General features: G+C 45.6%; 3 protein-coding genes across 3 annotated transcripts in view; 2 read left to right on the top strand and 1 right to left on the bottom strand.

Annotated features, from left to right (window-relative positions):
* The window catches only part of LOC311315238 (myosin-7-like), a gene marked incomplete at its 5' end in the record, with an annotated part of 26245 nt that extends 7155 nt beyond the window's left edge, over positions 1-19090 (top strand). The window contains 31 exons of the mRNA XM_084445854.1: positions 227-345; positions 451-600; positions 3663-3833; positions 3994-4182; positions 4802-4934; positions 5482-5558; positions 6115-6202; positions 6295-6412; positions 6565-6688; positions 7106-7242; positions 7423-7678; positions 7828-8070; positions 8801-8977; positions 9637-9782; positions 9895-9985; positions 10094-10483; positions 10909-11035; positions 11482-11600; positions 11732-11928; positions 12243-12426; positions 12584-12749; positions 13332-13456; positions 13560-13675; positions 14013-14205; positions 14312-14515; positions 14697-14822; positions 15491-15661; positions 16365-16469; positions 17421-17516; positions 18131-18280; positions 19021-19090. Coding sequence (XP_084301980.1) covers positions 227-345; positions 451-600; positions 3663-3833; positions 3994-4182; positions 4802-4934; positions 5482-5558; positions 6115-6202; positions 6295-6412; positions 6565-6688; positions 7106-7242; positions 7423-7678; positions 7828-8070; positions 8801-8977; positions 9637-9782; positions 9895-9985; positions 10094-10483; positions 10909-11035; positions 11482-11600; positions 11732-11928; positions 12243-12426; positions 12584-12749; positions 13332-13456; positions 13560-13675; positions 14013-14205; positions 14312-14515; positions 14697-14822; positions 15491-15661; positions 16365-16469; positions 17421-17516; positions 18131-18280; positions 19021-19032 — 4700 coding nt within the window. The 3' untranslated portion in view covers positions 19033-19090. The remainder of the gene's footprint in view (positions 1-226; positions 346-450; positions 601-3662; positions 3834-3993; positions 4183-4801; positions 4935-5481; positions 5559-6114; positions 6203-6294; positions 6413-6564; positions 6689-7105; positions 7243-7422; positions 7679-7827; positions 8071-8800; positions 8978-9636; positions 9783-9894; positions 9986-10093; positions 10484-10908; positions 11036-11481; positions 11601-11731; positions 11929-12242; positions 12427-12583; positions 12750-13331; positions 13457-13559; positions 13676-14012; positions 14206-14311; positions 14516-14696; positions 14823-15490; positions 15662-16364; positions 16470-17420; positions 17517-18130; positions 18281-19020) is intronic.
* An 8528-nt stretch (positions 19091-27618) lies between these two features.
* Positions 27619-31837, top strand: LOC311315526 (vasopressin V2 receptor-like; the record flags this gene model as incomplete). Its single annotated transcript, XM_084446196.1, has 7 exons — positions 27619-27876; positions 27959-28204; positions 28650-28796; positions 29145-29220; positions 29311-29442; positions 31209-31415; positions 31653-31837. The coding sequence occupies 7 exons, from the start codon at positions 27619-27621 to the stop codon at positions 31835-31837; spliced, it is 1251 nt and encodes a 416-aa protein (XP_084302322.1).
* A 5715-nt stretch (positions 31838-37552) lies between these two features.
* LOC311315525 (monocarboxylate transporter 1-like) lies at positions 37553-46429 on the bottom strand (the record flags this gene model as incomplete). Its single annotated transcript, XM_084446195.1, has 4 exons — positions 37553-37842; positions 38085-38885; positions 39428-39571; positions 46213-46429. The coding sequence occupies 4 exons, from the start codon at positions 46427-46429 to the stop codon at positions 37553-37555; spliced, it is 1452 nt and encodes a 483-aa protein (XP_084302321.1).
* Positions 46430-72089: the final 25660 nt, after the last annotated feature.

Raw genomic sequence — 72089 nt, 5'->3', positions numbered from 1 at the left:
TTCTCAGTGCTCTGTTCTCTCGTCTGTGTTCTGTAGTTTGTTCTCAGTGCTATGTTCTCTCGTCTGTGTTCTGTAGTCGGTTCTCAGTGCTCTGTTCTCTCGCCTGTGTTCTGTAGTCGGTTCTCAGTGCTCTGTTCTCTCGTCTGTGTTCTGTAGTTTGTTCTCAGTGCTCTGTTCTCTCGCCTGTGTTCTGTACTGTAGTTAGTGCTGTGTTCTGTATCTCCAGGTGCAGACAAAGCTTCGTACCTGATGGGCATCAACTCAGCTGACCTCCTTAAGGGCCTCTTGCACCCTCGGGTGAAAGTGGGGAATGAGTACATTGTTAAGGGCCAGACTGTTGAACAGGTGAGCTGTTTGAGTATCTTAGTAGCAAAGTGTTAAGTACAGACCCATGGTATTGAAGAGCATGGGGAAGATAAGTGAAGTTAAGGTTTGTGTTTCTTTGTGTAGGTGAACTACTCAGTAGGAGCTCTGGCCAAAGCAACTTATGACCGCATGTTCAAGTGGCTGGTTGGGAGGATTAACAAGACGCTATACACAGCCTTACCACGCCAGTTCTTCATCGGAGTGCTGGACATCGCAGGCTTTGAGATCTTCGAGGTAAAGTTTATTGTTTATTTGAATCTCCATTATTTGCTGCCAAGGTGACCACTACTCTTCCTGGGGTCCCCCAAAAGACATAGGCTATCAAACACACATGTTGAAATGTATACTGTCAGTTAGCATACATAGAGAATAGAATAAGAAAAAATAAACACAACACTAGAATTGCACTCAGAGAGCATAGAACCGCCACCCATGATGCATGTTGTCAGCATGTGCAGTGACATTAGGGTACCAATACTTAAGATTTGACAAATGCGGGGGTTGGTCGAGCAGGGGTCTCCAGCTCTGCTCTTTGATGTATCTCAGTTTAGCTAGCTAGCTAGATAGGACCGACAGTAATTTAGTTAGCTATGAGAAACAAGAAATGGTGCTTAGAGAGCACAGACCTCCGCCCATGAATGGGTTCCGTGGCTCTGTACATGTGCACGTGTGTGTGAGCAGGACACGTGTGGTATTTCTGCATTTGTAAGGTCGAGAGCTTTATGCCAGTCCAAACCCCATGTCTCTGTGGCCTTCCCACGTTGAGATACAGTATGGCCATTTCAATCCCCCCCATTGAATGGAGGTGAATGGGTGGCCATGTTTAGACGGCTCTGTGGCGCCCCCCTCGGGTCACAGCCAGCGGGGGACAGTTTCAGTGCAGGGCTCTCCTCCCACATACCCCAGTCCAAACCCCGTGTCTCTAGTGCCCCCCACACGGGGTGCTGGCTTCGCTCTAAGTTTTAATTTGTGGATCCACCAGTGATTCGGATCTGCTCCAAAATGTAATTTGTAATGTAATGTAATGGGTAATGTAATGTAATGTAATGGGTTCTGAGTTGGGCCTGTAATGGGTTCTGAGTTGGGCCATGAAACATTATACCCCTCCACCAAGTTTCATTAAAATCAAAAAAAAAAAAAGCGTAATCCTGCTAAAGAACCAACCAACCGACGAATGAACCAACACACACCACCAAAAACATTACCTATCACCCTGTGCTGTCGCTGGGGTGTAGGTAATTATTTTTCAGTCCTAATACCCACAAAATAGCTAGGTAGCTAGCTACCCCTCCACCGAGTTTCATGAAAATCAGTTTGGTTGTTTTTGCATAATCCTGCTGACTAATAAACAAACAAACTAACTAACTAACTAACTAACAAACAAACCCACGGCACCAAAAACATAACCTCCTCCTTTGGACATCGTCCTAGGCTGAGGTAAAAAAAGAATGACCAACCAACCAACAAACCAAGCACCTCTGTAACAATGAACGTTTTTAAGCGCCTTGTTCTTCGGCATCTCATGGGAGATCGACCAGCTGCTGTCCTGCTGTCCTGGTGCGATCAAAACAACCTGGAGCTCAATGCTTTCAAGACAGTGGAGATGGTTGTAGACTTTAGAAAGAAACCAGCCCGCCTCCCCTCCACTCTGAATGACACCCCAGTGGTCACTGTTGACTCCTTCCACTTCCTGGGCACCACCATCTCCCAGGACCTCAAGTGAGAGCTCAACATCAGCTCTCTCACCAAAAAAGCACAGCAGAGGATAAACTTCCTGAGGCAGCTGAAGAAATTCAACATGCCAAAAGCAATGATGGTACTCTTCTATACCTCCATCCAATGGCGGACTGGCCATCGGGACGTTCGGGACGAATCCTGACGGGCCGGTCCTCAAGTGGGCCGGTGTGGGCCGGCTTGGATGCCCACACGAGCACGACAATCGGAATTGCCCCCCCCCAACCCCCCCCCCCCCCCCCCCCCAACAAATCGGAAAGCTCGTTCAGTGAGCCGACTGGGGCTACGTTGCCCGACCTGAATTATTCCCCCAGTCCGCCCCTGCCTCCATCATTGAGTCCATCCTCACCTCCTCCGTCACCATCTGGTTTTCCGCCGCCACAGACAAGGCACAGGCAAGGCCAGACTGACACATCATCCGCTCTACTGAGAGGGTGATTGGCTGTTAACTGCCACCCCTACAGGACCTGCACGCCTCCACAACCCTAAAACCGGCCAATAAGATTGCGGCCGATCCCCCCTCCCATCTCGGTCACGGTCCCTTTAACCCACTCCCCTTTAAACCACTCTGGTCTATTGGGACGGTTCTACGTGCCATAAAAACAGCTTGTTTCCCACGGCCATCAGACTCATTAACAAGATTCGTGTCCCCCCACAATGCACCCCGCCACTGACTCTATACCCCCTGCCCCCCTTGCACACAACCCCTGATTGTTCCACATACTGTATCTGAATGGCACACACATTGTATACAGTACATAAAACATCGCTCAACCATCACACTGCACTCTGCGCACACACTGTACTGTATATACACTCCCCACACTCCATTCTGTATAAAGCACGTAATTTGCATTTGCGCCTTTCTTTTTATTGGTTCTATTTTATTTTGTGTTTGCACTGTTTGTGTATTGCACTGGCCTGTCCTGTCCTGCGCCGTGCCATCTTCATCAGCATGTGCCATTACCCCAGTCACACGTCCTAGTATGTGTGAACCATATACTTAACGGATAATAAACGGATCTTGAATGTTCAATCTGAATCTTGAAACGAACACCAGCATTACCTCTCGCCCTGCACTGTTGCTCAGGCCAGGGTAACAAGTAAAAAGAACAAACAACAACAAACAACAACAAATAAAAAAATAAAAAAATAAAAAAATAAATAAAATAACACAAGCATAGCATATGTCAGAATGTTGTACCCTTTTCGTTTTTCCTTTTCTTGTGTTCTTTGTGTTTATAAATCATCGGGTGTTCTACTTACCATTGAACTTATGTTTTGATATGTCAGATTGTAAATTTGTAATGACGCAATAGGGTAGCGTTACTAGTGGGAAGAGATTTTGTTAAGGTATATCAAACTGTATTTCCAATTGTATTTTGTATAAAAACTAATACAAATACTTGGGGGTGGGGGTGATCAACATCACTTCAACCCCAGGCTGGCCCTCATAAAAATATGTTTGCTAATTAACTTTTCTCTCCTCTAAACTATCTCTCTATTTCTGTCTCTCTCTAACTCTGTCTCTCTCTAACTCTGTCTCCATTCTTCTACTATAGTTCAACAACTTTGAGCAGCTGTGCATCAACTTCACCAACGAGAAGCTGCAGCAGTTTTTCAACCACCACATGTTCATCCTGGAGCAGGAGGAGTACAAGAGAGAAGGCATTGAGTGGACCTTCATAGACTTTGGTCTGGACCTCCAGGCCTGCATAGATCTCATAGAAAAGGTGTGTGTAAGAAGAAACCAATACATCCATGGAAGAAACATACAGGGTTGAGAGTACAGAATGGGATGTATGTGTGTTATTGCGTGCGTGTGTGATGTGAGTGTCTTTACCGTGTTTGTGTGCATGTGCGTCATGTGTGTGACTTATCTATTTCCTGTAGCCCCTAGGCATCATGTCCATCATGGAGGAAGAGTGCATGTTCCCGAAGGCCACAGACCTCAGCTTCAAGACCAAACTGTATGACAACCATGTAGGAAAATCCCCTAACTTCCTCAAGCCGCGGCCAACGGCGGCGGACAAGAAACGCAAGTACGAGACCCACTTTGAGCTGGTGCACTATGCTGGAGTGGTAAGTCTTACCATCAGAACCATGTGTGTGGAGTGTGTGGTAGAGAGAACAGTAGGCCTGTGTGTGTGTGTGTGTGTGTGTGTGTGTGTGTGTGTGTGTGTGTGTGTGTGTGTGTGTGTGTGTGTGTGTGTGTGTGCGTGTGCATGTGTGCGTTTTAGCAGCCTGGTCCATGTCCATGGGTTAGTAGTCAGAGGCCTGAGGATTATGGCGTTGGCCAAGTATGAAGCAAAGCAGACTGCTAAATATTACTCAATCTCCTCCATTATTGGCAGCCACTGCATTTGGAGGAGAATATGTTTTCTGTGCCCATAACTCGTGTGTGTGTGTGTGTGTGTGTGTGTGTGTGTGTGTGTGTGTGTGTGTGTGTGTGTGGAGAATATGTTTTCGGTGCCCATAACTTGTGTGCGTGTGTGTGTGTGTGTGTGTGTGTGTGTGTGTGTGTGTGTGTGTGTGTGTGTGTGTGTGTGTGGAGCGTATTCTTTGTGTTTCTACTGCTTGATATAAAGGCAAAGTTCACTACTGTATGAAACATCTCTTCCTTATTGTGATGTATCATAGGCTTACTTGGAAGTATGTTTCTGTTTGAACATACAACTTTAATAGATCCTGTGTTCTCCAGGTTCCTTACAACATCAGTGGCTGGCTGGACAAGAACAGAGATCCCTTAAATGAGTCGGTGGTGACCTGCTTCCAGAAGTCCTCCAACAAACTGTTGGCATCCCTGTTTGAGACCTTCATCAGCTCAGATGCAGGTAGCCACTTCCTGTCATAGTCACATGACGGGTAGAGCAGACACACCCAGTTAGCCACTCACAAATCAACACGCATTTTGCCAAGCACAGACGATCATTGCCTCCCGTAAGCTGTAGATATGGACCATAACAGATGATGATCGAGTAGTCTCGGAGCCAGACTCTCTACGGGAGAGAGTCTGGACTGTCTACTACTCTCTACGGAATTTTGACAGGATATCCGCCCAATTTTTCACCAACTTCCTTCAACTAAATTTCTGCGTCTGAATACCAGACATAGAGATTACTTTTTGCAACTTTTTTGTTTTTGTTTAGCAAGAACACCATAGAGTTTAGGGTTAAGGTTAGGGTTAGGGTCAGGTGTAGGGTTAGGGTTAGGGTTAGGGTTAGGGTTAGGGTTAGGGGGTAAGGGTCTTCCTTAACCCTAAACTCAATGGTGTTATCGCTAAACTGGGTTGCGAAACGCACAGACGCGTCCGGCCGGAATTCGCCTCGTCTGGCTCGCGATCTAACGATCGAGGGTTTCTCTTCTGTACCGTCCATCCAGCGGCTGATCCAAAGACAGGAGCCAAAGAGCGGAGGAAGAAAGGAGCTTCGTTCCAGACAGTGTCCCAGCTCCACAAGGTGGGTGGCTGGGAGAGACCGGTGGAGAGCAGAAGATCCCTCCACTGTTCTTGTTGAAGATTTTCTGAACTTACTTGACCTGAAACTGAGGCGAGACTTGAGGTGTGGTCTGGCTGAGTTGAGAGGGACGTGGTTAAGACTTGTAGTGATGTTTAGGTACCTGAACTCATGAACATCACTCCAAGTCTGTGCTATATCCCCTCTCTATACACATCTCTAAATGGTGGTCAACACAGAAGCGTAAAAGGTTTTCTTGGGGTTAATTGTTTGCTAGTCTATCTGGCTACGTAATATGATATGGACATTCACTTATTCACCCTCAGCTGTCTTTTTCTCTGTAGAGACTGTATTTTTGTCTCCCTGCCAATGAGGCTTGATTTTAGGATCTACACATCCCACTGATCCTTACTTTATTTAGGAACTACATATCCCAGTGATCCTTACTTTATTTAGGAACTACATATCCCAGTGATCCTTACTTTATTTAGGGACTACATATCCCAGTGCTCCTCACTTTATTTTAATCTGTTTATCTGTCTGCTCTTTCTGTTTGCAGGAGAATCTGAATAGACTGATGGCCAACTTGCGCAGCACACAACCTCACTTTGTGCGTTGTATCATCCCCAATGAGAGTAAGACTGCAGGTGAGATCTACGCCTGACACTTACCTTGGCCTGACCCTGACCCCGACCCTGACCCCGACACTGACCCCTGACCCCCTGTCTCTCTGACTCAGGGTACATGGACCCATTCCTGGTGCTTCACCAACTGAGGTGCAACGGGGTCCTGGAGGGCATTCGCATCTGCAGGAAGGGATTCCCAAACCGCATTTTCTATTCAGAGTTTAAACAACGGTGAGTTTTACTAGTGACTTGTAACGTCCTCTCCCCCCCCCCCCCCACACACACACACACACATACATACACACACACACACAGAGGGATTTGTTGGCACATTTCCACTGCGTTGTTTTGCGGACGTCTGAGCTGCTGTGTGTCCTGGGCAGGTATCGTATCCTGAACCCGTTGGCCATTCCCGAGGACTCATTTGTGGACAGCAGGAAGGCTGTGGAGAAGCTGCTGGGCTCTCTGGATATTGACCACAGCCAGTACAAGTTTGGCACTTCTAAGGTGAGCCATGATATAGTTTTACAACTCCAATCTGTTCAACTCAACTCAACTCAACTTTATTTATAGAGCGCTTTAAAAACAACCACGGCTGCAATAAAGTGCTGCACATGAATAATCATGAATACATAAATGCAAACAGTTACAAGCAGTGAAACAAGAAAAAACAATACAAGACCGTAGGGCAATTAAAACAGGAGCAAAGTCTCATGCCAAGTTGAAAGCTAAGGAATAAAAATGGGTTTTAAGACTAGTTTTAAAAATGGACAGTGATGAAGCCTGTCGAATGTGCAGGGATAGGTCGTTCACAGCTTGGGAGCAGCGACTGAAAAGACTCTATCCCCCCTGCTCACCCTCTCCCTGTCACACCCCCCACCCCACCCCCCTGACTAATTCCCTGTTCTCCTTCCCCTCCTTCAGGTGTTTTTCAAAGCGGGACTCCTGGGTCTTCTGGAGGACATGAGGGACGAGCGTCTGTCCAAGATTCTCACCGTCCTGCAGGCCTTCTGCCGAGGGAAGCTCATGATGATGGAGCGACGCAAGATGATGGAGGAGAAGTGAGGAAGCGGTCCGCCGTTCGTCTGTAATCTGCGTAGTGTTGAGTGTCTTCCCAGCTAGCAATCATTTGTCCTAAAAATGTTCCAAGAAGGTGAAAACATTAGCAGAATGTGTTGGGAATGTTCACCGATGTTGTGGGAACATTGCCTGCTAGCTGGGTTCCTCCTGTGTGCGCGCAGGGAGGCTTTGATGGTGATCCAGTGGAACATCCGGGCGTTCTACGCCGTGAAGAACTGGCCGTGGATGATGCTGTTCTTCAAGCTCAGGCCTCTCCTGAGGAGCGCCACCGCGGAGAAGGAGCTGGCCGCCCTGAAGGAGGAGTTTGCCAAGCTGAAGGAGGCCTTCGACAAGTCTGAGGCCAAGCGCAAGGAGATGGAGGAGAGACAGGTGTCCCTGGTCCAGGAGAAGAATGACCTGGCTCTGCAGCTTCAGGCAGTGAGTGGTGTCAGATAGAAGATTGCAATCAGATAGGAGTTGGATAAGAGTCAGAAAGGAAGGCAGGGACTTGGAGTCCAAGAGATTAAGACAGGAAGTCAGCTGGACAGGAACAGGAAGTCAGCTTGTTTCGTGTGTTATGCATCCAGGAGCAGGATAACCTGGCAGACGCAGAGGACCGCTGTGACCTTCTGATCAAGGCCAAGCTGCATCTGGAGGCGCGGGTGAAGGAGGTGGGAGAGAGGCTGGAGGACGAAGAGGAGATGAGCGCCAGCCTGCTGGCCAAGAAACGACAGCTGGAGGATGAATGTGCAGAGCTGAAAAAGGATATGGATGACCTGGAGATCACCCTGGCCAAGGTGGAGAAGGAGAGACATGCCACGGAGAACAAGGTGAATCCATCCCCACTACTTCCTGCCTTGGTACTGTAGTGTTATAGTGTACACAGCGCTCTTGTGATTGGACAATCAATACAATCTAAAGGTGAACTATTTCTCAACAACCGACCGATGTTATGGGCAATGTTGACTGCCGCTAGGGCAACACTGTTCAACCGTGGTTATCTAGCTAACGTTAAGCTAATTTTCTGGCGAAAGAAAATGTGTAGCATTACTACTACACTGCAACACTTAAACTTCTAAGCGTGTATGAAGCTGGCTACTAAGTTATCTGTGCTTTCGGTGTATATCGAGAGGCCCAGATTAGACCCAGAAACACAGACTTCCACGTCCCCAATGTACCATGTAGCCTGTCAAATTTCACAATTAATGGAAACGTGCAATTTAATTACAGCATAACAAGTAAAATGTATAGGCCACATACAATATTGCACTGTTGCTAGGAGCCAAGCAGCAGCGTTGCTGGGGGATGATATTTTGTAGCTGAAGCTACAAAATAAACATAAAATAGGCTCTTATAATCAATATTTTGTCTCTGTGTATTAATGTCGTTGGCAAGTAGCTGTGTAATAAGTGGGATAACGTATGACCGGTGGATTCGCCCCAGGGCTCCAAACTCTCTGTCGGGAATCTTATTTGTCCAGAATGACGGTCTGGACGTACGTTATCACTCACATACTGCAGCGTCCAGTACTGTATAGAGAACAGCCTCTGTCTCTCCCAGGTGAAGAACCTGACCGTTGAGATGGCCGTGCTGGACGAGTCCATCCTGTCGCTGAGCAGGGAGAAGGCGGCGCTCCAGACGGCGCACCAGCAGGCCCTGTCAGACCTGCAGGCCCAGGAGGAGAAGGTCAACACTCTGGCCAAGGCCAAGGCCCGGCTGGAGCAGCACGCTGACGACGTGAGCCAGGGGAGGAGGGAGGGCTGGGGCCTGGGGGGGCGAGGGGCCCACATGAATAAGCTCAACGCCTTTTAGTTAAAGGATAAGTTCACTATTTTGGACTTAAGAATCTATTCTCAGTCTGTCTTGAACCTGACACGTAGAGAATAGAATTTCTCTGATCTGATCGTCTCAGTATTTTGCTACTGTAGCGACAGTTGCTCTGCAGGCACGCCCTGGAATTCAACATTCAACAGAAAAAGTATGATAAAGTGCTTTTCCGAGACGGAAAGCACAGGGTGTAATCTTACCAGTCTCAGCAGCTATCACAATGTAGCTAATGTAGTGACATGTAGTGAAATGTAGCTATCACAAACCGAATGTTGAAACAAAAGTTCCATTTGAAACTATTTTGCAGTAAACTTCACGTTCACTTCTGCACTACATTGTAGACAGGGCAAGGGCTGTCTCACTGGCCCCGTTCACTTCTATTGTAGCCGAGTGAGCGCCTGTAGTAGTCTACAACTACTGTATACTGTGGCTAGCTCAATACCGAGGTGATCAGGGGAATTCCAGTCTCTACATGTCAGGTTCATGTAGGACAGACTGAGAATAGGCCTAAGTCCAAAATAGTGAACTCATCCTCTGAATACAATTCCAAACCCGCTCCACACACACAGTTGGAGGGCTCCCTGGAGCAAGAGAAGAGGCTTCGTCTGGATTTGGAACGAGGCAAACGCAAGCTGGAGGGAGACCTGAAGCTCTCCATGGAATCGGTCATGGACCTGCAGAACGACAAGCAGCAGCTGGAGGAGAAACTGAAGAAGTTGGTCACCACTGATAAACTCTCTCTATTATTATCCTATTGCTACAATAACGACATACCTTGTCACTGTTCCATACTATCCGTAACACAGAAACCATCTCCTCCTCTACAGAAAAGACTTTGAGATGACGCAGGTCAATTCCAAGATGGAAGACGAGCAAAACCTTGCGATTCAACTGCAGAAGAGGATCAAAGAACTGCAGGTTTGTCCTTTGATTTCCCCGATATAAAAAAATAAATAAAAAAATTATCATATTCCCAACTGCCACCTGGGGTCCAGTCCTCTGCTGACCTGACCTTCTGGTCTTTAGACGCGTATCGAGGAGCTGGAGGAGGAGATGGAGGCGGAGCGTGCGTGGCGCAACAAGGCGGAGCGCCAGCGGGGGGAGGTGTCCAGGGAGCTGGAGGAGCTGAGCGAGCGCCTGGAGGAGGCGGGCGGAGCCTCGGCGGCCCAGATCGCCATCAACAAAAAGAGGGAGGCGGACTTCCTGAAGATGCGTCGCGACCTGGAGGAGGCGTCGCTGCACCACGAGGCCACGGCCGCCGTCCTCAGGAAGAAGCACGCCGACAGCATGGCGGAGCTCGGCGAGCAGCTGGACACCCTGCAGAGGGTCAGGCAGAGGCTGGAGAAGGAGAAGTCCGAGTTCAGGCTGGAGGCTGAAGACCTGGCCTCCAACCTGGAGCAGGTGTCTAAAGCCAAGGTGAGGAGGGAGGGGAGGAGGAGGAGGGCCAAGGGTGAGGAGGGAGGATTAAGGGGAGTGCACAAGGCTATGTACTGTATGTGGTGGTACAGTAATGTATAGTGTGTGGAGGTGATGTGTACAGTGGTAATGTATGAGATAGCGTGAGGTAATGTTTGTGGAGGTAGTCTACTGTATGTGATGATGTAGCCTATATGGTGGTAATTATATATGCAAATGTAATATATGCGGTGGTAATGTATGTGATTGGACTATGTGGAATTGGGGAATTATGGAAACATTGTGTGATGGTAATGTATGAGGTAATGCGGATATGTGGTGGTTCTGGATGTGATAATGTTTGCAGAGGTAATGTATACGATCATCTATGGTGGTACATGTATGTGGAGGTAATTGTGTTCAGTAATGTAGTGTTGTGTTCCCAGGCCACTACAGAGAAGATGTGTCGTGTGTATGAGGACCAGATGAATGAGTCCAGAGCGAAAGCAGAGGAGCTGCAGAGACAGCTGGCTGATGTCAGCACGCAGAAAGCCCGAGCAATTACAGAAAGTGGTAGGAGTGGAACACATAATAACCCGTGGCTCGTTTGCACCTATAGCTATAAATACAAGCCAACATGTCCATCGATTTTGTTTGCCTAGCATTCACACATTTCTCTGTCTGTCTGTCTGTCTGTCTGTCTGTCTGTCTGTCTGTCTGTCTGTCTGTCTGTCTGTCTGTCTGTCTCTCTCTGTCTGTCTGTCTGTCTGTCTGTCTCTCTCTCTCTCTGTCTGTCCGTCCGTCTGTCTCTCTCTCTCTCTCTCTCTTTCTCTCTCTCTGTCTGTCTGTCTGCCTGTCTGTCTGCTTGCCTGTCTGTCTGTCTGTCTGTCTGCCTGTCTGTCTGTCTGTCTGCCTGTCTGTCTGTCTGTCTGTCTGCCTGTCTGTCTGTCTGTCTGTCTGTCTGTCTGTCTGTCTGTCTGTCTGTCTGCCTGTCTGTCTGTCTGTCTGTCGGTGTATAGCTGAGTATAACCGAAGGCTGGAGGAGAGGGAGACCCTCATCAGTCAGCTCCATCGCACCAAGGTGACCTTCACCCAGAACACCGAGGAGCTGAAGAAACAGCTGGAGGAGGAGAACAAGGTCCGTCCTCCCTCTCCACACACACCGCAGGATAACCTAACCTTACTGAACACTGATCCTCACCACAACCCCAAACCCGACCCCGTAAACAAGGTGGTAAGCTGTACGTTTCTGCGTTTGGCGTGACCCAGGCGAGGAACGCTCTGGCCCACGCTGTCCAGGCCTCCCGTCATGACTGCAGCCTTCTGAGGGAGCAGTTTGAGGAGGAGCAGGAGGCCAAAGCAGAGCTGCAGCGCGCCCTGTCCAAGGCCAACAGTGAGGTGGCCCAGTGGAGAACCAAGTATGAGACTGATGCCATCCAGAGGACTGAGGAGCTGGAGGAGGCCAAGTATGCTTCAGTACTACCACATGCACTACTACACTACTACTATTACTATTACTGCCATGCAGCCATACTACAACCATATTACTACAATACTCCTGACATACTATTCTATTCTAAACCACATTCTATTCTAAGCAGCCGTTATGCTTACTAGCTGTATACTAACCAGTACTACTGTAGATGGCAGTTAGAGTTAGTGGCTCTGTTCTAGCTAACGAGTGCTACATTGTGGTTAGGGTTAGTAGCTGTATTCTAATGAGTACTCAGTTAGTAGCTGTACTCTCGGCCAGCTGTTGACCAGTGCATTGACCTTGCAGGAAGAAGCTGACGTTGCGTCTGCAGACGACGGAGGAGGCGGTGGAGACGTCTCACGCCAAGTGCTCCTCCCTGGAGAAGACCAAGCTCCGCCTGCAGACGGAGATTGAAGACCTGATGCTGGAGTTGGAGCGCTCCAATGCTGCAGCCCTCGCCTTGGACAAGAAACAGAGAAACTTTGATAAAGTTAGCCATCAGCCGACTGATTTTGATTATTTACAACATCATAAATTGGTCCAATGTTTTGCTAGTTGTCCAAATAACAAAAATTTGTAGCAAAATCTATCTGGAATGGAGTAACCAACGACGATCCAGGGAGGTTAAGGGTTTCTGGATGTTGCAGGTGCTGTCTGACTGGAGGCAGAAGTTTGACGAGGGCCAGTCTGAGTTGGAGGGGTCCCAGAGAGAGTCTCGTAGCCTGAGCACGGAGCTCTTCAAGCTGAAGAATAGCTTCGAGGAAGCTCTCGACCACTTAGAGACACTTAAACGGGAGAATAAGAACCTGCAAGGTACCACCGGCCAAAACACCACTACAGAACATGGACAGATAGAGATTGACAGATTCTAAAACAGTTTCATTGCCTCTAAATGTGATCCTCTATGAGTGATGTCAGTGTTTCTGAATGTGATCCCCTATGAGTGATGTCAGTGTTTCTGAATGTGATCCCCTATGAGTGATGTCAGTGTTTCTGAATGTGATCCCCTATGAGTGATGTCAGTGTTTCTGAATGTGATCCTCTATGAGTGATGTCAGTGTTTCTGAATGTGATCCTCTATGAGTGATGTCAGTGTTTCTGAATGTGATCCTCTATGAGTGATGTCAGTGTTTCTGAATGTGATCCTCTATGAGTGATGTCAGTGTTTCTGAATGTGATCCTCTATGAGTGATGTCAGTGTTTCTGAATGTGATCCCCTATGAGTGATGTCAGTGTTTCTGAATGTGATCCTCTATGAGTGATGTCAGTGTTTCTGAATGTGATCCTCTATGAGTGATGTCAGTGTTTCTGAATGTGATCCCCTATGAGTGATGTCAGTGTTTCTGAATGTGATCCCCTATGAGTGATGTCAGTGTTTCTGAATGTGATCCACAGAGGAGATAGCTGACCTCACTGAGCAGATTGGCCAGGGTGGGAAGACCATATACGAGCTAGAGAGGATGAGGAAAGTTCTGGATGTGGAAAAGACTGAAATCAAGGCAGCTCTGGAAGAGGCTGAGGTGAGACTAGTCCAAAACCCCAACATCTTACGCTGGTTAATAATCTCATGGATGGATACCATCAAGCAGGAACATAAACGTCTCCCATAATGCTTTGTTCCAGGGTACGCTTGAACATGAGGAGAGCAAGACACTGCGTGTCCAACTGGAGCTGAGCCAGATCAAGAGTGATATAGACAGGAAGATAGCAGAGAAGGATGAAGAGATCGAGAATCTTCGGTAAGAACAGCAGCTACTGTACCAGCTGTAGAATGTTCACAGTGTTACAGCAATGACAGTTAACATTTTTGGGCTCAGGTCCAACTCTATCAACCCGCCTAACGTGTTCATCCCTCTAACCCTAACCTTATACAATACGGTACTATGTAATTTATTGTCCATTTGCATGGACACTCTTCCTGTGACGCTAGCAATACACTGAACACAAACAGTACTTGAACAGACACTCATACATACAGTCCTGGGACATAAACATCAACATTAAGTTCATTCCTCTGTCCCTAACCTCCTGGATTTTTTTCCGTCTTTCTCCGGACCCTGGGTTTCCTCTGGTCAGGCGCAGCCACCAGCGGTCCCTGGAGTCCATGCAGACGAGCCTGGAGTCCGAGGTGAGGTCGCGCAGCGAGGCGGTAAGACTCAAGAAGAAGATGGAGGGAGATCTGAACGAGATGGAGGTGCAGCTCAGCCACGCCAACCGCCAGGCTGCGGAGTCTCTGAGGCTACAGCGCCACCTGCAGGCCCAGATCAAGGCCAGTCGACACTTAAAAGCGACTTTCCCAGACAGAGCGAGCGGTACAGGGTACGGTAACATGGCACGAAACAATCGACTGACCGTGACCTCACTGTGACCTCCAGGAGCTGCAGCTGGAGCTCTCCGAGCGGCTGCACCAGAACGAGGACCTGACGGAGCAGTGCGGGCTGACGGAGCGACGCAGCACGCTGCTGGCCGCCGAGGTGGACGAGCTACGGGTTATGCTGGAGCAGACCGACCGCGCCCGCAAGATGGCCGAACACGAGCTCCTGGAGGCCTCTGAGAGAATCAACCTGTTGCATTCCCAGGTACGCTGAGACTGGTGTCCAGGTGGACTACGGTACTGTAGGTTTTGTCTTTTGTCAATTAACTGGAGTTAATTGGTTAGTTAATTGAAACCCAGGTAGAATGACTTGGTGACTGAGTGATATCAACAGGAACGGGGTTACGTTAGGGTTTCTAGTTGTGATCAGTTTCCCGTTCATACAGAATACAGGCTTGGTGAACCACAAGAAGAAACTGGAGGTTGACCTGTCTACGCTGTCTGGAGAGGTGGACGAGACTGGGCAGGAGTGTCGCAACGCTGAGGAGAAAGCCAAGAAGGCCATCACAGACGTGAGCGCTCACCTAGTTCACTGTCAGCTACGTTAAAAACACACACACACACATGTAAACGCTACTGAAGGTTTGGTCCTGATGTCTGCAGTCCTCAAAATACGCTAGAGGGCGAAATATGTTTCTTTCTTTTTTTTTCTTTCTTTTTTTCTTTTTTTCAGTTTTTCTTTTTTTTCATATTATGAAAATTGAAGTTGCGAAGAATGCACTCAATATAACAAACAACAGTTTTAGGATCACTAAATAGTCCTATTTTGTTGTCAAAATCCATGTCCTGTGAGAAGTGTGAACAGCTTTGTATCTTTGAAGCCCTTTTTCTCTGCTTAGTGATATCAGGTGTACTGACATTCACAGAAGCATATCTTCTTCAAATATTTGCAGATTTCAATGCATGGGACATCATTTGATCACATATTTGGCCATCATTTGGTCACATATAGTTCCCCAGTGGCACAAAGACACAAGAAAGGATCCATGGTTTAACAATCAATACTATCCAGGATCAATACACAGTAACGAAAATGACTTATTTACACTATGGGCCTTTTACTAATATACTTGTCTGTGAACTAAAGACACAGACACACACACACACACACACACACACACACACATACACACACACACACACACATACCCAACACCCTGCCCTCTCCTCTACTGTGCAGGCAGCCATGATGGCTGAGGAGCTGAAGAAGGAGCAGGACACCAGCGCTCACCTGGAGAGGATGAAGAGGAACATGGAGACCACCGTCAAAGATCTGCAGCACCGTCTGGATGAGGCTGAACAGATCGCCCTTAAAGGAGGCAAGAAGCAGATCCAGAAACTGGAAGTTAGGGTAAGTGTTTCCTGTCCTCTGGGCTGTGGAGGAGCCTGATGGAGGAGGAGGGTAACTACAGCTGCACTACTACATTCTCAGGCTCTATTCCAGAACGTAGGGCTCTTCACTTCGAAGTGAACGTAATCTGGGCCGTACCAACTGCCGCCATATTGAAGGGCATTCCAATCCAAAGTGTGTAAAAGTCGCCCTTTCAAAGGGCCCTTCATAACGGTCATTTTCGAAGTGAATAAGCGATGCTCCCACAATTCTTTGTGACATCAAATGATGACAACACAGGAAGTTGACTGCATTTTGAAGCAGGCTAAAAGCTGTTGTAATTTTTGGCTCTCACGACTGTTAATAGTTATGTTTTAATAGTTTTTTAGAACAGAAAGTAACCATGGGTTAGGGTTAACCCAGTATGTGGTCAGTTTATCAAAATAAGTCAATGATCAGTGGTCGGTGTCAATGTTGCCCTGACAACAGTCTGCGTTGACACACATGCGACGGCCATGAAAAATGACTTAGAAGGGCATTCCAAATAAGTGTTATTTGAAACCCTACAGTATACTCCCTATGGCCCTTCAGAGTTTTCTCTATGAAGGGAAGTGACTTCATAGGGTGTAGGACGTAGGGATGAGCCCTACGTTTCGGAATACAGGCTCAACTGTGTTGGGGCCACAGAGGTGTTTCTTCGTGTAACCTCTGACCTCTGACTCAGGTCAGAGAGCTGGAGATGGAGCTCGTGTGTGAACAGAAGAAGAGCGAGGAGTTCCAAAAGGGTGTTCGCAGATACGAAAGGAGGGTCAAAGAGCTCTCTTACCAGGTAGGACCTCTCTAGAACGTCTCTAGAACCTCTCTAGTCAGAACTCTCTTACCAGGTGAGAACCTAGAACATCCTAGTCAAAACTCTCTTACCAGGTAGAACCTAGAACATCCTAGTCAGACTTCTCTTACCAGGTGAGAATCTAGAACATCCTAGTCAGAACTCTCTTACTAGGTGAGAACCTAGAACATCCTAGTCAGAACACTCTTACCAGGTGAGAACCTAGAACATCCTAGTCAGAACACTCTTACCAGGTAGAATCTAGAACATCCTATTCAGAACTCTCTTACCAGGTAGAACCTAGAAAATCCTAGTCAGAACTATCTTACCAGGTGAGAACCTAGAACCTCTCAAGTCAGAAATATCTTACCAGGTACAGAACATAGAACCGCTCTAGAACCTCTCTAGTCAGAACTCTCTTACCAGGTAGAACTTAGAACATCATATTCAGAGCTCTTTTACCAGGTGAGAACTGAGAACCTCTCTAGAACCTCTGTAGTCAGAACTCTCTTACCAGGTAGAACCTCTCTTGTCAGAACTCTCTTACCAGGTAGAGAACCTCTCTAGTCAGAACTCTCTTACCAGGTAGAACCTCTCTTGTCAGAACTCTCTTACCAGGTAGAGAACCTCTCTAGTCAGAACTCCCACTTGAGAATTTCATCCATAATCAGGGCCCTAACCCTGTTCTCACCTGTCTGTCTATCCTCCGTCTGTCTGTCTGTCTGTCTGTCTGTCTGTCTGTCTGTCTGTCTGTCTGTCTGTCCCTTGTCTACCTGCTTGTCTGTCTGTACCTGTCTGTCTGTCTATCTGTATGTCTGTCTATCCTACTGTCTGTCTGTCTGTCTGTACCTGTCTGTCTGTCTATCTGTATGTCTGTCTATCCTACTGTCTGTCTGTCTGTCTGTCTGTCTGTCTGTCTGTCTGTCTGTCTGTCTGTCTGTCTGTCTGCAGAGTGAGGAGGACAAGAAGAATCTTCTGAGGATGCAGGAGCTGGTTGACAAGCTTCAGACCAAAGTGAAGAGCTACAAGAGGCAGGCTGAGGAGGCGGTGAGCCAGGGTTGGGGTTGGAGTTGGAGTAAGGACACTACTCCAGGGTCAGGGCTGGAGTAAGGACACTACTCCAGGGTCAGGGTTGGAGTAAGGACACTACTCCAGGGTCAGGGTTGGAGTAAGGACACTACTCCAGGGTCAGGGCTGGAGTAAGGACACTACTCCAGGGTCAGGGTTGGAGTAAGGACACTACTCCAGGGTCAGGGTTGGAATAAGGACACTCCTCCAGGGTCAGGGTTGGAATAAGGACACTACTCCAGGGTCAGGGTTGGAATAAGGGCTCTACTCCAGGGTCAGGGTTGGAGTAAGGACACTACTCCAGGGTCAGGGTTGGAATAAGGACACTCCTCCAGGGTCAGGGTTGGAATAAGGACACTCCTCCAGGGTCAGGGTTGGAATAAGGACACTACTCCAGGGTCAGGGTTGGAATAAGGACACTACTCCAGGGTCAGGGTTGGAGTAAGGACACTACTCCAGGGTCAGGGTTGGGGTTGGAGTGAGGACACTATGGGGAGGTCTGGACATGGCTTAATCCTAATCATAGAGTAAATTGCACTTTCATATTGTACCTAACAAACACTGACATCGTTATTTCCCTTTCTTGCCACTAGGAGGAGCAGGTGAGCTGCAACATAACCAAGTACAGGAAGATCCAGAACGAGCTGGACGACGCTGAGGAGAGAGCAGATGTGGCTGAGACTCAGGTCAACAAGCTGAAGGTTCGCACCCGGGAACAAGTCACCAAAGTGGTGAACACCATGGTGAGCATCAATCGATCGATCATTCAATCAACCAATCAACAGAAAAGAAGCGATAATGTAAAAAAAAACAAAAAAACATTGAAAACAGACCATGCAATAAAATGGCATGATAATCTACTGTTCATTCTATGCCTCCCTCTGCTGTCTGTATAGTGTTACTGCACCATAGTGGATCTGCTCAAAGCATTCTACCGGGTCTAAGAATAGCCACCAAAAGAGCTAGTAAACACATCAAGCTCTGACCTCTGTGGATTTAGAAAGTAGGTGGCCTCCTGAGCAGAACAGACTATACTTTTACTGAGACACTCAGCATTTTTTTTTTATGTGCGTACAAAGCAAAATGTACTTGGCAATGGGAAAAATGAATTGTACAGAGGTCAATCTGAAGTCCCCCTACTTCGCGTTACTGGGTGGGGGACAATCAATCGTTCATCTTTATTGTATCTGGGAAATTATTGGTGCAAGCAAGTTTAGCAAGCAATCAGCAGATGCAATCAATAAATCAATCAGTCAACCAATCAGCCAAACCAATCAATCAATCAATCAATCAATCTGCATTATCATTTCTGAAGGGAAATTATCGGTTCAAGCAGTGTATATAATCTGTACTCAAACTGATGGCCGACCTTATCAAAGTGTAGTCAGAAAATGGTATAGATAACACCTTGAGAGTACTACTAACCCTAGCCCTACTGTTTGCCAACATCTAAAGGTGGTTTTCCTGCTCTTGTCTTTTCCAGATTGTGGAGTGATTGCAAAGTATTCCTGTGCTGCACTATCAACTCTACTGCCTTCAGATGACTGCAGCCTGTGTGTGTGTGTGTGTGTGTGTGTGTGTGTGTGTGTGTGTGTGTGTGTGTATGTGTGTGTGTGTGTGTGTGTGTGTGTGTGTGTGTGATGTGTGTGTCTAATGTGTGTGTGTCATGTCATGTGATGTGTCCAGGGGTGCCACTAGACATTTTGGGCCCTATGAGAGAATATAATATTGGGGCCCCCATACCTAGATCTTATGATAATAATAATAATAATAATAATAATAATAATAATAATAATAATAATAGTGGTTTATGAGAGCTCCTGTCAGTGCCGGGACCTTGGAATCTTCCCGTCTTCCCCCCTTCCAGTGCCCCTAGTGTGTGTGTGTGTGTGTGTGTGTGTGTGTGTGTGTGTGTGCGACAGGCACTTTACAGGCCTATGAAATATCACTTATGTCTGTTACCTAAATAAAAATATGAGGCTGGTGTAAATGTGTCATGTTGAATATGTTTGCCCATCATGTGCTCACAGTGTGCTGTGGGGAGACCAGGTAGAACCATAGAACTGGTGAGTGTAGAACGATTCTAACCTGTTCCCTTCCATAGAACTGGTGAGTGTAGAACGATTCTAACCTGTTCCCTTCCATAGAACTGGTGAGTGTAGAACGATTCTAACCTGTTCCCTTCCATAGAACTGGTGTTCAGTAGATGGGTTCTGGCACCGGGCGCCAGACCAGGGACTCATAAACATCAGGAACACTTCAGCGTCTCCCTACAGGGGAGAACAAATGATGAGATAAATGAGAGAATGAGAGACATTTCCGACATGAAAGGTATGATTTTAGGGCTAGGATTAGATGAGAGGTACTGTGTGATTTTAGGGTTAGGGTTGGATGAAAGGTATGGTTTTAGGGTTAGGGTTGGATGAAAGGTATGATTTAAGGGTTAGGGTTAGATGAAAGGTATGATTTTAGGGTTAGGGTTGGATGAAAGGTATGGTTTTAGGGTTAGGGTTGGATGAAAGGTATGATTTAAGGGTTAGGGTTAGATGAAAGGTATGATTTTAGGGTTAGGGTTGGATGAAAGGTATGATTTTAGGGTTAGGGTTGGATGAAAGGTATGATTTTAGGGTTAGGGTTAGATGAAAGGTCTGAACCCTACCTGAACTTAACCCAACCCCCATAGGCTAAACCGCCTTCTTCCTCCCCCCAAAGCCCTCCACCACCCCAACATGCATACACACACATACTCGTGCATGCGTAGTCTTTATTTTAGTTTTTTTTTACCCCTTGTGGTGCATTTAAAACATTTTGTGGAAACTGATGAAACCTCCATGTTACATACACCTGTGACATTTAAATGCAACCCTTGATTGCTTGTCAGTGTGAAACCATCTATGGCTTCTCACATGGCACATAGCTGAACAAGAGTTCAAGCCCAGGGGGATGCAGAATAAAAATGCTAATGCACAATCCATTGTGCTGGACATGATTTTAAAAATGGAAAATTAAATTAAAAGAAAATTACTGTTTCTTCTTGTTTTCGTCTCTTCATCTGACCAGTCTTTTATCTGCTTACATGTACATCTCAATCAGTCCCAGCTGTGTTCAATCCATTCAAATCAGTGAATCAATGCTCAGTCCAGAGTCCCAGAACTCATTCTCATCACAGTATGTAGGCCTACTAATATGTTCATGCAGGATTCCTGCGGTGTAAATATCTTGCTATGACATACTTTTTTTTAAGTCAAACTGCCAGCTTGTCACTTGGCTCAATGAAGAACATGACCTTCCCTTGGTGTCTGGTTGTGAGTTCAAGTCCTATAGGCAATTACAAATCTGAGCGGACAAAAATGACCTATGGAGTTCCCCAAGGCTCCATTCTGGGGCCTCTTCTGTTCAACATTTACATGCTCCCACTAGCTCAAATTATGGAAAACAACAAAATATGCTACCATAGCTATGCAGACGACACACAAATTTATATCACCATATCACCAGGGGACTATAATCCCACACAAGCGCTGAGTAAGTGCATTGAACAAATCAATGATTGGATGTGCCAGAACTTTCTTCAACTAAACAAAAATAAAACTGAAGTTATTGTCTTTGGAGCCAAAGAAGAACGATTAAAAGTCAGCGCTCAGCTCCAATCAGTAATGCTCAAAACCACAAATGAAGCCAGAAATCTTGGTATAGTCATGGACTCAGACCTGAATTTCAACAGTCACATTAAGACAATTACAAAGTCAGCCTACTATCAACAAGAATATATCAAGGATTAAAGGATTTATGTCACAGCAAGATCTGGAAAAACCTGTCCATGCGTTTATCTTCATTAGACTCGACTACTGTAACGGTGTGTTTACAGGTCTCTCTAAAAAATCAATCAGACAGAAGCAGCTGATTCACAACGTTGCTGCTCGAGTCCTCACTAAGACCAAGAAAGTGGATCACATCACTTCAGTTCTGAGGTCCTTACACTGGCTTCCTGTCTGTCAAAGAATTTACTTTAAAATACTGCTGTTGGTTTATAAAGCACTGAATGGTTTAGGGCCAAAATATATTTCTGATCTGCTGCTACGTTATGAACCATCCCAGACATCTCAGGTTGCCTGGCACAGGCCTGCTTTCTGTCTCCAGAGTTAAAACAAAACATGGAGACATTCAGTTTTTATGCTCCACATATCTGGAACAAACTTCCAGAAAACTGCAGGTCTGCTGCCACACTCAGTTCTTTTAAATCAAGCCTGAATACTTTTTTTTAGCTGCTGCTTTTTAGTAAATCAAATAATTATTAATTAATACACTGCACTGTAACTTTTATTCCTGTATTTTACTTTTCTTGCATTTTGTTTTAAATGTATTTTCTTTGCATTTCGTTTTATATGACCTTTTATGTGTTGCACTTTGTCTTGATGCTTTTAATGTCTCATGTAAAGCACTTTGAATTGCCTTGTTGCTGGAATGTGCTATACAAATAAACTTGCCTTGCTTGAGTGCAGCTTTAATCTACCCTTTATGGCTGGAACTCAGAAAGAGATTTACCAGTACTAGGGGTTAGAAAGAAGCTGTTTGGGTTACAGGAATGATGGGTACTGTATGTATGTATGTGCATGCGTGTGTGTGTGTGGGTGGGTGTGTGTGTGTGTTTGTGTGTGTGGGTGTGTGTGTGTGTGTAAGGTCAATGCCCTGGGCCCCTTGATAATGAGAAGCTTCTGCTAATGAGGAAGAGCAGATTACTGCACCACTAGAAACAAGGGGGGAGGTACAGTAGATGGAATGTAGGAGAGACGGAGAGTGCCAGAGTGATGATGTGAGAGAGAAAGAGAGGTAGTGATAATGATGAGAAAGTCATCTGTTACTTAAAATAACAATCTTTTGCCAAGTTCTTACCTCTTTAGTCATTGCTTTTTTGATCCCTACTGTATATCTATTTTTCTTTCTTTCTTTCTTTCTTTCTTTCTTTCTTTCTTTCTTTCTTTCTTTCTTTCTTTCTTTCTTTCTTTCTTTCTTTCTTTCTTTTTCTTTTTTTCTTTCTTTCTTTCTTTCTTTCTTTCTTTCTTTCTTTCTTTCTTTTTCTTTCTTTCTTTACTTTGCTGCTGACACATACAAAAATGCTTCATAACACCTGTGAACTCACGTACAGTCAAGCCGGAATGTCTGCACACCCCTTTCACCTTCTCTTCTTTCACCTTCTTTTATTACGTTAAAGAATTTGTGCTAATTTATTAAAAATACAAAAATTAAAATATCATATGTACACAAGTGCCTTTGATATGACACCCAAAAGTGAGCTGAGGTGCATTTTGTTTCCACTGATACTACTTGAGATGTTTCTACAACTTAATTGGAGTCTACAGTACCTGTGGTAAATTCAATTGATTAGACATGATTTGGGATTACCAACACCTGCCTATAAAAGGTCCCACAGTTGACAATGCATGTCAGAGCAAACTCCAAACCATGGGGTCAAAGGAATTATCTGCAGAGACCTCAGAAACAGAATTGTGTCAAGGCATAGATCTGGAGAAGGGTGCAGAAAAATGTGCAGCTTTACAAAGAGCACATTGGCCACCATCATTCATAAATGGAAGAAGTTTGGAACCAGCAAGAATCTTTCTAGACCTGGCCGCCCGGTCAACCTGAGAAATAGGGGAAGACGGGCCTTGGTCAGAGCAGTGAGCAGGAACCTGAGGGTCACTGGGCAGTGTATCCTTGTGGAGATGGGAGAACCTTTCAGAAGATCAACCATCCAGGCAGCACTCCACCAATCAGGCCTTTATGGTAGAGTGGCCAGACAGAAGCCACTCCATAGTAAAAGGCACATGACAGCCCGCTTGGAGTTTGCCAAAAGGCACCTAGAGGACTCTCAAACCATGAGAATCAAGATTCTCTGGTCTGATGAAACCAAAATTGAACTTTTCAGCCTGAATACCAATTGTCATATCTGAAGGAAACCAGGCACTCCTCATCATCTGGCTAATACCATCCCTACAGTGAAGCATGGCAGTGGCGGCATCATGATGTGGGGATGTTTTTCAGCACCAGGAACAGGGCGACTAGTCCTGATAGAGGGAAAGATGAATGCAGCTAAGTTCACCGAGATCCTTGAAGAAAACCTGCTCCAGAGTGCTCTGGACCTCAAACTGGGGCGAAGGTTTACCTTCCGACATGACAACGATCCGAAGCACACAGCCAAGAGAACAAAGGAGTGGCTTCGGAGAAAGTCTGTGAATGTCCTTGAGTGGTCCAGCCAGAGCCCAGACCTGAATCCAATTGAACATCTGTGGAAAGAGCTGAAAATGGCTGTGTACCGATGCTCCCCATCCAAGATGATGCAGCTTACAAGGATTTGCCAAGAGGAATGGGCAAAAATCTCCAGAAACAAGTGTGCCAATCTTGTAGCTTCTTTCCCAAGACGCCTTGAAGCTGTAATTGCTGCCAAAGGTCCATCAACCAAGTATTAGGCTAAGGGTGTGTACAGATACAATACAGTATGTAACCTCTAAATAACCTATTTTTGTCACTAAAATAAAATAGCATATTTTCTTAAAACCTGTTTTCACTTTGTCATAATTGGCTATTGTGTGTAGATGTTTGAGGCAAAAAATAAACTCAATCTATAGTAGAATAAGTCTGTAAAACGTGGAGAAGGTGAAAGGAGTGTGCAGTCGTTCCGGCTTGACTGTATTCCTCCTCTCTTTCCTCTCTCATCCCTGTCATCCTGCATGTAAACAGCTGCACAGCGCAATGATTGATCAGACCTCTATTACAAAGCTGCAGCTGTAGGCTTTGATCTGAAAAGCTAATGGGAGAAATACCAGGTGTCTGGGTCTCTACCTCATTGTGTGTTACATTTGTGTTTGTGCATGCGTGTGTGTGTGTTTTTGTGTGTCTGAGCTTGGATGTTGCCTGTGATCAAAGGCAGAGCAACAGCTAACTGGATTTCTAAGAACAATCAACAGGAAATTACATTAATTCACAAAATGTTCTCAGCATCAAAGCCTTCGATCGGTCCCCAGCCTTTTCCATCTGTCTGTTCCACCCTCTCTTAGACACACACACACACACACACACACACACATGCAGGCATGCACGCACGCACGCACACACACACACACACACACACACACACACACATGCAGGCATGCACGCACACACACACGCACACACACACACACACACGCACACACAAACTCATCCAATAACGAATTCATGGCGGGATGAGACGAGAGAGAGAGAGAGAGAGAGAGAGAGTGAACGGGAGGAGACAGTGATTCAGGATTCAGCAGGAAGAACTGGCAGGGTCATTTGTAGCGGAGTAAGAGAGAGCAGAAACACACACACACACACTCTCACACACTCTCACACACACACACACAGCATGGAAGCAACTGGATTCTACAGCTGTTTCACAGGACGCTGAGGAGGAAGGAAAGGGTGAGTAGTCTATATATTCTCTCTCTTCATATCCCCCCACTCATAATCTGGGTGAATGTCGAGGCAAATGTTTGGAAGTTGGTTGTGGGGTTGGTTGAATCAGCCAGATGCGTTGGGCAGCAGATAGAGAGAGCAATCTTAGGGGCTGGTTTGGATGGTATAGGTGGTTTTTAAGTTACTCTACGGTGAGCACTCTACCTCCCTCTCAACATCCAATGCTGCTCACAGGAAAACAGGCAACAGGCTGATGTGTGTTGGAGAGAAGACATTGGTTATAATAAGAAGCTAATGAAAACGTTTTCATTTCATGTGACATTACAGTTACTGACCTAATAAAAATGTTGTGATTTGAGTTTCCTAGGCGCGTGCCTGCTCCCTTTCATGTAGTTGATATGCGCATGCGGTCTCTGCAGTCGTGGCTTCAAGGGGTAGTAAAGGGAAAATGCATGTTTAGCCCTGTTTTAAGGTTACTTATGATCATATACAATGGTTCAGATGAAAACAGTGACAAAACTAGCACTTTTGACAAAGTCTGATAATTGCTCTACCACCGTTTTGGTCATACAATGGATGTGGGTGGGCACCTTGAAAAATCTTTCAAAAACATTTTAAACTCTCGATTTCAAAGACAAGAAACTCACCGAGGTGTTAGTTGGCGTTCTGACATATAATTCACCATAAAGTAAGATTCTAGTTCATCTGGAAAGCCTTTTTTAAATATTTAGCATAGAACTATTTAGTCGCAGCACATACGTGTGTAAACTTCCGCAAACTAGGTAGCCTAGCAACATAAACAATAACAATAGCTACCGTAAGTAGTTCCGCTTCCTGAATCCCCTCTGCGGATTGATCTACACATCTACAACGGTCGCTTCAATACCAGTCAATGGATTTTATAAAATGATCAATAAAACCCTACAGGATTCATACTTTGTGGCGAATTTGATGGCAGAACACCAACGGATACCAATTACCCCCTCGGTGAGCTTCTTGTCTTTGAAATTGAGAGTTTAACATGTTTTTGAATTATTTTTCAAGGTGCCCACCCACATCCATTGTATGATCAAAACGGTGGTAGAGCAATTATCAGACTTTCTCAAAAGTGCTAGTTTTGTCAACGTTTTGATCTGAACCATTGTATATGATTATAAGTAACCTTAAAACAGGGCTAAACATGCATTTTCCCTTTACTACTCCTTTAAGTGATTTTTCTTATGTTATCAGGGTCAGAATGAGTGCTGGTATAGGATCAGATTTTCTTGGGTCTATTATGATTTAAGATGCAAAAATGATGATTCAGGAAAAAAATGATCTTGTTCTAGAAAGTAACGCTAAAGTAATTAGTAATCTAATTACTTTTCAGAGAGTATTTAGTTAAGTAATCTAAATACAATTTAGAGAAACTAATGAGTAACTTTGCTTAGTTACTTATAATAAGTAAACCGCCCAAAACTTATGGAAAATCAGTCCCAGCTGGTGAGAGTGATGATTGAGTTCACATGCACAGTACTGTATGTCTTTGGACCTTGGGGAATGAAGAGTCAATAAAGGGGTTAAAGTAGGGATCAGGTTTGATTAAGTGTGTTGACACTGCAGGAATAACCTCTTGCTTCACAGTTATACGGTAGGTGAGAATGCATATTCACAGTTATTATACTGTAAGTGAGAATACATATTCATAGTTATACTGTACTGTAGGTGAGAATGCATTATTGTCTGAAGATATGTAAGTGATGGATTGTATTTTGGTTAAGTTCTCATGGAATGCAGTTTTCTAGTTAAAAAGACCACACCAACAACAGATCATTAGTTAGATATCAACTTTATTTATCCCCAGGAATCCCAGGGAACTATTTTTGTTGCAGCAAAAAATACAAAAATACAAAAAATACTTTACTAAGGGCCATGCTTACTCCCTCTCTCCCTCTCTCCCTCCTCCCTCTCCCCCTCTCCCCCTCTCTCTCAGTCTGTTGAGGTTAATAGGGTGCATTAGTGCGTGTGTGTCATGGCTCATGCCTCAGTGAGCACATTTACTCCAGAACAAAGACTTCCATAGGACGTTTATGGTCATTGACACACTTTAATGCAAACGGCCATATTCTCACAAACACACTGCTGCGTAGAGGGGAGCGCGGGAGGGTGTGTGTGACGGTCCCTGCAGAGCAACTCTGACCCGGACCAGCCTGTCTTAATGAGGTCACAGACGGCTACTAATCCTCCATGATAACAGGAACATTAATGGCGTCTGATTGGCCGACCGCTGTGCTCACAGAACGGACGGCTGCCGCATTCTCAAAACAACACAGGTGCAGCGACGGCCATCTGACTTATTAAATCAGTTTATTTCTGTCAATTATGAATACTGAACCATAGGTGGTGCAAAAGATAAAGTGTATGGTGTGTGTAACCCAAGCAACACACACAGACACACACACACACACACACACACACATACACGGACACACACACACACACACACACACACACACAGACACACACACACAGACACACAGACACACACACACGTCAGTAAATTGCTGTATCTTTCTGATAATGGATTGGGATTTTAGATAAGGTAACCTTAATTCAACAGTCATTTCATCTTCCCTGCTTCTCCACACTTTCCTACCTTTCCCAGAAAATGGCGTCCATCTCCATGGTAACGGACTACACCCCGCCTGAGGCCGGGACTCCCGTGGTTTACAACGCCACTGAGCATGTGCGGGATGCGGCCCTCGCCATTGCCGAGGTTGTGTTATTGTCGGTCATCCTTGCGTTGGCGTTGCTTGGTAACGGGCTAGTGTTGGTGGTGTTGCTAAGGCGAAGACGACACCACACTCCGCTCCACCAATTTATGTTCCACCTCTGTCTGGCTGATCTAGTGGTGGCACTGTTCCAGGTAACACACACACACGCGCACACACACACACACACACACATGCGACCACACAGTCAGCTTCAACCCCTCTGTCCTACTGTAGGTGTTACCACAGTTAGTGTGGGACCTGACGGATCGTTTCCTTGGTCCTGACCTCCTGTGTCGCCTGGTGAAGTACCTCCAGGTCCTCGGAATGTTCGCCTCGTCCTACATGGTCGTCGCCATGACGGTAGACCGCCATTACGCCATCTGCTGCCCTCTGAAGGCGTACCATGGTGGCAGCCCCCATCGCTGGAACACACACATACTGCTCGCCTGGGGCCTGTCCATGCTACTCAGCCTGCCGCAGGTGCTATCACACACACACACACACACCACACACACACACACACACACACACAGGTGCTATCACACACACACACACACATGCCACACACACACACACAGGTGCTATCACACACGCACACCCACACGCCACACACACACACACAAAGGTGCTATCACACACACACACACACACACACACACCACACACACACCACACACACACACACAGGTGCTATCACACACACACACGCACGCAGGTGCTATCACACACACACACACACACACACGCACGCAGGTGCTATCACACACACACACACACACACACACACACACACACACACACACACACACACAGGTGCTATCTCACACACACACACACACACACACACACACACAAATGCGCACCCTTAACCCTGAGCCCTGTTGTCTGGCTCCTTCTCCCCTAAATCTTGTCGTTCTGTCTCTAGGTGTTCATCTTCTCGCGGGTTGAGGTGGCTCCGGGAATGTTCGAGTGTTGGGGGAGTTTTGCTGAGTACTGGGGTCATAAGGCATATGTGACCTGGATGACCCTGGCAGTCTTCATCCTGCCTGTTCTCATCATCACTGTGTGCCAGGTATGGTGGGAGGTGTGGAGGCCCTTAATGAGCCCACGCTGCAGCTCGTTAATAGTGCCATCAGCAACGTGATACATTTTCTGTTGAAGGCAAAGAGGAGGTACATTAACAGTAGTAGTTTCTAAGGAGAAAAGTATCTCCTCTCCTCTATTCCATTCACTTCTACACTGTTCACCTCCTCTCCTCTCCTCTCCTCTCCTCTCCTCTCCTCTCCTCTCCTCTCCTCTCCTCTCCTCTCCTCTCCTCTCCTCTCCTCTCCTCTCCTCTCCTCTCCTCTCCTCTCCTCTCCTCTCCTCTCCTCTCCTCTCCTCTCCTCTCCTCTCCTCTCCTCTCCTCACCCTCTTCCAGGTTCGTATCTTCAGGGAGATCCATGACAACCTGTACCTGAAGTCAGAGCGCCGACTCTCTCCGCCCTCTGTCCTCCCTCCTCCAATCACACGGCAGGACAGACACAGAGGAGGAGGAGCCAGCAAGGGGGGGTGCAGCCTATCCCTGTGTGCTCCTCCCACCCCAGCGAGTCACCATGGAGAAGCCTCGTGCTTTGACCCCAGCCACACCTCCCAGCTCCTCCTTCCGCTGGTTCCCATGGCGTCCAGTGGCGTCACCTCACGCAGTGATGGAAATGCCAGTGACGCTGCTTCCTCTGGTAAGCTCCTCCAATCAGACCAGAGGATTTAAATGGTGATGCAGAGTCATAGAGACAGAGCTCAATTAAGTGTAAAGAACCCACACAACTAAACAAAAATTTTTATAAGCTGTTCAAACGCAAAAAGTATCCTTCAGTGTACATATATACAGGCAACAGAACGGGAGGCGGTTGGAGAGATAATCTGTGTAATAGAATTTATAATTACAATATAATCAGTGAATGTATTTATGTAAACTTCAGGCCTGTGTATCCATTCTTTGGTCTCAGTAGATAGAAAATGTGTGTGTGTAAGGAATGTCCAGGGAGATAGGCACACACACATGCGTTTGTAATGGTGAGGCAGTGGAAGCAATTTTTCTAGGTCAAGGGGCAGGTTGAGGCCCTTTTCGAAGGATGTATCTTTTCTGGGGACTGTCGGTGCCTGAGAGTATGCATTGTTTCAACGAACTGTCACAAACGTCATAAATTCATCCATGTATCAAGTTCTTTTGCATCAGGGACAGAACTGTACTTAAGACAGCGTGATAAGCTAATCGGTGTGCATTCTCTACTGATTGACTTGCTGTGTGTCTCTCTGTATTGAAGCTGCCATTCTTCAGGCCTGAACGAATTAAATCTGAACATATTCTCCACTTCTGAGGACAGTGTGGTGATTTTAGGTTCCTTCCTGAGTAAATTCCTACACATCTTTCAGTAGGCTATGTCTAACATTACTATGCCTAACATAACTATGTCTAATGTTACCATGTCTAACGTTACTATGTCTAACGTTACTATGCCTAACGTTACTATACTTAACGTTACTATGTGTCTAACGTTACTAACGTTACTATACTTAACGTTACTATGTCTAACGTTACTATGCCTAACGTTACTATGCCTAACGTTACTATGCCTAACATTACTATGCCTAACATTACAATGCCTAACGTTACTATGTCTAACGTTAATATGTCTAACGTTACTATGTCTAACGTTACTATGCCTAACGTTAATATGCCTAACGTTACTATGTCTAATGTTACTATGCCAAATGTTACTATGCCCTACGTTACTACAGTATGTCTAACGTTACTATGTCTAACGTTACTATGTCTAACGTTACTATGCCTAATGTTACTATGCCTAACGTTACTATGTCTAGCGTTACTGTCTAACGTTACTATGCCTAATGTTACAATGTCTAATGTTACTATGCCTAACGTTACTATGCCTAACATTACTATGCCTAACGTTACTATGTCTAACGTTACAATATCTAACGTTACTATGTCTGACGTTACTATACCTAACGTAACTATGCCTAACATTACTATGCCTAACGTTACTATGTCTAACGTTACAGATACAGCGAGTATTTTGGTCACTGGTAAGTCAAATATGCTGCCTCAAATTTTATTGCCTGTATGGACATTGGAGGTTTTCTGCTCGACAGCTTATGAAAACGTAGTTGTGTGGGTTCCTTACCCTGTTGGTAGTGCATCCCATGCCACACAGCAGCTTTTAGGCTTTAGCTTTTATTTTGTTTGCTAGGAGACGGAAGAGACAAGGAGGCACCATCACGCAATAAAAGTCAGTGGAGAGTGATGAAGCGTTTTTCCTTCCCTGGGCATGGTTTCCAGAGTATGACACATTTGTGCTCTGTCTCTACGGGAGTTATGTTCACCGTGGACTGAATCTAACTTCACTCTTTACGCTAAACCTCCCTTTATGCTTTCTCACGTCTTCTGTATTATCAACTCTGTTGAAATGTCCCATTCTAGATGAGCTCAGACCAGACGTGCTTCCAGCCCCCGCTGCGCCTTCTAATCGTTGCCCCCTGATGTCCCCCAGGGGGAGGGGGGTTTCGGCAGCCATGTCTAAGACTGTCAGGATGACTCTGGTCATAGTCCTGGTCTACTCCTTCTGCTGGGCGCCCTTCTTCAGCGTGCAGCTGTGGGCAGCCTGGGACCCCAGCCCCCCGCAGAACAGTATGCACACACACACACATGCACGCACACACACACACACACATGCACGCACACACACACACACACACGCACACACACACACACACACACACACACACACACACACACACACACACACACACACACAGTAAAAGCACATAATTCCCAATTCCCATCATCTCTTTTATTTTGTCAAATAAATAAAGGAAATAGATACAATTCTGAATATTATTTGTGTGTGTGTGTGTGTGTGTCTAGGTGCTGTGTTTACCCTCCTTATGCTATTGGCTAGTCTGAACTCCTGCACCAATCCCTGGATCTACTCCGCCTTCTCTAGCAGCGTGTCACCAGAGCTCCGCCTCCTGCTGCTCTGCCAGAGACACCGACTAAGCCGTGGGTCGCTCGCCAACGACTCGAGCACCACACACACCTCCACACAATGACTCACCTCCAAACACTGACTCACCTCCACACAATGACTCATCTCCACACAATGACTCACCTCCACACAATGACTCACCTCCACACAATGACTCACCTCCACACACTGACTCACCTCCACACAATGACTCACCTCCACACAATGACTCACCTCCACACAATGACTCACCTCCACACAATGACTCACCTCCACACAATGACTCACCTCCACACACTGACTCACCTCCACATACTGACTCACCTCCACACAATGACTCACCTCCACACAATGACTCACCTCCACATACTGACTCACCTCCACACAATGACTCACCTCCACATACTGACTCATCTCCACACAATGACTCACCTCCACACACTGACTCACCTCCACACAATGACTCACCTCCACACACTGACTCACCTCCACACAATGACTCACCTCCACATACAGACACACCTCCACATAGACACACCTCCACATAGACACACCTCCACATACAGACACACCTCCACATACACACCTCCACATAGACACACCTCCACATACAGACACACCTCCACATAGACACACCTCCACATACACACACCTCCACATAGACACACCTCCACATAGACACCTCCACATACACACACCTCTACATACACACACCTCCACATAGACACACCTCCACATACAGACACAAACACAGTCCTATGCATCATATTTCATGTCAGTATCGTACTTAGTTGTACAAGCAACAGTTTAACTAGCCTACATAGTACACTTCTGTGCTGGTGGTAGTTTATATTGATGCATTTCTATATTTATACTGTAGATAGCAATAGTAATAAACCTTAATTGAAAACCATTGTATGTTTAACTTCATATCTCCTCAATGGTTCCTTTGTCCGCAGGCTTGGAAAGACACACCTCACCCACACAAAAGGTAGAGGTTATGTTGACACCCAATCAGTTCTTCTGCCACTAGTAACCATCGCTGTAGGGCTGAGGTCAGACGGAGTTCAAAAGTTTCATTCCAGTTCATTTAACATGGAACAGTCCCCAAATGAACTCTTGAACTCTCAATACTAGCAGCAATGTAAGCAATATGGTGGCTAGTTTTTGGCTATCTGTGCTTGGATTGGTCAAATCACAGCTTTATAAATCACTGGCAGGGTTAGGGCTGATTTGAGATTCAGGAACAGTGTGCATCATAAATAATTTAATTTAATAATTTAATTTAAAAATAATAATCAATTATTGATCCCCTTTTACCTCTCTCTCCCTCCATCTCTAAATTTCCAACACACAATATACAGTAAACAGACTATTTCAAGAGACACTGTTTAGCTTAAAAATTGTTTATTCATTTCCTCATTCATAAAAATCAACATTCATAAAACAGCTGACAAGGTCAAAATACCTCTGGTAAAAATCATATTACATTTTTTTTCCTGAATACATTTTGTTTTTGTTTGAGATGTGCTACAGAAAATAACCAGAAGTTATCTAACACTCATCACACCAAGACATTCCTAACTGCATGACATGAGATCGATTTAATCTGTTTTAGTTCCTTCCGTTACAATCCTTCAGAACAGCCTCATTCCTTCAGACCAGCCTCATTCCTTCAGACCAGCCTCATTCCTTCAGAACAGCCTCATTCCTTCAGACCAGCCTCATTCCTTCAGACCAGCCTCATTCCTTCAGAACAGCCTCATTCCTTCAGAACAGCCTCATTCCTTCAGACCAGCCTCATTCCTTCAGACCAGCCTCATTCCTTCAGACCAGCCTTATTCCTTCAGAACAGCCTCATTCCACCAGAACAGCCTCATTCCTTCAGAACAGCCTCATTCCACCAGAACAGCCTCATTCCAACAGAACAGCCTCATTCCTTCAGAACAGCCTCATTCCACCAGAACAGCCTCATTCCACCAGAGCAGCCTCATTCCTTCAGAACAGCCTTATTCCACCAGAACAGCCTCATTCCTTGAGAACTGCCTCATTCCACCAGAACAGTCTAATTTCTTCAGAACCCTCATTCCACCAGAACAGCCTCATTCCACCAGAACAGCCTCATTCCACCAGAACAGCCTCATTCCACCAGAACAGCCTCATTCCTTCAGAACAGCCTCATTCCACCAGAACAGCCTCATTCCACCAGAACAGCCTCATTCCGCCAGAACAGCCTCATTCCTTCAGAACAGCCTCATTCCTTCAGAACAGCCTCATTCCTTCAGAACAGCCTCTATCCTTCCTTCTCCTAACCTGCTAACTGATTGGCATACATCGATTCTAGTATGACGCTAATACATAGTGTATACTGTATCCTAGTATAACTAATACATCTATTCTAGTATGACACATACTGTATATGGTATCCTAGTATAACTAATACATACTGTATACTGTATCCTAATACATCTATATGATAGTATGACTCCAATACATCCTAGTAGGACTCTAATACATCTACTGTGTCCTAGTAGGACTCTATTCTAGTATGACTCAAATACTTCTATCCTAGGATGACTCTAATAGATGTATCCTAAGACTCTAACCTAGTAGAGCTCTAATACTATCCTAGTATGCCAGATCAGTGCAAATCCATATGGCACGTCCAAAACGACAAGTGAATCTCAGGCAGCTATCACTTTCTTTTTCATTCCATAAGAAGTGAACTATAGAAAATAGATAAAAATAGACTTCTATAGGAGAAAATATAGCACCATATTGTACAGCAGTATTTAAACTACTGTCATCTTGTCCCATACTGAAATGACCCTGCCATGAACACAGACCTTGGGGCTTCATCACAATCAACTACAAATATTGTTCATTATAAACAAATACATTACATAGTTGTTTTGTTAATCTATCAGAAACGTGTTAGTTGTATATTCAGTTATTGGTTGCTGTGCCAAATATCCTAAAAACATACTGTAGCAGACACGCGTATGCCCTTCACATTCAAGTCTTCTACAACTAAATTCATTTTGATGACAATTCCTAATGGGTGCTGCTGGCCTGATGTGAGCGGCATTTGTGAGTTAGTGAAAGTGCACACATGTGTGGGTCTAAGAGTATAAAGTGCACTGGTTTTTAAACAGCAGCATATGAAACATTTAACTGAGATAAGACACTTCACCACACACACACACACACTCAGTTAAAGTTAAAAAACAAAAAACATTTGTCACAGGAGAAGCGTTACAGACAAAGTGTGTTCACTTGGCATTCCCCCACATGGAGTGAAGTGTAATTATGGAGTGAGACTATCTGTGATTTAAAATAGAGATGTTTTAACTGTCCGCTCCCGTTGGGAAAAGGCTCCTATAGGATCTGATGGGCTCCACTGCCCTCTATTACATTTCCAGATACTGTTACAGAGCGGAAAAACACAGCATCCATATTTTTTAGATGATACAAACTCAATGATTAAAACTCAATGACCTTCATGACTACAACTGAACAGTACTTTTAATGAATTTCAAAAGCTATACTGCTTTTCTCCCATAGGAATGGCACATTAATTCACACAAATCTCCAAAGGTTTATTTTTAGTCAAAGTGTAACAAGCTTCAAAACACAGTTTTCTGCCAAGTTAAAATACTGTAGATTCAAAAAAATCTAAACGTTTGCAGATGAAAGTCTGCAGTATTATTAAATGCGAAGGAGTGCGTTGACCCTAGAGATCAGTAGAGCGAGGTAGGTGTTCATTAGCACCGCCTACACACACCTACATTCACCCACCCGCAGCGGCAAGCGTGTTCTCACACGGGGGTACCCCGCTTATTTGGAGGTCCCTAATAAAATAAACAAGACTGAATCAAGCAGTTTGATTTCATCCTCGGTGTAACTGGTCAAATCACACACTATAAACCCCCGGAGGAGAGGTATACTGACTTCATTAACAGGGAGCAATGATGCACTTGTTGATCATATGGCCCACTTGATCTGGGAGGCAGAGCTGTGATCATTTGCGCTGCAGTGTCTTCGAACACATCCTGAATTGGTTGTGTACCAAGTTAAAAACTCTTAACTACCCGCTACCCCTTCACACACCTCACCCCAGTCGTCTTCACCCTCAGGCACGAGGTCAGGAGATGAAGACAGTACCAGTATGGCACACAGGCCTACTGAATACACAGTACCAGTATGGCACTACAGGCCTACTAAAGGTTACAGAAATGTTACACCAACAACCAGGGTGTGATTTGCGTGTGTGTGTGTGTGTGTGTGTGTGAGTGGGTGTGTGTGGGGGAGTCCTAACCTCACCACCTTCCTCACCTCTGGTTGTTTGTTTCTCATCCCCGGTGGTGATACAATTTACCCCACCTTCTGGTAGTCTGTAGCAGACGTGTGTTCATTCTAGCATTGGATTTCTCAAATCAGATGTCCACACAATAGCAATTGTCATAACGCTGGTCACCCACTCATTTAGTCAAATCAGCGCTGAAAGCTTCGATCTCGGGCCTAATATCTCTCTTCCCGCTGTGTTCCACGTCCTTCAGGGATCTGTTGATACACGTGAGCCTGTCTACCAAAATGACCATTTCCCCTACGTCATAAGCCTACTGCTTCGATGGCATTTAGTTTGGTGCTGACATAACCCAGCCTTAAAGGGGTAGTGTGCTATTTTGGACATTTAGCCCCATTTTGTGGTCTGTCTAACATGTTTCAGGTTGATGATTTTCCAATTTAATATTCATTTAATTTCACAATTCTATAATTATTTATTGTGTTACACAACTGATTTTATATAATTATACATTAATTGTGTTAGATGATTTTCTAGTTACATTCATTCATGTAGCGGTTTTAAAAGTGCCTGTTCTGTTCTGAATGGCCTAGGCTCATTTAGGGCCATCTTGGCATGCGTAATGAAGCAGTAGGCCTATTCATTCAGCCAGCATGTTTGTTTATAGGCCTACCATCAAATTAGCCACCATGTTTGTTTATATTTATTGTTTATAACACCAGCACAGTGGTCTTGTGGTTAGAGTGTCCGCCCTGAGATTGGGAGGTTGGGGGTTCGATCCCGAGTCATACCAAAGACTATAAAAAATAGTACCCGACACCTCCCTGCTTGGCACTCAGCGTCAAGGGTTGGATTGGGGGTGAGTCCTTGTGACATACTAGCCTCATGTCCAGGGGGGGTACTTATACATCAAGCTGCCTCACGCTAGACATCAGGTGACCGGCTCCTGCCCTATGGGCCACTAGGCTCCAGAACCACTGGTTCTCAAGGCTGCTTACTTACTTTACTTGTTTATTGGCCTACCATCAAATTAGCCAACACATAGGCTATGATGTCACCGAATAATAGTGCACTTCTGGATATTGCGGCTCCTTTGATGAAATGTGTGCATTTATATTAATTTGTAAATGTGTTATTTTTATGTCCTATGTTAAAAAATATATATTTTCAACCCCACCCCCCCTGTTCACAAATAACACCCTGGGTAACAACAAAACCAAGTCCAAATGCAAAGGACCTGTCCGTCATTCTGGAAATGTTCTTGGTGTGTGTGTGTGTGTGTGTGTGTGTGTGTGTGCGTGTATATGTGTGTGTGTGTGTGTGTGTGTGTGTGTGTGTGTGTGTGTGTGTGTATGTGTGTGTGTGTGTGTGCGTGCGTGTATATATGTGTGTGTGTATCTGTCTGTGTGTGTGTGTTTGACCTGCCTATGTGGAGTGCCCATGTGTTGCATCTGTCTGGAGTGTGTGAGTGTCTCTCCGAATCCATATCAGTCTCTATACTGTGTCTTCGTCCATCTTAGAGACATCAGCCAACGTGATGGTTGCTCCACCATTGTCCCCCTCAACCTCCTCCTCCTCTTTGGAAGGACTGGGGGCGTCCAGCATGGCTGTGAGCTCCTCCTTGGGCTCCTCTCTCTCCCTCCTCTCCTCCTCCTTCCGCTCCTTGTCCAGCAGACGGTAGTTGATGCCCATGCCCACGAAGAGGAATATACTAGCGATGATCAGGACGATGCCACAGGAAATGTAGGTGTAGTCATAGTGTTTGTACGTGTCATAGAACCGGCCTGCAGAGAGAGAGAGAGAGGGGGAGAGAGAGAGAGAGAGAGAGAGAGAGCGAGCGAGAGAGAGAGAGAGAGAGAGAGAGAGAGAGAGAGAGAGAGAGAGAGAGAGAGAGAGAGAGAGGGGAAGGTTAACAGGCTCACAGACAATATCCCAAAAAAACTTAAAATGTGTAATGTGTGTCTAACAGTGACAAACTGACCAACTGTTTACACACATGCGCACACACACACACACACACACTGACCCAGTAGCGGTGGTCCTAGCAGAACCGGCCCACACTCCACGATGGTGACCAGCCCCACGGCCGAGGAGAACCTCTGCGCCCCCACCAGGTCCATCAGCGTCTCGAACAGCACGGCGCTCAGCCAGCCGAACGCAAACCCGAAGAAGAGGGCGTAGATCACGAAGCCCATGTAGTCCAGCGCCAGGGGAGCCAGGAGGTGACACACGCCGTTGTACAGAACCGACACCGCAAAGTAGTACTGGATCCTGGGCCGGACCCAGCGCGTGTTGGCCAGGAGGCCCATGGAGGGCCGAGCGAACATGTCCACGAAGGCCAGGACGGATAGAAGGAAGGCGGCCTTCTCTTTATCGATGTTTTTGCTCTTGGCGTAGTTGGAGAGGAAGACGAGGGGCGAGAACAGGCCGAAGAACATGATCACGTTGCCCAACAGGTAGAGCAGGAAGCCGCGGTGCTTGAACAGCGTCAGGTCGATCACCGAGTTGACCCTCTGCATCACCGTGCGCTTGGGTTGGGCCGCCGGGGAAACGGCGGTGTCCTTGGCGGGCGGGGCGGGTTGGGGCTTCGGTCCGATGGGTCTCATTAGGGAGCCGGCCACGCAGCAGTTCAGCAGGGCGCCGCCCAGGATGAGGAAGCTGCCCCTCCAGCCGAACGCGTCGAACAGCCACGTGTTGAGGGGCGCCAGCGTGGACAGGAACACGGGGCTGCCCGCCATGGCGATCCCGTTGGCGATGGGCCGGCGATGGTAGAAGTATTTACCGATCATGGTGAGGGCGGGGTTCAGGTTGAAGGACAAGCCCAGACCTGGGAGAGGAGAGGAGGGGGGGGGGGAGGGGGGGGCAATTAAACAAAGAAATGCACCTGAGGATGAGGTCCAAGTGAGGATAGCATGAAACATGTAATCACTAAGCCTTGAAGATGCAGTATGCGGTTTGTGATTTCCTGCTAAGACTTAGGAAAATTAGGAGATTTTGAAACAAATAAAATATAATAATATAAATATTATAAAATCCCCGCCCCTCCCTTCAGGCCTCCTTCCAAAGCCCCTCCTCCAAACTGGAAAACAAATGCCACTGGCTAGGCAGGTAGGTAGATTGACAGGCAGGTAAGCCATCCAATCATCTCAAGTTGGCGCCTCAAAATGATTGGATGCACTTCGTACAGTCCTGCGACTTCCACAGTTTACAGATTTATTTAATAGTTGGGATGTAATGAGAATTTGCAAAAAAACATATAAAAAGTGCTTCCGAGTCAAACCGTACACTGCGCCTTTAATGTCACGAAAGGTTCTGAACTCTCTCAACAACTTCTTTGGTTGATTCCAGTCTTATCCAGTCGCCACTCACCTCCCACCACCCCGATGAAGAAGTAGAGCTGCTCCACGGTGTTACAGAAGGACGCTGCGATCAGCCCCGACCCCGAGAGACAGCCACCCATGATTATGATTGGTCGACTGCCATACCTGTTCACCAGGATACTGCTGATCGGACCTGGAGAGAGAACATGGAAATGGTAACAGGTTTCACGTTAACACGAGTCTCAAAAGTTTTCACGTGTGATCTATCGGTCTCAGTAGCACCAGGCTGGAGCACCCCACTCACCAACAAACTATTTACTACTGTACATTTGGATTTCTTCCATTTTGTGTATTGTGAATTTTTACTGTCCTTTGTATACTGCTGCTGTAACAGTGCAACGCTCTCCTCTCTCCACCAGCAGGTGGTGCTGTGGCGCCAGACTACAGGCAGGTGCCAGGGCAGAGGGGGCACAGAGAAACATGTGACCAGGGGGCGGAGCTCGGGAGGCTGGGACTGAGAGGGGAGGTGGAGGAGGTGAGATGAGGGACAGGCTACACACGCCTCGCTCTGCCTGCCAGCCAGGATTCTCTGAGCACATTAGAGTTGACCAAACTGCTCTATAGTCAATAACTACACACATTAGAGTTGACCAAACTGCTCTATAATGAACAACTACACACATTAGAGCTGACCAAACTGCTCTATAGTGAACAACTACACACATTAGAGTAGACCAAACTGCTCGATAGTCAATAACTACACACATTAGAGCTGACCAAGCTGCTCTATAGTGACCAACTATTAGAGCTGCTCTATAGTGAACAACTACACACACTAGAGCCGACCAAACTGCTCTATAGTGAATAACCACACACAGAGCTGCACTAGTGAACTACTCACTCACTCATTCTTAGCTACATGCAGACATTTCCTCTCTATCATTTCCTCTCAGGCGGAGTATAGATTGTGCTGCTGAATCATGGCGGATCTGAGAGGCGTGACTGTGTTAGCGTGTGTGCTAATGTGCAACCGACTGCAACTGTTACATAAGCTGGATTACTAGTAGGAGAGGGAGAGGCATCCACGAGAGAATGAGAGAATATCAACCATTTATGGAGTGTAAGATTATACCCAAACCTCATTTGATATCCTTCACTGTCATTCAAAAGACAACATCCATTTTACATCTACGGCATCTGCTCAACATCTGTTTACTCACACACTGGCTGAGTTCCAATCTAGGGGCAGCTGTCTACTAAGGCAGCATTTGCCCTTATTTGGACTTCCATCCTTGAAAAGCAGAATATTTCATATTTCCGCAATGCTTTGATTTGTTCACACTAAACGTGGTTCATATATTCTTGTGTTCACACTAAACTTGGCTCATATATCCAGTACCTGGTTCCCTTTAGGATGTTCAATCTTGAGATATTTGGCCACTAGGGGTGCTGCAGTAACTACCGTATTGACCCGAACATAATTTTTTTTTCCCTGGAAAAACATCTGAAAAAATGAGGTCGTCTCATATTCGGTGTCTAGACTTTTACCTGTTATTATACATGGACAACAGGTGGCGCCAAATAGCCTGTTCCCCTCCTGACTGAAGCCAGCCAACGTTGCTCACAACTAACCTTTAGTTAACCTTTAGCAGCTGCCATATTGGTCATGTCTGACGTAATGGGATGGGAGAATGCGGAAGTGCCCGTTGAGTCCAATGTTAGAGGTTCACTATAAAAACACCACTTCAAGAACCGAAATAGTCAAAATAACAGACTGAATACACTATCGTGGGTTACAAACTCATCATTACCAGACTCTCATACTCGGGTCACTACGGTAAATATGCATTGGCAAAGTAGCGGCTGCCTTTGACCAGTCACAACCATCTCTGCAACAAAATATTGTTATCCTCTCGATGTACGAAGGCTACACTGTCAGACACGGTTCACAAACCGGCCTCAGAACGGCGTGCCAGTGTGTCTGGGTACAGTCGGTCCTGTAGTGTGCAGTGTGTCTGGGTTAGTGTGTAGTGTGCAGTGTGTCTGGGTTAGTGTGTAGTGTGCAGTGTGTCTGGGTACAGTCGGTCCTGTAGTACGCCAGTGTGTCTGGGTTAGGTCCTGTAGTGTGCAGTGTGTCTGGGTTAGGTTCTGTAGTGTGCAGTGTGTCTGGGTTAGGTCCTGTAGTGTGCAGTGTGTCTGGGTTAGTGTGTAGTGTGCAGTGTGTCTGAGTTAGGTCCTGTAGTGTGCAGTGTGTCTGGGTTAGGTCCTGTAGTGTGCAGTGTGTCTGGGTTAGTGTGTAGTGTGTCTGGGTTAGTGTGCAGTGTGTCTGGGTTAGTGTGTAGTGTGCAGTGTGTCTGGGTTAGTGTGTAGTGTGCAGTGTGTCTGGGTTAGTGTGTAGTGTGCAGTGTGTCTGGGTTAGTGTGTAGTGTGCAGTGTGTCTGGGTTAGGTCCTGTAGTGTGCAGTGTGTCTGGGTTAGTGTGTAGTGTGCAGTGTGTCTGGGTTAGGTCCAGTAGTGTGCAGTGTGTCTGGGTTAGGTCCTGTAGTGTGCAGTGTGTCTGGGTTAGGTTCTGTAGTGTGCAGTGTGTCTGGGTTAGGTCCTGTAGTGTGCAGTGTGTCTGGGTTAGGTCCTGTAGTGTGCAGTGTGTCTGGGTTAGGTCCTGTAGTGTGCAGTGTGTCTGGGTTAGGTCCTGTAGTGTGCAGTGTGTCTGGGTTAGTGTGTAGTGTGCAGTGTGTCTGGGTTAGGTTCTGTAGTGTGTAGTGTGTCTGGGTTAGGTTCTGTAGTATGCAGTGTGCCTGGGTTAGGTTCTGTAGTGTGCAGTGTGTCTGGGTTAGGTTCTGTAGTGTGCAGTGTGTCTGGGTTAGGTTCTGTAGTGTGCAGTGTGTCTGGGTTAGTGTGTAGTGTGCAGTGTGTCTGGGTTAGAGTGTAGTGTGCAGTGTGTCTGGGTTAGTGTGTAGTGTGCAGTGTGTCTGGGTTAGGTCCTGTAGTGTGCAGTGTGTCTGGGTTAGTGTGTAGTATGCAGTGTGTCTGGGTTAGTGTGTAGTGTGCAGTGTGTCTGGGTTAGTGTGTAGTATGCAGTGTGTCTGGGTTAGTCCTGTAGTGTGCAGTGTGTCTGGGTTAGTGTGTAGTGTGCAGTGTTTCTGGGTTAGTGTGTAGTGTGCAGTGTGTCTGGGTTAGTGTGTAGTGTGCAGTGTGTCTGGGTTAGGTCCTGTAGTGTGCAGTGTGTCTGGGTTAGTGTGTAGTGTGCAGTGTGTCTGGGTTAGGTCCTGTAGTGTGCAGTGTGTCTGGGTTAGTGTGTAGTGTGCAGTGTGTCTGGGTTAGGTCCTGTAGTGTGTCTGGGTTAGGTCCTGTAGTGTGTCTGGGTTAGTGTGTAGTGTGCAGTGTGTCTGGGTTAGGTCCTGTAGTGTGCAGTGTGTCTGGGTTAGTGTGTAGTGTGCAGTGTGTCTGGGTTAGTGTGTAGTGTGCAGGGTGTCTGGGTTAGTGTGTAGTGTGCAGTGTGTCTGGGTTAGTGTGTAGTGTGCAGTGTGTCTGGGTTAGTGTGTAGTGTGCAGTGTGTCTGGGTTAGGTCCTGTAGTGTGCAGTGTGTCTGGGTTAGTGTGTAGTGTGCAGTGTGTCTGGGTTAGTGTGTAGTGTGCAGTGTGTCTGGGTTAGTGTGTAGTGTGCAGTGTGTCTTGGTTAGTGTGTAGTGTGCAGTGTGTCTGGGTTAGGTCCTGTAGTGTGCAGTGTGTCTGGGTTAGTGTGTAGTGTGCAGTGTGTCTGGGTTAGTGTGCAGGGTGTCTGGGTTAGTGTGTAGTGTGCAGTGTGTCTGGGTTAGTGTGTAGTGTGCAGGGTGTCTGGGTTAGTGTGTAGTGTGCAGTGTGTCTGGGTTAGTGTGTAGTGTGCAGTGTGTCTGGGTTAGTGTGTAGTGTGCAGTGTGTCTTGGTTAGTGTGTAGTGTGCAGTGTGTCTGGGTTAGTGTGTAGTGTGCAGTGTGTCTGGGTTAGTGTGTAGTGTGCAGTGTGTCTGGGTTAGTGTGCAGGGTGTCTGGGTTAGTGTGTAGTGTGCAGTGTGTCTGGGTTAGTGTGTAGTGTGCAGGGTGTCTGGGTTAGGTAGTGTGCGCCTGGATAGGCACCAACTCTACAATGTACTGCTTTCTCTCCTCGCTCAAACTAGGCCGGAAAGGTTAATCATTCCGTACACACATGAATGGACACACACACACACACACACGCACACACACACACACGTCACATACTGTATAGAAGCGGCTAAACCGCTTAAAAACACAAAATCTACATACTGTACACCTACATAATAGGCCCATTATTTATCCCAGAATAGTACAACCATACCCCTCATGTTCTTACATTCATTCATCAAAATCAGCACCATCTCAAATGATGTAGGTGCCATATTTGACTTGGGGCAAATGTTTGTAAAAATTCCAACACATATTTTGTCAAATCTCACATAGATCATCTTCACACCAACTCTCAAAAAAGGTTTTCTGATGCATTTTAGATTTTCAAAAACATTCATCCATTACAGCCAAATTCAATGCAAACAACTCGGGTCCAAACAGGACATGAGGTCATATCTCAGTTTAACCCAATCTTTGCTCAATTCATATAAAACATGCCATCAGTCTTTACTGCCATGCCTTCATCATGATCACATCAGGTTGCCATGGAGACTGTCCTGCTGGATTACTTGTGTGCATCTCTCCTTGTGCTCTGTCCTGTAACTGAGTGTGCTCATGAACTCTGGTCTACTATGTTGACAAGTTCTATCAATGACGCTAAATCAGCCCCTGCTGCCTGGTTGACTTTAACTCTTTAGCCTACAGAGTCAGCCTACGTTCCTGTCTTTTAGGCATTTTGTCAACAACGTACCAGCTATTTAGCAAGATCATGCCCCTGGAACAGAAACAAGATATCTGAGCTAACCTGTCTGGTTCCCACATACGACATGTATAGGGGTGGTGAAAAAAAATGATTCATGTAAGAATCCCGATTCAATTGTTGACAATTAAAGATCCATTCCAAAAATTCAGAAAATGTTTTTTTTCCATTGATTTTTTGTTGTTGCTTTTTTTGTTACAAAAATATATTTTCAGATTTTATCCTCTTTTCACAATAATTGTGTGCTTGGATGTATTCAGTGTTTCTCCTACCATTACGGGACCCCCTGTATTTAATAGGTTACTGTATTTAATAGGTTACTGCAGACAAATGGTGGAAATGTCAAATAAAATTTTATCATAATTCAGTCAAAGATAATAGATTTGAAATCAAATCGCCACCCCAAGAATCAAAATTGAATCGTGAGATCACTACCGATTCCCATCCCTAGACATGCTAGCACCATGGTACTGTAGGTCTCAGCTGAGGATATGAAAATACAGAAATTGTGTGCCGACTTCCCGTATGCCACGCCCTGAGCAGGCAACGCATGTATGCTATGATGTAGATGGAAGACTCACCTGTTTTCATTGGCTTTTGAGGCTTGTTAGGCCATACTGTACATCCCTAGTCGTGTTGTGTTCGTTTATTCTATTGAATGTTAACTTGCACTTTATATTGTATTTTTAATTTGTCTGTTTTATATTGTAAAGCACTTTGGTGCAACTTTGGTTGTTAAATGTGCTACATAAATAAAATTGACCTCGACCTTGACCTTGTAGCTACACTGATTTGCTGTGACGACCACACAGAACAGTGAATCACTTATTTTCCCTCCAGTTTTGTGTATGGTTACTATTACTATCTTCCAGAATACAAGTCTCACTGAAATGTTTGCCGGCATATTTCATGACGAAAGGCCGAGGTGAATTTATCATCCGCTCTAATTTATTTTTTTCATTAATTAACATTCATGAATGGTTTGTAGGACACATCGGGCCTCTTGGCAGTCACTGTCCTTCCCTTCACCCCCCCTCGCATCTACGTACAGTCTGAAGTACCAGAACTAGCCCCTTCACTTCTATCCCTCATTTTAAAGGTCGCATCCATTTCTATTGCTTTGGCTTTTGAGTGTATTCGTTGTTTCATCCTCCCTCTCCCACGCTCCCATCTCCTCCTCTCGGCAGAGCGTTGTGAGCACAGGCGCCATGGTCCTATTGTTGCCGTGTCATCTGAGCTTTGTGTGCGTGTGTGTGTACGTGCAGGGAACCGCGTCTGCTGAATCAGTGTGCTCCCTTGGCACAGGGCCCAGCTGTTGTGGGCAGTACCAGAACCTCACTCGTACCGCGGAGCCTAGCTGCCGTGAGCAGTACCAGAACCTCACTCGTACCGCGGAGCATAGCTGCCGTGAGCAGTACCAGAACCTCACTCGTACCGCGGAGCCTAGCTGCCATGGGCAGTACCAGAACCTCACTCGTACCGCGGAGCATAGCTGCCGTGAGCAGTACCAGAACCTCACTCATACCGCGGAGCCTAGCTGCCGTGAGCAGTACCAGAACCTCACTCGTACCGCGGAGCATAGCTGCCGTGAGCAGTACCAGAACCTCACTCATACTGTACCACGCGCGTGCATGACATCATCAACCAGCTATACTGCTCAACATAAAAATAACGACTACTGCCACAGCTTATCAGACATTGGACCGTAGTCTGACTGCTGAACAGATTTCAACACAGATAACTGTGTGTGTGTGGGGTGTGTGTGTGTGTGTGTGTGTGTGTGTGTGTGCGTGTGTGTAGGAGGAACGGCAAGAGTGAGACCTACTTAAATCCTTCAATAAAAGTTGATAACTCACACAAAACCAGACACAGGGGCAAGTTAGGAAACATAGGCACACACACACACGTACACGCACACGCACACGCACACACACACGCACACTCCAAAGAGCTCACCTCCTCCGTACATGCAGGCCAGCATGATGGAGGAGATCCAGGACACCTGACTAGGTGTGGCTTGGAAGATCTCCTCGATCTCTTTGAAGAAGACGGTGATGGACTTGGGGAAGGCGTAGGAGAAGCCGATGGAGATGAAGGCCCCCGCCACCACGGCCCAGCCCCAGCCCCCCTCTGGGGGGGTGTACCCCACTGGCCCGCCCACCGCTGGAGCCATGACTGTAGGAGAGCAGGCCGGGAGTCACTACCCAGGGACTGGAACACACAGGATCACACACACACACTCACACACACACTCACACACACACACACGGGGGGAGAGATGGAATCAGGAAACACTCCGGACCTGCAGAGAGGGAGAGGGAGGGAGAAGAGAGAGGAGAGGGAGAGAGGAGAGAGAGGAGAGGGAGAGAGATAGAGAGGAGAGGGAGAGAGAAGGAGAGGGAGAGAGGAGAGAGAGAGAAGGAGAGGGAGAGAGAGAGGAGAGGGAGAGAGAAGGAGAGGGAGAGAGAGGGAGAGAGAAGGAGAGGGAGAGAGGAGAGGGAGAGAGAAGAGAGAGGAGAGGGAGAGAGAAGGAGAGGGAGAGAGGAGAGGGAGAGAGAGAGGGAGATGGAAGGAGAGGGAGAGAGGAGAGGGAGAGAAGGAGAGGGAGAGAGAGAGGAGAGGGAGAGAGAAGGAGAGGGAGAGAGAGGGAGAGAGAAGGAGAGGGAGAGAGGAGAGGGAGAGAGAAGAGAGAGGAGAGGGAGAGAGGAGAGGGAGAGAGAGGAGAGGGAGAGAGAGAGAAGGAGAGGGAGAGAGAGAGGAGAGGGAGATGGAAGGAGAGGGAGAGAGGAGAGGGAGAGAGAAGAGAGAGGGAGAGAGGAGAGAGAAGAGAGAGGAGAGGAGAGGGTGAGAGGAGAGGAAGAGAGAGAGGAGAGGGAGAGAGGAGAGGGAGAGAGAAGTGGAGGAAGAGAGAGAGGGAGAGAGAGAAGGAGAGGGCGTGAGAGAGAAGGAGAGGGAGAGAGAGAGAAGGAGAGAGAGAGAGGAGAGGGAGAGAGAAGGAGAGGGAGAGAGAGAGGAGAGGGAGAGAAGGAGAGAGAGAGAGAGAGAAGGAGAGGGAGAGAGAGAAGGAGAGGGAGTGGGTTGGGGTGTAGAAGGGGAGAGAAAGGCACGTTACACAAATGATAAACAGTACTTTTCTGTTGAAATGTCTAAGTGTTGCCAAGGTGAGACAGACAGGCATCTGTGCCCTATAGGTTTCAGAGCAGCGTGGCGCCACCCACCAGCAGGCAGGCTGAGCATGCCAACGGTACAGGAGGGGAATCACCCCATATACTGAATCCTTACCCTCCAAGGGTAGAATGATGGTTCACCAGGGGAATGAAGCTAAAGAGCTCAGCTACAGAACGTTACCCTTAAAAACCGGGAAATGGGTCAGTGACATACGTCCATTTTGGTCTCCAAAACATATAAAAATATATTAATTAAAACTACATTATATGACTCAATGATCTCCTCTTTACTGACTAAAAGTAGCATTTATTATGAGTAATGGAAAATTAAAGGAGCTATTGAGCTCAAAAGTGCCAACGTGTAATTCGGGATAACTGTCCACAGCTCCGCACCTAAAATTGAAGTGCAAAAATGCTCCATAAAATGTAAAAAAAAAACTCAATAAAACCTTAAATCTACCCATTTTGGGCATAATTGTTAGGGTTAGGGTTTTGTCCCCACATTGGGATTTTAGCCAGTGTAATACAGGATGGTGCTCAGGAGCAGTTCTCCACTATAATGCATTGTGACAGGAAGCCATGTGACAGGAAGCCATGTGACAGGAAGCCATGTGACAGGAAGCCATGTGACAGGAAGTTGCATCTTCTCTGAAGGACCCCCAGGCTGAGCAGCAAGGTTATGAAGGTCTAGGGTAAATATTTTCTTGGGCAGATATTTTTCCCGGAAGTGCCGAGTAAGGCACCCCGTAATTCCCCTGTGCTGCATACTGTCACATTTTTAGGTAGCAAATGTTTAAAAGTTTTTTTTTTAAAAAGATTGAGAAGCATAAGTTTTGTGAGATCAAATCATATTTAGACCGGTTTGGTCCTTTAAAGCTTGTAGAGATAAAGTATATATTGTTATTTTTACTAATAACATATTTAACATAGGCCCTATGCCATATTAATAAGTGTATTTGTTTTATATTTATATATATAAATAGTTTGGAAGCGTTATTTCAGTCGATTATTTCGCCCCTTTAATAATACCAATTGGTATTCTATTTTATATCGTTGGAAAGCCTGATTAGTCACCTTTAAAACAAGATACAACTTGTAATGATCGTGCATACGTGGAATGAACAACACAGCTAAACATGTGTGGGTAGCGACCCCCCAAAAAAAGTGCCAAAATCCCCTGCAATATTCTCCGGAAAAAAAAAAATGTCCGAACTATTTTTGAGGAGTTTATATATTTGCCATTTTCTCCCAATTTGGCAGCCTATTCACCCAACCTAGTGTCCAATTATTATCCCCAGACTAGCTAAAGAGATCCTGTCGCAACACCCCACGAGCCAAGAGGGAGACGGCTTCTTGAGTCCCTCAGTGCCTGCTGCCGTAACTCCGACACCTGCAGGGGTTAAACTAACCAAAAAGGCAGCGCAACCTGCAACCTGTATTGCAACCTGCAACCTGTCTGAACAAGGCCTTAGCTCTGATTTCCACCTTTGTTTGAATGCACGTAGGTTACAGGTGACACGTTTCCCACAGCCTTTGCGATTTGCTAATCACATTGAATGTGATGTAATGTCGATTTGAAATTGATTGATCGCCCTACTGTGCGCCCGGACAGAGCAGACACTTTCAGTAACAGTGATACCTCCGACTAATTATTGATAGCACATTAAGTATTTTACAAATTAAGAGTTTTTTTATGAAAGGTGCTGATACATGAAAACTAATTTCCATTTTAAAAAAGCAAAACGACAGCAGCAAGTAATGTAGTTGTGTCCAAACACCACGTAACACCCATAAAAGAGAGAGTGAGAGTTGTTGTACAGAACCTTACCAGTTATTTGGCCCATGGGTAATGATTATAGAACCATGGCTGTTGACAGGGTGTGTGCACCCACAAGAAATGATGAGAGAAATGGGCACACACACACTGTAAATAGGCCTGTTTCTCTAATCATTACTTATGTGCCGGGTAACTGGTTACCTAGGATCTGTAATTACAACAGCTCTCACACACAAGACTTTGATATAACCCACCTCAATCTAGAACTCTCTACACTGGCCTTGCCTCCACTCGCTCTGTCTCTGGAAGCCAAAAGCTTTCTCAGTCAACAACATGGGCGTAACCACGCATTCACTGGGGGGGGGGGGCATGTCCTCCCCAATACTGAAACAGTACCAATCTGTCCCCCCAATAAAAATATATTTTATAAATAAACATTTTTAACATTTTTTTTTTTTTTTACAAATATTAAGTCATTTTTTGAATTTAATCAACGGATCTGTTACTTGCTATTATTTCCTATTTATTTTCAATGCATTTCCATTTGTTAAGAAAAACATAAGTGTGGGAATGTGCAGTATAATGCTGTTTAGTAGAGCGTATAGACACTATAGGTAAGTATCTAGTTAAATAGGTATCTTAGTTTGTTTTTACTGTGCCAAATATTTTGCAGATCAGAAATCATGCTTAGCCAGTAAGGCTGATGGAGCTTTTATTAGAACAGGATTTAGCATCTGGAAAAAAAACACTCAAAAGGTTCTCTCAGCATGACGACAGTGATTGTCATTCAGCAGCGATGACAACACATGTGACCTGTCAGTACTCAACTTTCCTCTCATTTAGAAAAGCAGCAGCACGTGGCCAGAAATGATCGTGTAAAGATTGTGTGTGTGAGTGTGTGTGTGTGTGTGTGGGGGGGGGGGGTGATGTGCTTGGCAAGACAGGGCAATGCTTTAAGGGGGCATGACAAGGCAGAGGGTGATAAAGAATTTACGAGCTGGCAGATTTACTTTAGCACGCGGATCTGGGCCATATTTGGACCGGAACTAAGCCACAAGGGCCTGATCCGCTTGCTATCTGGGCAGTCTGGGAAGTTCAAGGCCATATTCACCTCTGTAGCGAAGTCAGATCACGCCTCTCCAAAAACACTGAAGCCTCTCTGTCCCACCAGGTAGACAGTGCGAACGCCAGCCATGCACTCTGTCCTAACCCAAAATGAATCTGTGCTCACAGCCACAGAAGAAATGGCTCGATGCACCACAACGGAAACGCCTGCAAAAGCAAGTGGCCTTCATGACGGCTTTCTGAGGGGAAATACCATTCTCTGAATCATTCTGGCAGACGATGTCATGTCAGTCTTGGAGGAGTTGAACTGTTCTCTGCAGCAGAAATGCCAAACGATATCAAGGATGCTGGCAGCTGTAGAGCTTGTGACAAGAGGCATCCAGGATAAAAGATCTGAAGAGCGCTCTGACCAGCTGTACGCCAAAGCATCTCAGGTTGTAACATCTCTAAACCTGCAGACTATCAAGATGCCTCATGTACGGATGCCTCCGACGCTTCACTGGTCCAGCCACACCCCATCATCATTCCACTACCAAAGCGTACTACAGAATGCAGTGCTTAAGTACCTTGGACACTGCTGTAATGCAGTGCACTGAGCATTTCAGCCACGATAGGCTTCAAAGGCTGCAAAGATTAGAGGACGTACTCATGGAACACGTACTCTGGAAAGATTGATGCAGTCATAGATGAATACAGAGTTGAATGCCATGGCTTTAGAAGTGCAGCTGAAAATGTTCTGTTATAGACACATTTGATGTAACTATCAAAGTATGAATCAAGAGTAAAAAGTTTTGCCGAGGTTCAAGCCAACCGTTCAAAGACTGGTTCTTTATTCCAAAATACATACAGTTGCAACCGGGCTCTTGAATAAAACACAAAAACAGTGTTTCACCCAAGAACTGAAGAATTCTGTTTTGCGCTGTCTTATATTCAAGGTTAGGCCCGGCTAGATGTTTCTAGGATCTGATTGGCTAACATAATTTACACGTCATCAGCAATGGCGAAAGTCATCAACAATAGCGAACTAACAAGGTCGAGAGTTCAACACATGGTACAACAGAGTGATATGACCAGGTGGTTCTGCAAAGACACTGACACAATAAGAGACCACAGTTTAGTAAACAGTAGGATCATAAACAAGGCCTGGGTGTGCCCCCCCCCCCCGGAGATGTTGTCCTGCCATAAATGAAGAAAAGCACAGACAGGGGTCAAGCTTCAAAGGTTGTCAGTAGGTTGCAAACAGGAGGCCAGGGCAGTTATCTATGAAAAGCCTGGAATTCTATCACAGTTCCACGCCAACTACACATGTACTTGATGAACTTCATGAACCTCATGAACTTCTTCAGAGGTAGCAGACATTTTCCGTGAAATGGTGCCAGAGGTGTGATATCTTTTCAGTTCAAGTTGAGGTCATCTTGAGACTGCTGATGGTTGTTCCCGCCTCCTATACAGAGGCAGAGCAAAGTCTGATAACAACGATGACGCAGACCCGGCTAAACAACATTGCCATTTGCCATGTGCATCAAGACAAACGGGATGCTTTGGACAGGAAACACATCTGTCAGAGCCTAGTTGAGTCATTTATTTAGATGATACCTTACTATCTGCACCATCACTAGCCTCTGCCCAGGCCCTCTCCATCCCCAGCCTCTGCCCAGGCCCTCTCCATCCCCAGCCTCTGCCCAGGCTCTCTCCATCCCCAGGCCCTCTCCATCCCCAGGCCCTCTCCATCACCAGGCCCTCTCCACCCCCAGGCCCTCTCCATCACCAGGCCCTCTCCATCACCAGGCTCTCTCATCCCCAGGCCCTCTCATCACCAGGCCCTCCATCCCCAGGCCCTCTCCATCCCCAGACCCTCTCCATCCCCAGACCCTCTCCATCACCAGGCCCTCTCATCCCCAGGCTCTCTCCATCCCCAGGCCCTCTCCATCCTCAGGCCCTCTCCATCACCAGGCCCTCTCCATCCCCAGGCCCTCTCATCCCCAGGCCCTCTCCATCACCAGGCCCTCTCCATCCCCAGGCCCTCTCCACCCCCAGGCCCTCTCCATCACCAGGCCCTCTCCACCCCCAGGCCCTCTCCATCCCCAGGCCCTCTCCATCACCAGGCCCTCTCCATCCCCAGGCCCTCTCCATCCCCAGCCTCTGCCCAGGCCCTCTCCATCACCAGGCCCTCTCCATCCCCAGCCTCTGCCCCAGACTCTCTCCATCCACAGCCTCTGCCCCAGACTCTCTCCACACCAGGCTCATCAGCGACAACACCTTCAGACATCTTAGTCTGTCCCTCACCCTCTTCTGAGGTGAGACGGTATATTTGTGTGTGACCTGACATAAAGTCTCCTCTTTCTGAGCACCTCAGAGACACCATACTGTATTTGGTTGTGCTAACAAGTCTCACATGCTTTGTCCTTCACAGGCAATGCTGCTGGTGATGATAAATAAGCTCTCCAGTCAGAATTTGGAACAATCTCCAAGCCATGGCTCTGCTGCAGCCTCTCACCACCATCTCTCCATCACCATGGATCTTTGTTATTATGTTGATCTAGTTAGTTTATTATGTTGATCTAGTGAGTTTATTATGTTGATCAAGTGTTTGTCATTTTGTTGTGCTGTGGTCCCCTGCCTGGGAAAGGATGTCATGTACAATGTGCATATTTGAATAAATGAGTATCGAATACCTTCTCACAGATTAATGCTGCTACTTTTAATAGGTATATCCTTTTGGGTATATCAGTTTGTCAACAACACTGCATTTGACATTGTGTGCTTGACTGATTTAATAGTGTAATCATTTGTACGGTATGCCACCCTCTTGATGTCATAAACACTACAGAGGAACTGAAGGAGTCCATAACCAAACAAGAGATGTCTTGCCCTTCTGGTGCCAGACCCGTTGCTCCTGGCAGGGTGCGTGCGTGCCTGATGTGATGATGATGACAGATGTAGTGCATTACTTTCACGCGTTGGATAGTGATATGCCCGTTGTCGCCTTGTGGATAGGAAATCTATTCTAACATATTATCGTCTAGCTGAAAGGCATACAAATACTGTCGATGTCACACACTCAAGGTATTTTTTGTCTCGGCAACTTGGACCCCCTCCAATGTCTATACCATGGTTACGTCCTTGGTAAACAAGACACTGACAATGAAAGTCTGTGTGTGTGCGTGCGCTGCAGTAGTAGTTCAATAATCCATTCAATTTTGCCTCCACTTGTTCTCTCTCTCTCTGTAAGCCGAAAGGTTTCTCGGTCAACAAGACGCTGACAATGAAAGTCTGTGTTTGTGTTGTAGCAGTTCAGTGATCCATTCAATTGCACTGTCAAGTGCAAGTTAGCGCAGAGTGTACAAGCGAAGAGGAGATCTGCCACAAGTCCACATAGCCGTGGCATGAAATGACACCACTCAAAATTAAAGTCATGGAGCCAGGGTTTGCATTGCATACACGTCTGAAGAATGACCAGACACATTTTAATGTACGAGTACTTCTGGATAAAAATTAGCAGGCTGATCCTATTTGATGTCACAACAACTAGCCTATTTACCTCTGAGAAATAACTTGTAAAAGGTTGCACAGTAAACATGTTGTCCCCAACCCATGAAGCAGGAGCGCAGAATTGCTCAATACTCACAGAATGCGCTCCTCTATGTATTTCCTATCAATGATATGAATCGAGATGTCAACCTTCTGACCTGCTAGCATTGATTCGGAATTCTGAAGCCGTTAAGTAGTCAAAGTAATAATTTTGCAAATCATGCAAGCTAAAACTTTTTTGGATGTTAGCACCAGCTACGCACTTGTTTCAAATCAAAGCTTAACATTTTTAATGCTAGCAACTCTCGCAACGCTAACAAAAGCTAAAAACTCAACCACCCGGAGCAGGGCTGTAGTGTGACATATATTTTGCATGTGCTATGAAAAACGTGTAATGCAAAAATTGCAAAATGTGTGTGCGTGGAAATTGCAAAATGTATTTATTTGCCTAAGTAGCACAGGTGCTACAGCTTTCTCTCTCTCTCTCTCTCTCTCTCTCTGTCCTATCTGGTAGTTGTAGTCCGTTGAGGTTAACAATCATTCCCCTACAATCTAGTGCCCCGTACATCCAACACCAATTCCCACAATTTTCTGCGGTTGCCTCATAGGTTGCCTCAATTTCACCATTTCCACTCCCTGGTGCCGGTGACTAAAACCTATGCTATCAATTCGACAGCTCGCAAACTCCACTCTCCCAAAAATGAAGATATTTCCAGCCACTCAACACAAACCCCAAAAGAGCTCGCCAGCAAGAGACAGAAACACCCAACGACATCCTAACTCTGTCAAATGAAGAAGACGGAAAATAAAAAACTAAAGAGAAAATGAACAGGTATATCGCAGAATGTAAAAAAGACTTCCCTTGGCTAATCTTCGACGAAACGAAGCAGCTATAGTTTTGTTCATTGTCTGGAAGCTTCGCAAAAGAGACAACAATCCGTATGTCGTAGGTAATAGAAATTTTATTGAAATAATAAAAATGGGTTGTCCTCTTCTAAGAGGGCCAGTGACATTTAAAGCTTCAGACGTCACATCATGTGGTAATCGTAATTTGACACATGCTCTGACACACCGTTCTGAAACAGTGAGCTTCGCATTGGCGGAACACGCGCCACGCCTCGGTATCGTATGTCCCATCACTAGAAAACTTTTTTTTTTAAGAAAATGTTTTATTGTATCGATACTGTACCACTGAAATTCGATACCGTATCGCAGGAAAAATATTGCGATGGTATTGATGTATCAAATTTATTGCACAGCCCTAATATTTTCTAAGCTTATGAACGTAAGGTGAAAGCTAGCAGCAGAGCTTGCATGGAATAGCAACAATGATGACCAAAAAGGTGATTGTACACTTTAGTTAACCAGCTAGCTAGCTGCTGGAATGCATGGGTTGTAATTAAGTTAGTTAGTGGGTTAAACTACATTAATTAATAGACCACTCTTAGGCTACAACAGTTTTTACTGCACTGTAGGCTACTTGGAAAGCCAGCTGATATGTTACTGCCTGTAGCCTAATAACCCACATTTTGGAACCATGATTATACAGTAGACTGCTTTGGTTCACCACTCGCTCTTGACACATAAAAACAAAACAAATGTAATTTCCTTATTTTTTTCTTAACTTCTTTCATTAGCCTAATTGAAATGAAAGCTAAAATCCTGGATTCAACCGAAGAACAATGTGTTGGGGGGAAATAGAGAAAGAACAAGAAACCAAGTGAACAGGACAGTGATGGTAGTGGTGGTGGTGTTGGTAGTGGTGGTGTTGGTGGTGGTGTTGGTAGCGGTGGTGTTAGTGGTGGTGTTGGCGGTAGTGGTGGTGTTGGTGGTAGTGGTGGTGTTGGTAGTGGTGGTGTTGGTGGTGGTGTTGGTGTTGGTAGTAGTGGTGGTGTTGGGGATGGTGTTGATAGTGGTGGTGGTGGGTATGGTGTTGGTAGTAGTGGTGGTGTTGGTGGTAGTGGTGGTGTTGGTGTTGGGGATGGTGTTGATAGTGTTGGTGGTGGGTATGATGTTGGTGGTAGTGGTGGTGATGTTGGTGGTAGTGGTGGTGTTGGTAGTAGTGGTGGTGTTGGTAGTAGTGGTGGTGGTGTTGGTAGTAGTGGTGGTGTTGGTGGTGGGGATGGTGTTGGTAGTAGTGGTGGTGTTGGTGGTGGGTATGGTGTTGGTAGTAGTGGTGGTGATGTTGGTGGTGGGGATGGTGTTGGTAGTAGTAGTGGTGGTGTTGGTGGTGGGGATGGTGTTGGTAGTAGTGGTGGTGGTGTTGGTGGTAGTGGTGGTGTTGGTAGTAGTGGTGGTGTTGGTAGTAGTGGTGTTGGTGTTGGTGGTAGTGGTGGTGTTGGTAGTAGTGGTGGTGTTGGTAGTAGTGGTGGTGTTGGTAGTAGTGGTGGTGTTGGTGATGGGGATGGTGTTGGTAGTAGTGGTGGTGGTGTTGGTGGTAGTGGTGGTGTTGGTAGTAGTGGTGGTGTTGGTAGTAGTGGTGGTGGTGTTGGTGGTAGTGGTGGTGTTGGTAGTAGTGGTGGTGTTGGTGGTAGTGGTGGTGTTGGTAGTAGTGGTGGTGTTGGTAGTAGTGGTGGTGTTGGTGGTGGGGATGGTGTTGGTAGTAGTGGTGGTGGTGTTGGTGGTAGTGGTGGTGTTGGTAGTGGTGGTGTTGGTGGTAGTGGTGGTGTTGGTAGTAGTGGTGGTGTTGGTAGTAGTGGTGGTGGTAGTGGTGGTGTTGATAGTGGTGGTAGTGGTGGTGTTGGTGGTGGTGTTGGTAGTAGTGGTGGTGGTAGTGGTGGTGTTAGAAGTGGTGGTGTTGGTAGTAGTGGCAGTGTTGGTGATGGTAGTAGTGGTGGTGTTGGTAGTAGCGGTGGTGTTGATAGTAGTGTTGGTAGAAGTGGTGGTGTTGGTAGCAGTGGTGGTGGTAGTGGTGGCGTGGTGGTGGAGGCAGTGTCCCTGGAACCAACATTTTGGAAGCCATTTCAGTCCCAAGTTATTAGATAAACATGAGGAACATATTTGTTATCACATTTTGCTGCGGTAAGGAAAATCATTTACTAATAAATAATAATTTACCTCATAAACGTTACGCATAATGTCTAACTGCACCTTTTGATTCATGCTGTTCACATCCCTCTCACCCACTCACCCACTATCAGCCTGTATCATTGTAAACAACTCGATCTTAGTTTTACATTCAAAATTTCACCCCAAACCAGGCCAGGTCCAGCCTGGCTTATGTGTGTTGCTGGCTTGTTTCTGTTCAGGACTGGTAGATAGGTCTTGTCGCCTGGACACATCTGTTCCAATGCTTCCAATGCTGTTCCAGCACAATAAGAGCGGTTAGCCAGTTAGCTCATGAGCTCACAGTAGCGGTCAGTAGCTAAAGCAGTCACACTGATGATAACATAAAGTCATCCCCACCGGGTCTTGCACCCCGGTCTCCTGGGTGGGATTCCAATGCTCTCACCACTACTCTATTTGTGCCGTGGAGATCGGCAGGTTGATTTTGGTGTCCTTCTTGATTTTGGTGTGCTGGACTACTGCCTCTTGTGGTGCCAACAGAGAAATGCAGGCCAACATTGTCCGGAGTGACGGAGGAAGGGAGGGAGTGATAACCGGACAAACGCTATACTAGGTGCGCTGGCTCACAGCCACGCACATAAAACACTGTGTGTCCTTGTGGTCTAATAAACATTTTGAATACTCCTAACTCATAGTTTGTTAAGAAACTGTACCGTTATGTGCCAAAACGTTCAAACCTTCAGTGACATTTATAGCCTCAGACGTCAGCAATCATGTGGTAATCGTAATTTGACACACTATTCTGAAACAGTGAGCTTCGCATTGGCGGAACACGCACCACTCCTCGGTGTCGTATGTCCCATCACTAGGCATCACACACAGAGAGCTTTCCAACGAAATCCAGCTAAAGCTATGAAAAGTTGTGAAATAGCTCATTAGCCCGCTATACTAGACTGAAACTGTGGACACTCGATCTGAGCACAATCGCTTTCTGATGCCGTTTCATAACCCCCAGGAGCAGCGTGGCAAAGCTGTCATAAATGCTAATCTAGGGACAAATCTAATAGGCTTACTTTGGAAACCAACAGATATGCACATGTTCTCTCTCTCACGTACACAGAAATGCCTTCACTGATACAGTTAGTTTCCGTTCCCTAATGATGTAGGCTTACAGTATAGTATTCCGGTCTGCTAATAGCCTACATGCGCTGACATTAGTCTAATTTCTCTGCTGCCATTTCAATCCATAGTGGCATGAAGAATGTTGAAATGGTGGAAAAATCATAATTAAAAAATTATAATCTATCACATTGATAATCTTCAATCGAATTGTGACCCCAAGAATTGAAATCGAATCTTGAAATCACTACTCCCACCCCTACTTGTCTCCATGTGTGTATGTTCACCTTGAACTCAAATCATAGACTGATCTCTATTGCAGCAAGTTGCCTTCAGCTGGGCTATTACACTGAACAGTGTGTGTGTGTGTGTGTGTGTGTGTGTGTGTGTGTGTGTGTGTGTGTGTGTGTGGCGTGCTCACTGCTCTGCAACAGAGAAGCAGAATCCAGACGCACAGATGAACACGTCACCATGGAGAGTTAACACAAACCAACACACATACCAACATCCCAGCCAGAGAGATGAACACGTCGCCATGGAGAGTTAACACAAACCAACAGCTTGCCAAGTCCTGAACCTGGCTCTGTGGAAATCACTCACTGTCACTACCGGCTAGCCTAGCCCCCGAGGCCTATTCAAACCACTGGGACTGAGTGGAGCCTAACCTCAAAAACCAACACCACGCCTTGAGATCCGCCAGAGAACCAAGCTATCAGCAGCGGTCATGTGGCCTTCTGCAGACCACAGTCAAGCTTGAGGTGTATGGATATCAACGTTAGTGTGTAGCCTAAGTGTAAACATGACAACAGACCGTGTACAGTACGCTTGACCCTTAGCCTACTTTGTGTATTTTCCTTCTACAAACTAACAATAGGACTAGGCTATTTAGGGCTGGATATTGGCAAGGACCTCACTATATGATTCGTATCACGATATATGGGTCACGATACGATTGAAATTAAACGATACAATTGTATCACGATACATTGCAATATGATACATATTGCAATACATTGCGATACATAATTTACTGAAAATCTTTAAAATACAGCTGAAAATACAACTCCATCCCCTGCTCCCTGGAGGTGATCCTGAGGGTGGAGGGCATGTAAGGACATTTTAAATCCATTTAAAACATGAATAATATTATCTATGATTGAATTATATGCTTCATTTTATATACTGTATCTATTTCCTGTCTTGTTCTGCATATTTTCCTAGTTAAAAAAAAACGTAGCGATACTGTACCATGGAAAATTGATACAGTATTGAACATGACTGTCTTTTTCCAACACATTTCTACAAACTAACCATGGGTTTTCTTCTACAGCAGGCTTTAACCCAACATTAGCCCCATAAACACGACTAAAACCAACAGCAGATCCCAGCTAGCTCTGACCTCATCTCTAGCCCGGCCACAAAAGTGATGACTACAGAGACACACTTAAAGGACTATGCTCGTTTTTGACAACCTGGACCTTATTTACGACATATTATAAGAAGTTTGACTCACCCAGATCACTTTTGTGTTGTTCGGAGGCAGGTAGAAGAAATTTAAAATCCAGCGCGAGCCAGTATATCCATGTAATGGCGGCGCACGGGGCATAGGGAATGCAGTTTCTCAAAATCCATTTTCGGCCGCTAAACGGTTGTTTTCATCAATCACATTGCATGAATCGACAGTTGATATTCCTCTACGCGAGCCATTCTTTCGGTTGGTTTTCAAATGGTCTGTAGCCACTGTAATATGATCTTTAGAAGCCTCTCCCCCACTTGCTCCAGCACGCATGCGCACAGGCCAGCGCGCAGCCTGCTATTCTCCGGCTCACGTTCTCTGCGCTACGATCGTAGTTGGTGCCGAGAATATTGTCGTCGTCATTCGTCAGCAACAATCCGATCGTAGCGCAGAGAATGTGAGGGAGCATAGCCAGTGTAAAGATCATATTACAGTGGCTACAGACCACGTATTTGAAAACCGAAAGAATGGCTCGCGTAGAGGAATATCAACTGTCGATTCATGCAATGTGATTGATGAAAACAACCGTTTAGCGGCCGAAAATGGATTTTTAGAAGCTGCATTCCCTTTGCCCCGTGCGCCGCCATTACATGGATATACTGGCTCGCGCTGGATTTTAAATTTCTTCTACCTGCCTCCGAACAACACAAAAGTGATCTGGGTGAGTCAAACTTCTTATAATATGTCGTAAATAAGGTCCAGGTTGTCAAAAACGAGCATAGTCCTTTAAGGCCACTTCCTTTCCTGTTCCTTCCAGAGATCTGTGACAAACGAGAGAGAGAGAGAGAGAGAGAGAGAGAGAGAGAGAGAGAGAGAGAGAGAGAGAGAGAGAGAGAGAGAAAGAGATATGAATGAGAGATATAGAGATAGTGGTATACAGTATATCTGGTTATACCATGGCCAGGGTGAATACTCGATTCTGATTGGCTGGAGGGGTGTGCATTATTCCTCGACAAATGCACGGCGAGAGCCTCATCAGTTTCCACAAATCACAAAAGAATGCGCTTGTTTCTCCTCAGCATTACAAGCCTTTTAATCTTGGCTCTACGACTGTAAATATGTCACTTTAGTATGCTTTCCCATTTTTTTCAGGCGAGAAAGTAACCATGTAGATTCCCAGTATGGGGTCAGTGACTGACACACTGACAGATTTCTGCTCTAAAATCACCATTAAAATCTATTCAGAATTACCCTGATCATGAACGACCTGACATGCCATGCATTACAGTGTTTCCCAGGGTTCTCGGGGTTTTGTCATTTTATATGGGGGTACGCTTGCTTATAGAGTGATAACTATCATTAAGCTACAAGATATCAGGATCATCATACTAAAATATAAACTAGAGACATGTAGGAAGACAAAAATATGACAGTTGTTTGTCACCTTGGGTGGTACCAATTTGTGAAAATATCAGTATTACAGTAGCCACTGACTGAACTATAAGGACAAGTGAGCTAACAGCATGTTCCCTTGACTCCTGTCAAGTAAAGTGCTTCAAAGTTCCTTCTTTTCACTGAATCCCCATTGTGAAGCTGTTCTCACTGCCAATAAGCCTCATCTTAAGGCTAATGACAACCCAAACTGCCCAAGGCTAAAGCTAATGCTGACGTTGACCCCTGCTTAACTCAGACACACCGTTCACTCATACACACAGCCACACCAGACTCAAGCAGGCATAGGTGTACCATGGCACACACACACACACACACGTGCGCACACACACACACACACACACACATACTTATTGGCTTAATTCCATGCAGATTTAAGAGATGTGTAATACGAGATGTGTAATACGCACATCAGGCAATGGGTGCTGGGTTAAGAATAAGTCATAGTTTTTTGGTGTAAAACCGCAGTAGTTAAAATACTTCTTTATTGAGCAAAGTTTCAATCCCAATGGATCTTCATCAGGTCAGGTTTAAAAAGACATTCATGCTGCCTCATATAGGCCCCAGCACATATGGGTGTACCGCTATAGTGAGACAGGGAACTTTTTAAATTAAGTTTTAAAGGACTAGTTGGTATTAAGTATCATAAGCCCTGTAGTTTATTTACAATCATATACAACGGTCTATAAACATGTTGATGAATTGTCAAGTTGTGCACTCTTGAGATATTAGTCACATGTCACAGATGTGTACACATTTGATCGCTATGGGAATAGCCTATACTGTACACTATAAGGACAAAAGTATTGGGACGCCTACACATTACACCTACAGGAGCTTTTATGACATCCCATTCTAAATTCATAGGCATTAATATGGAGTTGGTTCCCCTTTGCAGCTATAACAGATTCCACTCTTCTGGAAAGGCTACACGATTTTGAGAGTGAGTCTGTGGGAATTTTTGCCCATTCATCCAGAAGAGCATTTGAGGTCAGACACTGTTGTTGGACGAGAAGACCTTACATAACCAAGCGCAATGCCAAGCGTCGGATGTAGTGGTGTAAAGCATGCTGCCACTGGAGTCTGGAGCAGTTGAAACGTGTTCTGTGGAGTGATGAATCATGCTTCTCCATCTGGCAGTCTGAGTCTGGGTTTGTCGAATGCCAGGAGAACGTTACCTGCCTGACTGCATTGTGCCAACTGTAAAGTTTGGTGGCGGAAGGATAATGGTCTGGGGTTGGCCTAGGCCCCTTAGTTCCAATGAAGGGAAATGTTAATGCTTCCTCTTACCAAGACATTGTGGACAAATATATGCTTCCAACTTTGTGGGAACAGTTTGGGGAAGGCCCTTTTCTGTTCTAGCACAGAGTGCACAAAGCAAGGTCCATAAAGGCATGGTTGGGTGAGGGTGGTGTGGAAGAACTCGACTGGCCCACAAAGCCCAGATCTCAACCCCATCGAACACCTTTGGGATGAACTAGAACGGAGAATGCGAGCTACTGTAGGGCCTTTCATCCAACATCAGTGTCTGACCTCACAAATGCTCTTCTGGATGAATGGGCAATGTCTATGAATTTAGAATGGGATGTAACGTGTAGGTGTCCCAGTATCCTCTCTCTCTCTCTCTCTCCATATGAAGACACAGGCTCTGCTCTGCTAATAACGTTTAATTGACCCTTCTGATCATTCTTTTGAGCAAACCTCAACCCAGTGCTGTGCCACCACCCCACACGATCCTGTGTCCAAAACCATGTGACTCTATGCCTCGCTGGCACGCAGGAGCACGGCAGAGCTGCACGTGAAACCCATTGTGTAGAGAGACACAAGGATTCTGAGGACAAAAAACTAAAGCATTATTTAGCGAATGCAATAACCCTCTAGTCAGTTGACACTCAGAAGTGCCACATCAAAATAGTATCGTCCAAAACCCAATCCTCAAAACAAACTCATTTTAGTTAGGGAGTTCAAACGCCATAAGCCGTGTGAATTTCACCCTGCATTCCATCGCATGTAGTCGTCTACAAGTGACAGTTTCACATCATTTAAAGCTACCAAAACTAAATTACCACAACCTAGATGTTACATCCTGTCTTCACAAGGGTATTGCTACAAGACTGTGAAAACAGAATTACGTTAGGGACTTTTTGGATACGTGGAGTGCCATATGGTTTACGTTGTGTTAAACCCGCGTGTGACTCGAGCATTAGGACGCCTGGCAAAAAACACCACGCGTTTGAAGTTCTCTATTGTGAGAGTTTTGCACACAACACGCAGGCTTAGGTTGAAATGGGACTCATGCTGGCTGTTGTGCTCAATGAGACCTCGACCTCGAGAGAAGTCGATGCAGACTTCTGATGTGCGACATTAGCCTACACAGTTAGTTACTAGGCTATAGGCTAATACAAATGACAAATTAATTAACTCATTTATACTGTATTGTCAGAAATCACCAAAATAGGTTTTTACTCTAACGTTAGTTAGCCTAGAGATAAAATCGAAGGACAGCTGCTACCGTAATGCTATTTTTTTTATTTTCATAAATGAGTACTTTAGCTATAACACCTCCAATAATAGCTGGGATTCAATTTTGAGAATTCTAAATTAGGTAGTTAATTTTAGGTAGCTAATTTTAGTTAAAGGTTAGCTATATAGTTGCTGGAAAATATGTGGAAATTTAGAGAGATCAGGGTGTACTTGCACAGTAGAATGTCTCTCTACCGCTATGCGTGCGATACTCCGGCATCTGAGAAGGCTACTCAGTGAAGTCAACCTAGCTAGCACTGGCTCATTTCTGCCAGCCTGCTAGCTAGATACACATAGATGCTGTATAAACGACACACATTTGGCCATTGGTCTCTCTCGCTATCGCCTGAAACCTGTCCAGCCATATACTGAAACCTCACGTCTCTTTGTAAAATAGTGGATATGCGTGGGCTGGTTCGTAATTGCCATTACTTACCTCAAGTACACAATTAATGACAACAGGGTCGTTTCCAATTGAAGCTTGGTAGAGGAGCGTCCCTGCCCGGGTGTCCTTGCTCTGGCAATGGTAAAACGTGTTCAGCTCAGGGTACCAGATTGGGCAACTTCTCTAGCTAGTGCCGTGCAGCATTTGCGCCTGCGCAGATTGCCCTCCTACTCCGAAGCACGGAAGATCTGATGGGCCGAATAGTGTAGCGGTGGGTAGGGGGACACATGGAGACCCATTATGGCAGTGAATCTGAATGCATGGCAAGATGGAGAGTTTCACCCCCCCCCCCCCCCCCCCCAAAACAAAAGATGCGGACTGATGTGGCAAGCCGACTTGTGAGAACAGTCACTAGCCTACCCTAAACACGTTTTTTTGTATTTTAATCAGCTAAGGAGAAATGCATCCGGCAGCCTACCCTAGTAGGCTAGGTCACTGCACTGAGCATCTCAGAAGCCGGCTGCCACCTCCCCTTCTTGCACTCATTCTCCTCCTGAACTGGAGGACCGCGTGAAGATGGCTGGGATGCTGTGATGTCACGCTTTTGTCTTCACTAGCCTACTAGGCCTACTTATTATTCTCTCCACCGTCACATCACCCATATCTAGACACTGAAACATAATGATCAGATCTTTCACATCCAGCCCCATCCATAGAGAGAGAGAGAGAGAGCACATCAGAGAAAAACAGAACTTTTAGCTCCTCCATGACAGCCAAAAGCCCAATATTCTTATTAAATCGTCACCATTTGTAACCATCTCTTCTATGGTCCAAGAGCTGTAACAGTTCCTTATTGGAATATTAATTTTGGTACTGCTGCTAACAGCGAGAGCCTTTAAACCCATCGCTGGCTAGCAATAGTAGTACTACTGTAGCAATAGACATGTACCCTCATAGAGAACACATAGACTAATCCAGTATGAATCATACTGTACATTGTGGGTGTGTTGCCTCAAACAGCCTCTTGCACAAGTTAGTTTCCGTATTTGTCCAGCCCCGCTGTGGCAGCTGAAGGCTGCTGGTCTCTCTCTATTAAGGTTTCCTGAAAAAACAAACAACTAAAGGGAGACAAGGAAACAGACTCCTGCTTTGCTGCCTCTTCCCAGATCTGCAGAGAAGGGGAGATACTCAGGAGACAAAAGAGAACCAGGAGGATACAAGAGAAAAGGATAGCTGAGTATATAGAGTATATCTCTCTCACGAATGTCTAAATAGTTATACAGCTCAATATACACATTCCTTATTCAGATTTTTTATTGTTTGAATTGTTGTTTTTATTTTTTAAATATGGTCAGGCTCTGTTGTTTGACAGGTTGCTTCAGATGTGAAAGCCCCAGTCATTTTAGCCCCCTGAGGAAGATTTTTTGGTAAATAATGTTTAGTTTTGGGAATACTTTAGTCAAGCGTCAGTGTCCAGTCCAAAAGCAATTGAAGTTCAATTGAGATTTAGCCTGCAGATAGATAAACTAATTTTCTTCTTCCAAATGCACTCAGAGCTGTACTGTCTCCCTAGCTCATATCCTGATGGGAGTCTGACCAACAAGGGATCGGTTGAGATCTTGAGGCACAATCGTTTTCTCATCCATTCTGAAGCCCTGCAACAAACAAATATGTTGTAAGTGTTTGGATCTGAATTCTCTCTTAGGCACCTGTAATGTGTTTTATGATGGCTAGACAAACCTTGAGACCATAAATGATTGTGCGTGTTTACAGCTCGAGAGCAAAGTAACAGGTGTTCAGAGTCCAGATGTTGCAACACTGCCTAAAAGATGTCTTATACCCCTCTCTCTTTCACTCAGTCTCACTCTGTATGTCCCTCTCCCTCCCTCTAACTTTGTCTCTTAATATCTGTACCGATCTGTCATCTTTTTAAGACTGTCTGTTTCTGTCACCCCAAGTGTCTGCCTAAACAGTCTGTATGTCATTACCAGACTTTCAGAAGTTCAGAACAGTAATCACACCTGGAGGTCTGTGCATGACATGTGTGCATGGGCGATTTTATAGGGGGGGCAGGGAGGGCAAGTGCCCCCCCTTATTGGCCAGCCCAACTCCGCTCAAATTCTTAATTTTTATTTTTATTTTTTACTAATTAACACAATTATTAAGTACATAATTGTGGTTTGTACCAGTTTGTGTTAGGTCATCATTCATTTTAAAAGTTAATTCATTACTTAAACTAGGCTACCTTTAAAAAGATATATATTCTTATGTTTTTTTTTCTCACGTCAAAGTGCCCCCCCTACTCCCAGAGGGTAAAATCGCCTATGCATGTGTGTGTGTGTGTGTGTGTGTGTGTGTGTGTGTGTGTGTGTGTGTGTGTTGTAGAAGATTTTTAACTGATCTAAAATCAAAAAGGATTTGCCAAGGTTCGCTCAAAGAGGTTAAGTCTGGTTTATTGAGAGAACATACGAGCGCAAGGACAACGCACGTGAGTGGTATAAAGCAGAAGTGCCGCAGTCTGGTCTTGCGCGGCCTTATATTCAAGCCATACACAGGTATGACGCTTCCAGGGATGTGATTGGCTAACCCATTGTACACGTCATATTAAATGGCAGGCATCATCAACAGTGGCCGAGAATACAGACACGTGACATGAGAAAAGGCGGTAATTCTTGCAGGGACAATGGGACAAAGGATGGTTATTCTGGAGCAGACAACGTCTAGGTGTGTTGACCTCCTGGAGGTCATCCTGTCATAAATTAGATTAGCACAGCTATGTGAAAGGTTGAGGGAGGTGGTGAGGTGGTGAAACTACAATTTCTATGACATGAGACAAGGTCTAAGGCAGGGAAATCCACATTTCGACTATTCAGTTTTAATGATTAGATTAATTTTTATAACAATAGCAATCAATAAATAAAGTGCTCTGACACTAAAATGAAATAAAAGGAGGGAGGGGCAGGGATTTTGTCAGTTGCATTTTTCTAAATCTTTCAGAAAAGTCTAACAGGAAATCACAAACTGCTTACTGCACTTTTAACCTTCATGTACCTTTTCCCCGCCCATCAAACATCACTTCCTCCGTTCCCTCACTCTTTACATGAGTGAGGACATCGCACCTCCTCCTGACACACTCTCTTTCTGAAGAACATAGCGTTTTTTTCTATTGCTGTGTGTGTGTGTGTGTGTGTGTGTGTGTGTGTGTGTGTGTGCATGTGTGCATGCATGTATGCATGCATGTATGTATGTATGTATGTATGTATGTATGTATGTATGTATGTATGTATGTATGTATGCATGCATGCATGCATGCATGCATGCATGCATGTATGTATGCATGCATGTATGCATGCATGCATGTATGTATGCATGTATGTATGTATGCATGTATGCATGTATGTATGCATGTATGTATGTATGCATGTATAAAACAATGCAGCAACTGTGTGTAAGGGACTGTGTGACTAGTGTTATGTGAGCAGTGGTTCAATGCTACATAGATGGGCTGTGTGTGAAAAGCCAGTCTGCCAGACACATGGAAATCCTACATAAAAGCATACTTGTACACAACTCAACCCCCTCCCCCACCCACTATCCTCTACCTCCTCTCCTCCTCCTATAGGTGTGTGTCTGTGTGTGTGTGGGTGTTCATAGTATCGCTATATTGATTACATGTGGAAGGACCGACATCTCTCGACTCTCTCACGTTATCTTTGAAAGGCAGAAAGTGATGTACAAACTTGCAGGATGTAATCACCACACGCCACCGTGTCACACCCACACGCACAGTGTTGCATCTGTTGCTAAAAAACGCAGAGTCATCTTCAAACTTGGGTCCAATGAAACGTCTGGCTGCTCCCCCTCTACTATTGGCGGAGAAGGGGTGGGAGGGTGCTGCATCTGGCTTCAATTTCAAGTTTTGGGGGGAAGTCATTTTTTAAGAAGAGAAGAGTAGAGAAAAGGAAGAGTGAGCATGGATGTACAGTACAGTATGAGGTATACTCTATAGTGAGGTATAATCTGTAGTGGAGGTATAGTGAGGTATAATCTGTAGTGGAGGTATAGTGAGGTATAATCTGTAGTGGAGGTATAGTGAGGTACTGTATAATCTGTAGTGGAGGTATAGTGAGGTATAATCTGTAGTGGAGGTAAAGTGAGGTATAATCTGTAGTGGAGGTATAGTGAGGTACTGTATAATCTGTAGTGGAGGTATAGTGAGGTATAATCTGTAGTGGAGGTATAGTGAGGTATAATCTGTAGTGGAGGTATAGTGAGGTACTGTATAATCTGTAGTGGAGGTATAGTGAGGTATAATCTGTAGTGGAGGTATAGTGAGGTATAATCTGTAGTGGAGGTATAGTGAGGTATAATCTGTAATGGAGGTGTAGTGCTGTATAATCTGTAGTTGAGGTATAGTGAGGTATAATCTGTAGTGGAGGTATAGTGAGGTATAATCTGTAGTGGAGGTATAGTGAGGTATAATCTGTAGTGGAGGTATAGTGAGGTATAATCTGTAGTGGAGGTATAGTGAGGTATAATCTGTAGTGGAGGTATAGTGAGGTATAATCTGTAGTGGAGGTATAGTGAGGTATAATCTGTAGTGGAGGTATAGTGAGGTATAATCTGTAGTGGAGGTATAGTGAGGTACTGTATAATCTGTAGTGGAGGTATAGTGAGGTACTGTATAATCTGTAGTGGAGGTATAGTGAGGTATATTCTGTAGTGGAGGTATAGTGAGGTATAATCTGTAGTGAGAGAGTGAAGGAGAGCTGTGAGCAGGGGGGCAAACAGTGAGAGGCTGGTTGAGGTTTGATATGAGGGAGGTAAATTTGACCTTTAAATACATTTAACCTTAATAATTATAATGCTAAATTTCCTTGGTATATCCGTTTCCTAATATTGTAACTGTGATTTTGGGAGGTTATCCTAAATACGAATTAGTGCACTGAGAGCAGGGGCTGCTGGTCTGGTATGAGATTCCCCTCCCAGTGAGTGAGACCGATATGGGGGATAGACCTCTCCTAGGTATGTGACCCAGCTTGACCTTCCGTTCCCAGGGCCTCTCTTGTCTCTGGACCTGCACGCTGAGGACTGCTAGCTGGTGTCCCTGTGTGTTGGAGGGACTGGGCTGTGAGTTATCGGTCACACATGAGCCAGTCAGAGCAGCACTCTATTGAAGTAGTTAAATCATGAATGTAATTTACTGAGCTTACTGTACAAGCAGCCTAAAACATCATTCATTTTGGGCACCCCGCAGTTTAAATGCTAGATTGCCCGTCACAAATATAACATACAACATAATGAATATTGAAGGTTGGAAAATGATTAAAAAGCTGTTGTTGAATTGCTTATGTTGATCATTATGTGATGAAGCTGTTTGTGCTCAGTTATCAAGCTTTTGAGCTAGATATCCTGTTACCATAGTAACTCTTTCCCCACTATTGATCACTATTGCTCCTGTTTTCTATAACTGTAACTACTGTATAACATAATATAAAAGCTAAACAGTTCAATATTACATTTTCTCTTTTAAGTACCATAATTATTAACCTAAAAACTCAACAACAACTCTTAAATCATTGATTTCACTAACCTTCAATGGACATTATGTTGCATGTTGTATTTGTGAAGGGCAAGCTCGCATTTGTGTTTGTGGAATTTGTAACCTATTTGTTCCTGTGCTGTGGTCAAGCTAGGGATAAAGGGATAAAGGCCAGAGGCAGGTTAATTTGAACCATGTGCTCAATGGCTTTCGAGAGGGGAGGACCACCCTGGCCCAGATCTGGCCTTAGGGAGAATCATTGAGGAGGTAAAAAAAAAAAAACCTGACCGTTTTATCAATTTCAAAAAGGCATTTGACTCGATACATAGAGGTGTGATGATGAAGATACTTAAGGCCTACAGTGTCTACTCCGGGCTACAGAGACCATGAACAGAGCAATGATCTGGGAACTTTCATGCATGTATGGCTTCTGCTCCTTTTAGGATGAACAGCTTTGAATCTGAATGGCAGCAAGTTCAAACGGGCAGGAAGTCCCGCCCTGGTCCTGCCTTGTTTTCACTCAAAAAGGGGTGTGTCCGCATGCGTGTACTTCCTATTTACTACTGTGATTTGATGTCATGGTGCTCTGGTCTGTGTACACGATCACAAGAGCTAAGATGGTGACCCCAGACGGCAACAGTGAGGAGTTTGACACCCTGGCTGGGGTGTTGCAAGGGGACACCCTCGCCCCCTTCCTCTTCATCATAGTCCCGGACTATGCCCTCAGGAACGGCATCAGTGGATGGGAGCAGCAACTCTGCCTCACTAATCCTAAGACCTAGGAGGTCGATACGACACCCCGCCATAGTCTTAATGGACCCCCATACAGCAATCCGATCAGTGCCATAATATGGTACAGGCCAGTTCTGGCACTTGTGTCTTATTTCCGGCCCATATATGGCCCAGATCCGCTTGCTATCTGGACCTGGACTACGCAGACGATATCAGCCTGCTCTTCGACCACGTAGAGCAAGCACAGGAGCTCCTGTCCAGAGTGGAGACAGAGGGCGGAGACAAGGTTGGCCTTCGGCTAAATGCCAAGAAAACCGAGATAAACACCTACAACATCCTCCCGGACCGTCCGTCTCTAACAACAACAGGAGGCACTGCTCTGAAGGAAGTCAATGATTTCAAATACCGAGGCTCATGGGTCAGCTCATCCGAGCAAGAAGAACAGCATGGCCAGTGTTTAGAACTCCAACCTCCCCTGACAAATCAAACTCAGCTTCTTCTATGCGTGAGTAGAGTTCATTCTCCTGCCTGTGAATGCTGGACCCTGAAGCCCACAATGCAGAAGTCCCTAGATAGACGCTACACCAGATTGCTGCGTGCGGTACTTAACATCAACAAGAAGAAACATTTTACCAACAAGCATCTGTTTGGGGGGGCGGGGGGGGGTCACCAAGGGTGAGTGCGAAAATAGCGGCCATGGAGAATGAGGCTGGCAGTTCACTGCCAGAGACACCAGGAGCTGCCAGCCAGCCAAACTGGTGCTGTCCCAGATAGCAAGCAGATCTGGGCCATATACAGGCCAGATCTGGCCCTTGTGGCTTAGTTCCGGCCTATATATGGCCCAGAATCATTACACAATCGCTTGCTATCTGGGGTGGGAGCCAACGGGCATCGATCATGAGGGCATCCCACGCTAACAATGGGCGCTGATCATGAGGGCGTCCCACACTCACATACGTGGAGGTGCTTAAGAAGGATGCAGGAGCAGAAGGTACCGGTGAGCTAGCCAAACGTATGGTGGACTGGGAAGACTGGAAGCACCGATGGAGGGCTCCAGGGTCCGAGGATGACGTAGAGAGATGTGCTCAATCGCACGGTCAGCAGAGGCTTTTGTGTGACTGTTGTAGCGGAAATTATTCTGATCAAGAATAAAAAAGGATTTGCCAAGGTTCGCTCCAAAAGACTCAGTCTGATTTATTAAGAAAACATCAGAAGTGAAACAGAAAGGTGTTGTGCGGTCTTATATTCAAGCAATACATGGATATGACGTTTCTAGCAATTTGATTGGCTAACTCATCGACACGTCGTCAACAATGGTCGAGAGGTCAGACACGTGATATGGGAAAGGGCGGTACATCTGAAAAGGTTTCTGCATGAACAATGAAGACAACAAGTCACTCTAGTGAGGTGTGTCGACCTCCTGGAGATGCCATCCTGTTATAAATGAGGTGAGCACAGCCAGGGGTGGTTTTGCATGTGAAAGGTTGAGGGAGGTAGAGTGAAACTGTAAAACAAAGGACGAGGCTGAGGATAACAATTTCTATGACACTGTCCAGAGGTTAAAGGTCAAAGTCCCAATGATTGTCACACACCTGAGTGTGTGAAATGTATTCTCCGCATTTGACCCACCCCCTGGGGGAGGGGGGCCTAGTGTTGGTTATAGTAGAAGATAAGAAGTCTTGATTTGTCACACAGCAGTTCCCACCAACATTACTTTAGTCTGGCAGAATTATCAACACAAATTAATATCCCTGTTGTCATGGCTGCGCCATTCTACACTGTTTTTTTTATCCGGTCTCCATTCCTGTCTCTCCCTCTTGTGTTTCTCTCCAGGTCCAGCAGAGGTCTCCCTGCTTCCTTCACATACTGTTCCAAACAAACAAACATTGTATGTATTTCTCTGTGTATGTTTGAGCACTGAAATAAAACATTTCAATCAATCAATCAATAAATCAATACTGTTCCTTTACCCTGTACCAGCAATCTTCACATCTGTCCTCACTGGGTATCTCACCAGGTCTGGTCATCAACCCCTTTGTGTATTCAAACCAGTTGTGTCTATTCAGTCAGCCTGTCTG

This window comes from Borostomias antarcticus (assembly GCF_949987555.1).
Source record: "Borostomias antarcticus genome assembly, chromosome: 11".
Lineage (NCBI taxonomy): Eukaryota > Metazoa > Chordata > Actinopteri > Stomiiformes > Stomiidae > Borostomias > Borostomias antarcticus.
Note: the sequence above shows the minus strand (reverse complement) of the source record. Positions and strands in the feature narration are given on the sequence as shown.